Here is a 51,797-nt window from a genome sequence, read left to right on the forward strand (position 1 = left end):
GTTGACTAGTAAACGAATAAAAGCATTCTTTTGTTTAAAGAAAAAGTGACTTATCTAAATTCTAGGTAAGGTAATAAAAATAATTTTGTTTTATTCTAAACTATTTTTTAATTTTAAAATATTCTTTTTCAAAATAAAATATTATTCATTAAAGAATGGATGTTCTAAATAAAGAAACGCCAACTTCCAAAATTGAAACATGTTCACAATCGGGGGCACACTATTGGACAATCTACCAGCGTATCTTGCACTTTTCTAGAAATGTCAATCCCGTGTTCAAAGCATCGGCATATGTGTCAACAACTACTAATTGTCGGCATGTGACCAAACCCCTAGAGACATGTGTCTATGTTTCATAGATGGATTAAGGACTTGAGATTTTGCAAGTCCATTCTTGTTCTCTCCATGATCTGGATAGCTCCTGCACTTGAAGCCCAAAAAATAGTCTATCTTGCACACTTTCTTAGGTAGATATGAATCACCCCTCTAGCTCAAAATTTAAGATTAGGGATGAAATGGATTTGTAGATCTGTGTTTTAGTCTTTCAATATGTATCCACGATAGAGTTTTGAGCTGTAGTTGTCAATATTTGCCGAACATATATCCCTTTAAATTTTATTAAACGAATGTATTTTTTTATGCATTTTAAAAGGACTGGTTTATATAAAATTGCAATCTTACATACAGATGTAGGATCGCATGTTTGTTTTATACCGTTCATTTTAGTTGGATAGTATAAATTTGATATATATTTTAATACATTGCTCAAAAGTTGCATATCTTTTAAGATAGTGTCAAATTATCCAATTTAAATAGATGATATATCTTAGTGCAACCTTATTTTTACAAGTAAGGATGCAATTTTAAGTAGATGGAATCGAACTTGCACATAATGCTACAATTTTCAGCACATCGATCAAAAACTTTATCAACGGTTCTTTCCTCATATGTCTTTTGTTTTTTTCTTTTTCATTTTTGAGTGTTAACCTTAGTTATAATACTCCATTTGATTTAAAAAAAGGTCCAAAATTTTCAAACACATTTTAAAAGGAGTAATTTCCAAAACAACTTAGAAAAAAAACTTATTTTGCTTTGATGAAAATGAAATATTCTTGTATTTTATTTTTAAAAGCAAAGTTTTGAAAAAAAAAAAAACAAAAGCTCCCATATTTTGATTTAAATTTTGTCCTCCCAATTCATAAATATCTTCCCTTTGAGCACCGACAAAGTACAAAGATTAGTTAGCTTATTGATTTGATACATTACAAAATGATAATTTTATTTATATTATCCGAAAATTAATTTTTTGGGAGCCCTTTCAGCAACACATACATTTATGCTCGAGTCATTAATTCGTTCCTTTTGAGTTAGATTTGAAATAATATTCTTTACAACTCAACCAAGGGCTCCATTTTTAATGAATTTTTTTGTCTTTTTTTGCTCCATAATTTTGGATGAAATATGAATTATGACTGACCTTTTTATTTGCAAATGTATTGTTGTTACTCGTATTGCTAAAGGAAAAGTGTTTTGTGAGTTAGCAGACTCACAAGCCTACTGACAATATTTTAAAATATTAAAAAATATATATATATGTAAAATTTTATTTTTTTTTATTTTTTATTTCTATTATTCATAGATTATTTATCTCTACAAATTTAGATCCAAGATCTATATAAAAAATGAGTGTTAGAGGGAGCCTGCAAAATAGTGTGAGTTGGGGGTCTCGTTAAAACTGGGTATTGCTAAAACTATGTTCAAACTTGATTCCTTACAAGGCTGTCCATGGTGAAAATTGATGGCTTTGGGATCCTCTAAAGCCTTATTTATAAGGTTATGGAGGTACTCTACCCTACACAATCTTTACAGACAGATCCCAAAAATTGTGGGTACAAGATGAATTGTTAACGCAATTCTTATCCAACCTAAACTCAAGGCAACTCTCCGAAAATTGTATTCACACTAGCGAAGATTGAAAACCTTGTCAAACTGTTGCCAAATCATTTGTGAATTGGCTTAATTGTCGTATGAAATAAGGTGTTTCAGGTTGTTCGCAAATCGAAATAACCCAAATCCCTATTTAATGTCGTGAGCACCCCACAACAATGAATTCAATGCCCAAACAAAATGCTTAAAAATAATAATGTGTGTAATAAGTAAAAATAAGTAAAATGGGATATCACCAAACCACAACACAAGTACAAGTAAAAAGCACACACAACACAAGTAAAAGTAAAAGCCACAAACACATTTATATGGTTCACCCAAAATGGGCTACATTCACGGACAAGGGGCACAAATGTATTTACTGTCAATGGAAAAAAATTAAAAGTTTTGGGTTTTGTAGAGATAACTTCATACAATGATAAGAAAAAGCTCAAATAGATATTTCCTACCACAATATCACCATCAATCGACTCATCTCTTTGTCACTATCACCAAGACCGTTGCCGCGAAGAAATGCCAAAAAATCGGCCCAATACGAAGTAACAATGGTGTTAGGGTTTATGCTAAAACCCCAATTTCAATCTCTCAAATTTTTCTACAATCTCTCAAATTTTTCTACTTCTTTATAATCTTTTCTCTACCAAAAAATGCACTTTATGTGCTTCATAAAATGTATTTTTTTCAGTGATAAAATTACCCATTGAGAAAAGAGGAAATTTCAAATGGGGGTGATTTGCATCACTATCCCAACAATCTTCACCTTGATGCAAAGTCATACCCGTGCTTTACCAAACCCTCACTTCTTTTCTTTCTTTAAACCTATAGAAGTTAGGCTCTTCTACTTGAATGGGTTTCGTAAGCATATCCTCAAGGTTGTCTTCGATCTTGATCTTTTCAATAACTTGCCGGATATAGTGATATTGAACTTATATGTACCTTGGCTTCTTACAGCGAACTGAGTTCTTGGCCAAGTGAATAGCACCTATATTGTCACAAAATAGGTCAATAGGCTTGTACACAATACCCATCTCATCTATCAATCCTTGAAGCCACATGACTTCTTTCGATGCCTCCATTGCCACCATATATTCAAATTCAATAGTTGACAACGCTATTGTGTCTTAGAGCCTTGACATTCAACTTAACAAGCCATTTAGCAAACCGAAAAACAAATGTGGTAGTCAACTCTATTAAGATCACAAAAAAATTTTGCATCCACAAAACATTGTATTGAAATTGAGCCCTTAACGAATGTGATTGAATAACTAGTAGTACCTCTTAAGTACCAAAGCACCCATTTCATTGCCTCCTAATGAATATTTTCAGGGTTCACCATAAACTAACTTAAAACACCAACAACACGCACAATATTTGGTCTAGTACATACCATGACAAACATTAAACTTCCAATCTCATTTGTAAAGGGCACTTTAGCCATGTTTTTTCGTTCTTCTTTTGTCTTCGAACTTTGCCTTGAAGACAATTTAAGTGAGGCGCTCGGGGTGTCTTCATTGGCTTTGCATTTTTCATGACAAATTTTTCAAGCACCCTTTCGATAAAACCCATTTGAGATAGTGACAAAATTCTATTTTGTCTATGCTATTCAATTTCAATCCCAATGATTTGCCTTACTAGCTCTAGATCTTTCATCTTAAATCTTTTGCTCAAATAAGTCTTGAGCTCATCAATTCTAGCCTTATCCTTACAAACCAAAAGCATGTCATCCACATATAAGACTAAAATCAAGTATGTACCTTCATCAAAGAATTTTAAATAGATGCAATTGTCATACATACTTCTAGTGTACCCAAGGCCCATCATGAGCATATCAAATGTTCTAAACAATTGTATTGATTCTTGATTGAGCCCATACAAAGACTTCTTCAATTTGTACACAAGCCCTTCATTGCCATGTTCTATGAAACCTTCCATTTGTTGCGTATGCACTTCTTCTTCGAGTTCCCCATGCAAAACTGTCGTCTTCACATCTATTTCCTTAAGCTCTAAATCATGTATAGAAACTAACGTAAGCACCAAACGAATTGAGACCAACTTGAATGCCAGTATAAAAATTTATTGAAGTCAATTCCTTGCTTTTGTGGACAACCTCTTTGTCACCAATCTTTCCCTATAATTTTCAAACATGCCACCAGGCCCCTTCTTTATCTTAAATACTCATTTTTCAACTAATAACCTTTTTAACTTTTGGTAGCTTTACCAAATCCCAAGTCTTGTTTCTTTGAGGGATCAATATTTCTTCTTCTATATTCCAATTCTCGATACCATTACTTTCAAAGGATTCATGAAATGATGTCGGCTCTTCATTTTCGACTATCACAGCATGTAAAGTATTTAAATCAACATAATCTGTGTGCTATTTAGGTACATAATTTCTCTAGTAGAGCACTGATGTGCCAAAGGCACAACTTCATCATGATGGCCAATGGTTCTGTTCTTCACCATGATCAAATGGTATATTCTCATAAAGCAAGATCAAATGGAAGAATTCACCACCTTTCTTTTAAAACAATTATTCCTTATATGATCAGTTTTCCCATAATATGAGCACATGTTTTTGTTATTAGGCCCTCTTGATTTTTATCCAGATTTTGAATTGCTTCTTGAATGATTCCTTGATTAATCAAACCATTCATTCGATCGACCTCTTGCCACAAGAGCTGCCGTTTTTTGTTCCATTGAACTTCCCAAATATGCCTTCTTTCAAAGTTCATCGAAAAGGGGAGCACTACACACGGAGTCCAAATCAAGAAAATCATCTTTAGTACAACTCAATGTAATAACAAGGTTATCGTAGAATTCCAGCAATGTACAAAATAAGGTAACCACCTTATCTTCATCCTCTATTCTCATACTAATTCTTTCAACTTGATCAAGGATATCATTAAATTATATCGACACTTTTGCACCATCTTTCATTATCAAGGACTACAATTTTCTTTTTAAGAAAATTCAGCTTATGAGATATTTTGATTGATTCAAAATTTCCAATTTTCCACTAAAATCTTTTGCCGTCTTTTCCCCAACAATATTAATCAACACTTCATTCACCAACCACAAGCGAATTAGTGGCTCGTGCTTTCATATCAAGTTCCTCCCAACCATCATCGATCATATTTATCGGTTTCTTATATTTTCCAAGTAATATCTTGTGTTTCCCTTGATGTATTAAATTTTTAATTTTTAATTTTCAAATTTCAAAATTATCTTTCTCATTAAACTTCTCTACCTTAAACTTACAAGTTGCCATTTTTCCAAAAGTACTACACTTTGTTGAGCTTTGATATTAGTTGTTGACAAATTTGGATAACCCAAATCCCTACTTGATGTTGTGAGCACCTTATAACAATATATTCAACACCCAAACAAAATAGCTAAGAATAATAATATGTGCAATACATTTGTTAAAAGTATGGAAACAAGAAAGGACAAGTAAAATGGGATAGCAACAAATCACAAAAAAAGTAAAAGTATAAGGTACACAAACATTTACGTGGTTCACCTAAAATGGGTTCCACCCATGAACAAAAAGCAAGGATGCTTTCACTATCAATAGAAGAAATGTACAAGTTTGGGGTTTCGTAGAGATTACCTTATACAATGGAAAAGAAGCCTCAAATAGATATTTCGTACTGCAATACCATCATCAATCGACTCTTCTTTTCATCACCGCCGACCATGACCATTGCTGCGACGAAATGTCGATGAAAACCCAACCCAATACGAGACCACAATGGTGCTAGGGTTTGTGTAAAACCCTCAATTTTAATCTTTAAGCTTCTCCACACTTTAGTTTATCTTTTCTTTCTCTCTCTCTCTCGGTCCAAAAATGCACCTTTATGGGCTTCATAAAAGACCTTTTTTCAATGACGAAATTACTCCTCAAGAAAAGAGGAAATTTCAAATGGGGGCGATTTCCGTAACCATCTCAACACATGTAACCCCAGTCAAAGCACACAATCAAGACTCAAATTTCTTAAGTTTGTGGCCAATCCTTTTAATGGTGTTCTTCGATCTTCTAGAGCATAGCCTTCTTTACCTACTCAAATATTGAGTATTCTCTTAACCAAGGCCAAAAATCACCTTCTAAATGTTGGTTATACACCAATCTTGGTAAGTGGAGTAGGTGCAAGGTTGCACACACAAATGGATCGTTCCATCGAAATCACAGTTCCTAAAAAGGGTACAACACAAGCCCTCGGTCACCAAGCTGAAAATGGCATTCTTTACAGCATACTTGATGAGGATAAATCTAGAACCTCGCGAGTACCTTGAAATGATGGTTAAGAAAACAACATTCTGTCGTATGAGCTTATGTATAGTTGGTCATTGAGGTGGGTGAATCTCTTCGCTCGCCTTTTATAGGCTAGCCTATCTTTCCCAGTATCAAAGAGTTTCCCGTGGACTAAATATTCCAAGAAAGGTTAACGCCAATCCGCTGCCTCTTCAAGATGGACGATAGCTTCTTCTCCAATGCTTATCATGAGAGGGAAGGTACGAGCAAGTCCTTGGTTAGAAGCCATGTCTCGAGACATAAAAGTTATAGTTAAATGGTTTTACTGTATCTATACAATAACTATGATTCGTAATCTTATATTGTGTTACCTTTATATATGTGATTTTCACTCCATTGTTTTTAGCCAAATCCAAAATAATCGCGTTTGTCTTACATAACTAATTTATGGAGATCTATGTTTTTAGCCCGAGTTTTTCTTCGACTTTTTAATGCAAAATCGATTTATTACAAATGTTTTGGTTTGCCAGTAGTCTCATCTTCTTCTTGGTGGTAGGGAGCCTCTCTCTCTCTCTCTCTCTCTCTCTCTCTCTCTCTCTCTCTCTCTATCTCTCTCTCTCTCTCTTCTCTTAGATAGTGCTCTGTTTTTACTACTACTATCAAGATCAAAAGATGCCAGGTCTTGGGCCCCAGGATGTAGTTCATAGGTTGGGAATTTATCCATCTTTTAAGCCCGTCAAGCAAAAATCAAGGAAGTTCCGAGCTAACTTGGAAATCTATATTGAAGCAGATGTAAACAAGCTTAAGACAACTAGTTTTATTAGAGAAGTCAATTACCCAATGTAGCTGGCCAATGTTGTGCTAGTCAAGAAGAAGAATTGACAAATCAGGGCGCGTATTGGTGTGATTGGGTAGGGCTAAGAGAACAAAAAGAGAATATAGAACCCGAATAACTTCAGAGTAATGACCTCTATAGGATGGCCATGACTCATGGGACATGTGTCTGTACCCTGACATGAGACTATCCTATGACATGAGTACTCACAGTCATATGGGAAGCCACTCTTCTTAAGCTCTAAAGCTTATATTCGTGGAGCACTATTACAATCCTCTGATAACATTCTAGTGAAAATTTTTGAAATCATTTAATGGTACTTGATATTATAGCACAAGAACACAAACTAGGATACTAATTGTGTGTAAAAATGTTGTTCGGTTCGTAGAACCTACTAGCGAACGTGTTCCTATGTAATAAAAAAACACACTAGAATGATCCAAACTTATGTCATCCAACTACTTAATATTATAGCACAAGAACACAAACTAGGAAATCACATAGTAGTGAAGTAGGTTTTTTAATTTTAGTTTTTAAGTTTTAATTTTTAGAATTTTATTATTTTAAGATTTTTAATTTAGGGCTACTAAGGTTTTGAAAGGTAGAATTGAAAATTTTACTTTACTTTAAGATAGGAAGATAGATGTGAGGGGTTACAACAGAGATATGGGGAGTTAAAAGAAACCTCCCGTATTTACCGGATTTAGTTGATATAGAGCGAGACTTTTTAGGCCATCACATGACATTGAGAGAGAGGGGATTTACAAGAGAGAGAGAGAGATAGATGGGTAGAGTTTTATAGAATTTTTTATTTTTATTTATTTCTTTTTAAATTATATTTTAGGGAAAGATGTCCCTTATTTAAAAGAAGGATGGTTAATTGAATAAAGAATTTGGGTCTTATATAAAGATCTATGTGGTAGACTCCCATGCAAACCTTGAGAGACCCAATAATCTCTCAAACCTTTATTTTAATTTATTTTTTCTTATTTTTTTTCCTCCATCAATTGGTATCAGAGCCTTGAGATTAAATATCCATACACCATATGAAGCGTTTGGATCGATTTGATCAAATATTTGAGTGATTGGATCAACAATTCGAGAGACACATGGAAGACTTTGCAGAGCAATACAACAATATTTGCAAGATCGACTTAGTAGACTATAACAAGAGGAGCAAGAACATGAAGAGGTAAATCTCAATGCAAAAGACGATGTCAATAACCCAAAAGCGTAAGAAATTTTAAAAATCAATTATGAAGAAGAAAACATATGTGATGAAGTATGTGAAATCCAACCCTGTGAACTTGAAAAAAAATCAAGATTTAGTTTAGTATTCAAGAGTTCGGTATTTCACAATTCCACTACAAATTTTGTTGAGTCAATTGTTTATTTGAAGAAGAAAAATCACTTAGAAGAATGTTGGGATTGCATCACCAACTTCTGAGAATGCTTCTAAAGATTTGAGTTCAATAAGCTCGAGTTCGATCATCTTCCAACCTCGAGAGAATGATGTAATGGGTGTTTTAATTTTTATTTTTAAATTTTTATGTTTTAATTTTTTATTTTTAATTTCTATTTTGTTTTCAATTTTATTATTCAATTTTAATATTTTTAGATTTTTAAATTTAGAGTTATTTGGGTTTTAGATTGCTTTAAGGTTGTTTTCTACTATTATAGTTGTAGAGATTAGAAAGATAGAATTGAAATGTTTACTTTGTTTGAAGATAGGAAGATAGATATGGCTGGTTCCAATAGAGATATGGGGAGCTAAAAGGCATCTCTCATATTTATGGAATTTTGTATATGTAGAGAGAGACTTCTTAGGGGGTGGATAATGTGAAATTGAGAGAGGGGGATTTACACGAGAGGGAGAAAGATTCAGAGAGAGAGAGAGAGAGAGAGAGAGAGAGAGAGAGAGAGAGAGAGAGAGAGAGAGAGAGAGAGAGAGAGAGAGAGAGAGAGAGAGAGAGAGAGATATTTATTGAGTTTTTACTTTTATTTTTATTTTTTATTTTTATTTTTTATTTTTTATTTTTAAGTTTTCTTTAAAGGGAATAAGTTCCTCCTTATTTGAAAGAACGATAGTGAGTTGAGTAAATAAGTTGGGTCTTGCGAAAATGTCTAGGGTAGATTCTCTAAAAGTCACTGAGAAAGGGTATAATCTCTCAAATCTTTATTTTTATTTATTTATTCTGGATGTTTTTCCTTGCTCACATAATACCAACTTTACTTAAAAAGGGCTTTCTAGAATAGTGAATGCCAGAGTAGCAAAACTTTGCTCTGCGTAAATAGTGACAACAAAGTTTTCGAGTACAAGACTATTGAAATGACGGTGTCTCAATGGGGGCAACGAAGTATGAAACATTCCCATTGTCTTCAAGGTACCAAACTCTCTCGACATAGTAATGCAATCGAGCCCAGACGAGAATATCTCAAGGAAAAAAATGAGCTAAGTAAACACTTGTTAAATATTTCCTAGAGTTGCACTCTCCAAGAAACAGTCTAGAGAATATCAATGCCAAATTGGAATTCCCTTTGGACTGTAATAAGCCTAGACTTAATTTAGAAACATTAATAATTTTTAGTAAAAATAATTGAGTAAATAGTGAGAAATCATTGGTTTTCTGATAGCCAATGTTAAAACTCAGAATGAAGATTTTCCCCTCTTTGATCTTCATAACCTCTCTTGATTTTCCCATCTGAAAATGGGGCATTTGTAAATCCCAAATTCATTGTTCATCTACTATTGAAAACTAAAGCAGTTGGGAGTGGGTTGGACTACTGGCACATGACAAAATTTTGTGAAATTAAAGTAATAGTGGTTGGAAGTGGTTGAGAATATCGACCGAAACATGGGTTCCTTGTTTAATTCGATAAAAAACCATTAGGGTTAGTGTTGACAGTTTGAATTTAAGAACGCTAAGAAAGGCCCAAACTCATAAGCTCAATGAAGCTTGTATAGAAATTAGGGACACAAAATCTATAGATCCTCATATTTCATACTTAAATTCTCTAAAATTGATTAAGTTGGCTTGAAACACCATTTAAGCTAGTTTAAATCTAATAGTCCGTAGGTTACTTGAAAGCAACTTAACTATGAGTTGGTAAATCATGAGAGCAAATACATCAACAAAAATATCATAGAGACTTGTATCTTGTAGTGCTATGCTAAATGCCAATATAGGCAACAAATATAGAAACAATGAATTAATCATTTACTAGGAGAACCCCCTACATAACACCTTGTATCTCTGCGCCCCATGACAAGTCCTTGTATTTGTCTCCTCCTTGTGCATTGTACACTATTTTTAGGTGTGCTCTAAAGAAGGCCCATTCTCATAGGAAATGTATAAACTTCCATACAAATATGAATGAATCCATGGGGAGTGTTTCTACAGCTCAATATCCTAACCCAGGTTTACCTCATTAAGGTGGATTGATTCATTAAGAGCTTACTTAATCCCCAAAGCTGCACATTAATCCCCCAAGTTGCACATCTCTACACCACACAACAAGCAATGAGGCAACAAAGTATGTTTTCCTGAATATATTTAATAGAAATGATTCTCCCAATTGTCACACAATTAACTTGTTAATACCCCTTAAATCAAAGACTCGAGATCTCCTTACCTACCAGGTGGGGTTTCATCACCTTGTTACGCATCCTAAGTAGGAATCAATTTCATTCCTCTTGTATTCCAAATTTCATGCTTTCAAAGGCCTTCAGTTAATGCATATGCCAACCGTAGACACTTGAGATTTGGTCGAATATTCCTGACTTGGTTAAATTATCTCATGATCATAGGCAGAATTCCCAATCACCCATGAGAATCTTCCAATAGACATCACAATAGTTAAACATTGGATCGAGCACATTGGTACCTTAGGATTTCCACAGAATTCACTGCTGGAAAACTAACCGGTCTTCATATCATACTTATCCCATATTGTGGACAATTGAAAGGGCTTTCCAACGACCAAAGTCTCACCTCATTTAGATCTTGGAAAGTTATGGCTAAACCAATGTAGAATGTTGTCACCAAAAGTTTTGAAAATTGTGCAAGGTCATCCATAAGATTTTGAACCCTATAAAGGACAAAATACCTTTTACATTAGTTGAGAACTGAGACTTAGGGCCTATGCATGAGGCCTCAAGGATGCCTGATGCAGCCAGTAATTGGTCGCATGCCATTGACTCTAAGCCTCATGTAGCCTAGTCTAGACTAAGTCCAAGCTGCATGCAGCATAGCATTTTTAGCAACATATGGCCCCAACACGGGAATGGTCTGAGGACATGATTTTTGGCCATCTTATCTATAATATCTTAATTTTAAATGTACATTTGTTAGTGCCAAGGTCTGAGCCTTTAGCTTATAAATACCCCCTTCAGTCATAAACCTAGCATAACAATCTTAATACCCACATATAAAATACAAACTAGACTTAAAGATATTAACCCTAAATCCTGAAAACCTTACTTGCTAGCCCTAAAACCCATGATTTGAGAGTATCCCCATACCTTCTTTAAGAAAGACCCTAGCCTAAGGATTAGAAACACCAAAACAACCTAGTCTAAGCCCAACCCCAACTCCTAGATAACCTTTAATCTTAGGAATTTTGATCTAACCTAAAAAAACCCCATATTCAACCTTAGGAACTTTAAACCTAAGCCTAAGAAATCTCAAATCTACCTTAGAACAGCCCAAATGCTCCTTCAAAACATGGATTTACCTTTAGTCCTCATGTCTACAAATCTACCTTATTCCTTTCCCAATATATCAATCCAGACATTCTTTAGTTGCTCTGATATTAAGGATATTCCCACCACAATATCTACAACAAACATTCTAAATTTTATTAATCTGTCTTTACCCTACATTTATTTTCATTTTATTTTATTGATCTCTTTTCCTTATTTTATTGGTTTTATTCGTTCCTACTATCTTCTTCCTTTATCTTATTGTCTACATGAGTGCCTTTTGAAATTGTTAAGGTATTCTAGAAAATTTAGAAAACTGAAGATTCATCGCCTAGGTGTTGGGCAAAGGGTGGAATTATACTGACCTACTTTTGGTGAGAACTTTCTCTTTACTCTCTAAGTCCTTTTATTAATATAGCTGTTGATCTCGCTTCCTTCTTTCTTCATAAAAAGAGGCAACTCTCTCTTTTATGATTCCTGCAGCCCAAGACAATGGGGGGCAGAAACGGAGGATAAACACCTACTTCTAGTTAGACTTAATACAGTTTATAATATGGGTGTGGTTTCTATAAGGTTGCAACCTTAAACAATCCAATTAAGGTGCATGTAAGTTTGGTGTAAGAAATTATTAGGATTATCTGAAAATCTATTTTCCTATCAATTTATAAAATTTTAAACTCCAAAAAAGGTTAAAATCAAGTAGATCTATAAACATATGAAAGTCTTGAAAATGGACGATGTAGATAATGTATTGCAAGATGCACTATTTTCAAGACTCAAAATATTTTTATTTTTGTCATAGTCATACATCTCTATGTCGAGATGATCAACTAGAGGGTTTTTCAATATTAAAACAACCTTCTCTGATGGATTTTTTAAGTGCATCCGTAATTCTACATTTTAAGGTTGCAACCTTATATAAACTTTCTCCTTAATAATATTTACTCAATCTTTAAGCAAATGGCTGATTGCACCTTAGGCATATGTACATCAACTTTCCATTAAGTACCTGACTAATTGCTTGGTACACAGTAGCTTTACTAGTAAATTAAGATCTACTACAAGTATTAATTTTAGAATGCGTAGTGTGTCCACTGTCTAAGTTCTTTGCTAGGAGCTTCCAAAGAATTTAACTCTAATTCTCGTAGCCAATATCACGTGCGGGTCTATTTCTTGGAGTCCCACGCAACAACACTCTTGCCAAAGATCCACTGATAGACTTGGATTATGTCCAAATTCCAATTTGCATTTTTATACACCTCTAGGAAAACGGGCTCACCAACGTAGTGTACCTATAGCAAGCAATTCCTTTGAGATATTTCAATACTCTTGACCAATATTAGTAGTAAATCTACTTAGTTACCTATCAATGTCAAGTTGAGTACAGTACATAGCATATGAAATACAGCTAATAACTCTTGCATAGTCTAGCCAAGACAAAGAACTACCTATGCTCTTTTTTAATTAACTATGAGGATGATATGTGGTTGGACCTAGATCACATTCAAAGAGGTCAGTTTTTATGATGATTTTCTTGATGTAGTGAGATTGGATTAAGATATATGCATCTAATTTTCTCTCTTTTTTGATTTGAAAATGCATAAAGTATCCATATGTCTTTCATATTAAATTCAAAAGGTAGTACATTATTAGTTTATCTTATGTATACAAAGTTACCACCAAGTACAACCATATCATCTGCATATGATCACAATAACCACATTAAAAAATTGGGCATCAATTATAGCTATCAAATTCAAAAATATAGGATCCGTGAGACAAAGTAACATTGTCAAAGTTCTCATATTATGGTTTTAGTTCTTCTTTTAGTCGATATAAGAACATCACGTGACAAAGTAGCTTTGTAAAACTTCTCACTACAATTTTGGTGCTTCTTTTAGTCCATACAAGAACTTCACAAGCTTACACAATTTGTGTTCATGCTCACACAATTTGTGTTCATGCTCTTGTGACAAATCCTTTTGTTGCCCCATGTCAATCTATTCATGAATATTGTCTTCACATCTCAAGATGCAAAATTAAAACTCTAGATGCATATGTAAGAATCCATACAAGAACTTCACAAGCTTACACAATCAGTGTTCATGCTCTTGTAACAAACCTTTTTTGTTGTCCCATGTCAATCTATTCATGAATATTATCTTCACATCTCAAGATGCAAAATCAAAACTCTAGATGCATATGTAAGAAAGACATACCTTCTTTCTAACTGAAACTTTCAACAAAAAAATTATCCTTAAATTTCTCAATGCTACCATCCTCCTCGAATTTCTTTTAAAAATATACTAGTAGCTTAAATCCTTAGAACTATAAGGTTTACCTCAAGCTCCTAAGTTCCAGAATTCAAAATAGAAATCTCTCTTTTAGTAAACTACATCTCTCTAAAAGGGGGCAATACACAATGACATGATTTCTTGAAATCTAATAGATTCTTCTTCATGATTATAGGTTTGAAAGTCATGACGAAAGTAGGTTTATGGTTCTCTTCTCCTCGGTTCTAAGCGAATATCATGTTCTTTATGACCATGTCCTATATGCTGGCTTCTATATTCATTCTCATCTCCACCGTGGAAACTAATTTCCTAAATTTTAGCATTCGTATATACTATAATTACATTCGGTTCTACGTCCATAGATCTATAGGCCTTGGATTTTATATGATACTCTACCTAAACACATTTTGAAGTCTTAGGTTCAAGCTTGTGCCTTTTAAGGTCAAGAATTCTACCAAGGCGTCCCTAAACCTTGAGAAACACTAGGTAACATTCTCATTAGAATTTGAATATGGCACTCTTTCTCAAACAGATCATGCTGCAATAAAGCCTCTACCCAAATATTTGCAGGAAGATTGGAACCTATGAGCATCACATTGACCATGATGATAATATCCATCTCATCATAGAACATTGTGAAATTATCAAGAGTAATAATATTCACCACCTAGTCATTTGATGTTTTAATTTTTAAATTCAACTGATTGTCAACTTCAAATTTATACACATAAATTTCCAAAAAGCTCCATCATTTGCTCTCATTAAAGAGACATAAGTATATATTGAAAAATAATCCATGGAATTAATAAAGTACTAATTGCAACCATGTGTTTACACATCTCTAAGATTATTTACATCACTATCTACTGAGGAAAATGGTTTCTCGTTTAGGAAGTAAATCTGAGGCACCTATTTTCTTAATGCACGAAAATTAACAAAACTAATCTAGTCATTCAAGTAAGTCTAAGAGGAGGTATGACTTTTATTTATTAAGAATTTTCACATCCCCTTATATGCACATTCCCTACCAACAAACACACCCTTATTTAACAAGCTAACATGTTGGACTCGACAACATGCTTAATATGTTTATTGATGAGGTAGCTTAAAATGAGTTTTTTTTCTTACCTTGGGGGCATGATAGACTTCTGAGAGAGTGACGACCATATCAGAGACATACCTAAGTTTAGCAGGCTGCTTCCCTACTAGTTCCATGAGTGAGGATTCTCCATGTAATATAGGTCCGATCAGACTGTCTCGTCGATCTTAAACATGCTCCTATCATTCAAAACATTTTTAGTAGCCCTATATTCCACTTACTTATCCCAAACAGCTCTAGGGACAGCAGCCACATATCTCTCTTCCAATATATTTGCATGTGTAAGTTGCTTCTGGCAAAACATGCACTTGTTCATAAATTGTATCATCAACAATATAAGTGCAAAAACCATTTTTCTAGTTGCCTACCTAGGGCGTCCTTGTTAATCTTCTCAATCTTCCTCTCACAGATCCTAATTCCTTCTACCTTGAACTTCTATTTTTTTCCTTCGTCCTTTAAGAAAATGAGCCCTCACTCACTACTAGCTCCAACCTCTCCTCCTTTGTGCCTCAGAGTTGAGTTTCCTCATCGATCCAAGGGTCAGTCATGAGCTATTCCAAGGTTATGTCCTTTTGCTCAAGGATATTTTTTTAGTTCTTTCAATATGGGAGTTGTATCATGATGTCTATTCCCACTTGAAAGGCCTCTTCCAGTTTCATGCCCTACAAGATAATCCCATTTGCAATGCAATTCAAGCACTTTTACAAGAACTGAGTTATTATCCCTAACTTGAAATCCTTGTATTGGTTTATCAAGAACGACTTCCTCTTGGCGTCCTTTAACTGTGCTTACTATCTAGGGCTTCCCATAACTCCTTCGCTGTAACAATCCTAAAGTTTCAAAAAAAAAAAAAAGGGGGGGGAAATGATGCTTTTAATAGGTGATGGTCTGATTGAGTATGATGGTCCTTGGGGACCATCACTATTTTCAAAACTTTTACTTTGGTTTAACTTTTGCTTTGCCTGCTTTTGCCTCCAGCTGCTTGCAGCTGGCAACGTCCTTTGACGGACCTGGTTTTCGTACGATAAAAGCAGACTTTTAACGCGACACCTCAGGTATGAGGTAGAGCGTAATAAAATAATATAATAACACGTTATAAGAATTTAAATATGGGATGTGAGCACTCCCACCCTAAAACAAAATTTTGAGATCTCTCTATCTGGTCGAAACACAGTGAACTTCCCTCTCGAACCGAATTTTTTATCGGAAGCTTCCTCTCAAATAATTGTGGGTAAGTGACATCATCTTCCTGAAAAATAATCTGTTTAGTAAAAATTGTGATATTTTATCTATGTTAGAAATTTTGAATGCTGTAAATTATGAAAAATAAATTTATTTATTTTTCTTGTCTATTGTTAGAAATAAATGTGATATTTTTGCTTTTAGTAAAATTGTGATATTTCTTTCTACTGTTTTAAATATTTAGACATTGTAAAATTCATGTTCAAATGACTGCCTTATTATTTAAAAATTGACATTTTTGCAATTGATTATAGTATTGTTGTGAAATGTTTATTTGTGGATTGATATCCCATAAATTGTGATAATTCCGTATTCTTGAATTTCTATAAGAGTTTTTTTATACATATTAAATTGGCAATTATGCTAGAATGCCTTTACAAACTTCTACCTTTCTAAATTTGAGCCCAAAATATTTGATTGGTTATTTTTGAAATGCTATAGAGAGTGACTGTTATTAATGGTTTAAGTGAAATTCATATTAATGATTTCAGTTATATGTTGAGTACATGATATTGCTGCTTTCGAATGTTTAAAGAGATTTAGAAATAATTTAAGTATGCAAGTGGACTCATCCGGTTCGCCGGTGAGGTATAAGTGGACCTATCTGGGATGTCGGTCGGGATTAAGTGGACTCATCCGGTACGCCGATGAGGTATAAGTGGACCTGCAGGGATTAAGTGGACCTATCTGGGACGCTAATAGGGATTAAGTGGACCCATCAGGACGCTGATGGGGTATATAGGTGACCTACTTGGGACGCCAGTAGGGTATTTTGTGAAATCCTTTGAATTATGCACTGCCATTAAAAGTGTTATAAGCATTTCAATTTCTTGGATTATACTTAATTATGCATTTATTGAAAGTGAAACTGTTGATGCATTTCTGTTAATAGATCTCATTTTGGAAAATATTGATATCTTTCACTCATGATTATTTTTAGGATTATGATGATCACTTACTGAGTAGCCAAACTCATCAAACTATGATAAACATTTTTCAGGATAACTGCGGTTTCATTTGAGTGCTCGTCAGGATCAACTTTGGGAAGATATTGAAGTTGTGCTTAAACTTTCTTTTGTTACTTTTTAAAAATTCGCCATTGTAAATTTGTCCTAAAATGAGATGTATATATATGTTTTGACTGCCACATCTCAGGATATCAGTATTGTAAATTTTTGGGGTGTGACAATTATGGTATCAGAGCAATAGGTTTAAGATTCTTAGGAAATTTAAAAATCTTTTTCAATAATCAGGTACACAAATTTAGAGGACTAAATTTTTTTAAGGGGGGACAAATGTAACAATCCTAATCTTTCAAAAAAAAAAAAAGAAAAAAGAAAATAAACTTTTAATACATGATGATTCGTTTGAACATGGTGGTGTTTAGGGACCATTGCTTCTTTTCAAAGCTTTTCGTTTAAAAGCTTTGTGTTTCCTTGCTCTTGCCACGTCCACTAAAGGACGTGGGCTTTAGGTGTTTAAAGCGTAAACTAGCGCTCACACCTGTAACGTAATAAAAGCTTGAGGTGTTTAAAGCGTAAACTAACGCTCACACCTGTAACGTAATAAAAGATTAAAATAATATGTTAGTAGAATTTAAATTCAGAGAGGTGAAGACTCCTACCTTAGAAAACTTTTGAGATTTTTTCTCTGGTCGAAACACAGTGAACTCCTCTCTCGAGCCGAATTTTTATCGGAAGCTCCCTCTCAAATATTTGTGAGTAAGTGACATCATCTTTTTGAAACATAATCTGTTTAACAAAAATTGTGATATTTTATCTATGTTAGAAATTTTGAATGCTGTAAATTATGAAAAATAAATTTATTTATTTTTCTTGTCTATTGTTAGAAATAAATGTGATATTTTTGCTTTTAATAAAATTGTGATATTTCTTTCTACTGTTTTGAATATTTAGACATTGTAAAATTCATGTTCAAATGACTGCCTTATTATTTAAAACTTGACATTTTTGCAATTGATTATAGTATTGTTGTGAAATGTTTATTTGTGGATTGATATCCCATAAATTGTGATAATTCCGTATTTTTGAATTTCTATAAGAGTTTTTCTATACATATTAAATTAGCAGTTATGCTAGAATGCCTTTACAAACTTCTACGTTTCTAAATTTGAGCCCAAAATATTTGATTGGTTATTTTTGAAATGTTATAGAGAGTGACTGTTATTAATGGTTTAAGTGAAATTCATATTAATGATTTCAGTGATATGTTGAGTACATGATATTGCTGCTTTCGAATGTTTAAAGAGATTTAGATATAATTTAAGTATGCAAGTGGACTTATCCGGTTCGCCGATGAAGTATAAGTGGACCTATTTGGGACGCTGGTAGGGATTAAGTGGACTCTTCCGGTACGCCGGTGAGATATAAGTGGACCTGCAGGGATTAAGTGGACCTATCTGGGACGCTGATAGGGATTAAGTGGACCCCTCAGGACGCTGATGGGGTATATAGGTGACCTACTTGAGACGCCAGTAGGGTATTTTGTGAAATCCTTTGAATTATGTACTGCCGTTAAAAGTGTTATAAGCATTTCAATTACTCGGATTATACTTAAATTATGCATTTATTGAAAGTGCAACTGTTGATGCATTTCTGTTAATAGATCTCATTTTGGAAAATATTGATATCTTTCAATCATGATTATTTTTAGGATTAAGATGATCACTTACTGAGTAGCCAAACTCATCAAACTATGGTAAACATTTTTTTCAGGATAACTAGGGATTCATTTTGAATGCTAGTCAAGATCAACCTTGGAAAATACTGTTGTTGTGCTAGCTTTCTTTATTTACTATGTAAGACCTCGCCACTGTAAATTTGTCCTATCAATAGATGTATATATGTTTTGTCCGTCACATCTCAGGAATAATAGTATGGTAAATTCTTGGGGTGTGACAATCATGGTATCAGAGCAATAGGATTAAGACTCTTAGGAAATTTAAAAATCTTTTTCAATAATCAGGTACACAAATTTAGAGGACTAAATTTTTTTAAGGGAGGACAAATGTAACATTCCTAATTTTTCAAAAAAAAAAAAAGAAAAAAGAAAATAAACTTTTAATACATGATGATTCGTTTGAACATGATGGTGTTTAGGGACCATCACTTCTTTTCAAAGCTTTTCGTTTAAAAGCTTCGTGTTTCCTTGCTCTTGCCACGTCCACTAAAGGACGTGGGCTTTAGGTGTTTAAAGCGTAAACTAACGCTCACACCTGTAACGTAATAAAAGCTTGAGGTGTTTAACGCGTAAACTAACGCTCACACCTGTAACGTAAGAAAAGATTAAAATAATATGTTAGTAGAATTTAAACTCAGAGAGGTGAAGACTCCTACCTTAGAAAACTTTTAGGATTTTTTCTCTGGTCGAAACACAGTGAACTCCTCTCTCGAGCCGAATTTTTATCGGAAGCTCCCTCTCAAATATTTGTTAGTAAGTGACATCATCTTCCTGAAAAATAATCTATTTAATAATAATTGTGATATTTTATCTATGTTAGAAATTTTGAATGCTGTAAATTATGAAAAATAAATTTATTTATTTTTCTTGTCTATTGTTAGAAATAAATGTGATATTTTTGCTTTTAGTAAAATTATGATATTTCTTTCTACTGTTTTGAATATTTAGACATTGTAAAATTCATGTTCAAATGACTGCCTTATTATTTAAAACTTGACATTTTTGCAATTGATTATAGTATTGTTGTGAAATGTTTATTTGAGGATTGATATCCCATAAATTGCGATAATTCCGTATTCTTGAATTTCTATAAGAGTTTTTCTATACATATTAAATTGGCAATTATGCTAGAATGCCTTTACAAACTTCTACGTTTCTAAATTTGAGCCCAAAATATTTGATTGGTTATTTTTGAAATGTTATAGAGAGTGACTGCTATTAATGGTTTAAGTGAAATTCATATTAATGATTTCAGTGATATGTTGAGTACATGATATTGCTGCTTTCGAATGTTTAAAGAGATTTAGAAATAATTTAAGTATGCAAGTGGACTCATCCGGTTCGCCGGTGAGGTATAAATGGACCTATCTGGGACGCCGGTAGGGATTAAGTGGACTCATCCGGTACGCCGGTGAGGTATAAGTGGACCTGCAGGGATTAAGTGGACCTATCTGGGACGCTGATAGAGATTAAGTGGACCCATCAGGACGCTGATGGGGTATATAGGTGACCTACTTGGGACGCTAGTAGGGTATTTTGTGAAATCCTTTGAATTATGCACTGCCGTTAAAAGTGTTATAAGCATTTCAATTTCTTGGATTATACTTAATTATGCATTTATTGAATATGAAACTGTTCATGCATTTCTGTTAATATATCTCATTTTGGAAAATATTGATATCTTTCACTCATGATTATTTTTAGGATTATGATGATCACTTACTGAGTAGCCAAACTCATCAAACTATGATAAACATTTTTCAGGATAACTGCGGTTTCATTTGAGTGCTCGTCAGGATCAACTTTGGGAAGATATTGAAGTTGTGCTTAAACTTTTTTTTGTTACTTTTTAAAAATTCGCCATTGTAAATCTGTCCTAAAATGAGATGTATATCTATGTTTTGACTGCCACATCTCAGGAATATCAGTATTTTAAATTCTTGGGGTGTGACAATTATGGTATCAGAGCAATAGGATTAAGATTCTTAGGAAATTTAAAAATCTTTTTCAATAATCAGGTACACAAATTTAGAGGACTAAATTTTTTTAAGGGGGGACAAATGTAACAATCTTAATATTTCAAAAAAAAAAGAAAAAGAAAAAAGAAAATAAACTTTTAATACATGATGATTCGTTTTAATATGATGGTGTTTAGGGACCATCGCTTCTTTTCAAAGCTTTTCGTTTAAAAGCTTTGTGTTTCCTTGCTCTTGCCACGTCTACTAAAGTACGTGGGCTTTAGGTGTTTAAAGCGTAAACTAACGCTCACACCTGTAACGTAATAAAAGCTTGAGGTGTTTAAAGCGTAAACTAACGCTCACACCTGTAACGTAATAAAAGATTAAAATAATATGTTAGTAGAATTTAAATTAAGAGAGGTGAAGACTCATACTTTAGAAAACTTTTGAGATTCTTTCTCTGGTCGAAACACAGTGAACTTCTCTCTCGAGCAGAATTTTTATCGAAGCTCCCTCTCAAATATTTGTGAGTAAGTGACATCATCTTCCTGAAAAATAATCTGTTTAATAAAAATTGTGATATTTTATTATGTTTAAAATTTTGAATGCTGTAAATTATGTAAAGTAAATTTATTTATTTTTCTTGTCTATTGTTAGAAATAAATGTGATATTTTTGCTTTTAGTAAAATTGTGATATTTCTTTCTACTGTTTTGAATATTTAGACATTGTAAAATTCATGTTCAAATGACTGCCTTATTATTTAAAAATTGACATTTTTGCAATTGATTATAGTATTGTTGTGAAGTGTTTATTTGTGGATTGATATCCCATAAATTGCGATAATTCCGTATTCTTGAATTTCTATAAGAGTTTTTCTATACATATTAAATTGGCAATTATGCTAGAATGCCTTTACAAACTTCTACCTTTTTAAATTTGAGCCTAAAATATTTGATTGGTTATTTTTGAAATGTTATAGAGAGTGACTGTTATTAATGGTTTAAGTGAAATTCATATTAATGATTTCAGTGATAGGTTGAGTACATGATATTGCTGCTTTCAAATGTTTAAAGAGATTTAGAAATAATTTAAGTGTGCAAGTGGACTCATCCGGTTCGCCGGTGAGGTATAAGTGGACCTATCTGGGACGCTGATAGGGATTAAGTGGACTCATCAGGACGCTGATGGGGTATATAGGTGACCTACTTGGGACGCCAGTAGGGTATTTTGTGAAATCCTTTGAATTATGTACTGCCGTTAAAAGTGTTATAAGCATTTCAATTACTCGGATTATACTTAAATTATGCATTTATTGAAAGTGAAACTGTTGATGCATTTCTGTTAATAGATCTCATTTTGGAAAATATTGATATCTGTCAATCATGATTATTTTTAGGATTATGATGATCACTTACTGAGTAGCCAAACTCATCAAACTATGGTAAACATTTTTTTCAGGATAACTACGGATTCATTTTGAGTGCTAGTCAAGATCAACCTTGGAAGATACTGTTGTTGTGCTAGCTTTCTTTATTTACTATGTAAGACCTCGCCACTGTAAATTTTTCCTATCAATAGATGTATATATGTTTTGTCCGTCACATCTCAGGAATAATAGTATTGTAAATTCTTGGGGTGTGACATTCGCTAAGGATACTCTGGCCTGGACTAATAGTTTAATAAGCAACCATCAGGGAATATTTCCTTTACAAATATTTCTCAGTACCACTAGTGATCCCTTATTTGACTAGTCATCCTCTATCTATTGGATACAAGCTTCTTCATCACAAAAGGATAAATTCAAGACATAGGTGCTCTGGATAGTGGCTGCCACATTATAATTTATTGAGTTCGATTCCTACCATAGGTAGAGGACTCCTCTATACTAATCTACGTAAAAAAAAAAAACAAAATACCAAAAAAAAAATTCGTTAGAGGATGAACAAGGCCAAGGTTGTGTTGAGCCTGAGCTTGAGATGTCAAGGGATCAGTTTTAAGATCTATTAGTGCATCAATTAAAGCATCTATTACCATCAGCACAGCGATAGAGGTAGCAAAACCTAGACATTGTTGTGTAAGCATGTATACAATCCTAAACATTATCATTAAAGATGTGATTTCCACTGCCATCCCTTGAAATTCACATCATCAGACTTTTCCTATCGGACGAGATATTGATTTATGATTTAGTACAAAGAAGGAATCCTATTGTCTAGTGGGAAATTTATCAAAATACCAACATGTGTGAACTATTCAGCATTTTACGAATTTTCAACTATTCTAACTTATGAACATGTGTGTGTGTGGCCAACCATATACCATGTTTAATAAATGGAACGCATTAGATATCCGCTATTTGGTTGAGCACTAGGGGTTAAAGAAGGCAATAACTCATTCTTAAAACTAGCATTCTTAAGACCAAATAATCGGGATGAAAAGGGGAATAGCTTTCCATTCCTAGTTCTCCCATTACAGCATACTCCAGCTTTTATGAATATCTTGAGATCAAATAAGAGATATGGTTAGAATGCAATAGTTCATCTCTCATGGTTATTTAGATAAATTTCCCTTTTCTAGTTTAATACCTTTCGTGTCAACTTTAGGTTCCTTTAAGGATTTAATTATATGATTATACTGTTAATATGCCTGATACAATCTCAATTGAAGTAAAACATTTAGGATACATAGTAAGTGGTAAAAAATCTCCACCCATGTCATAACCATAGCATAGTTCATGCAAACATAAAAATAAAAAAAATAAAAAAAATAAAAAAAAAGGAAAAAGAAAATAAATCTCAAAAACTTATCTTGCCATGAATAGAGAAACAATCCACGTCACATAGTGTGTTAGTTAGCTTAATAGCGACCAAAAATAAGGTGTTTGAGGTAATACAAGCCAAAGTGAACAAATTCATCTATAATTCAAATTTATTATCGATTTTGACGTTCATCCTTTGGTACAATGTTCTTTGATATTCTGAAGCTTTGAATGACTTCTTTCACTACACAAATGCATATTCTTGTCTTAACCATGGTTAGAGATCACCTTCTAAAATGTGGTTGTATTGACAAGCGGAGGAAATAACCGATCGAGAAAAAACCATAAGGTGCCAACTTTGGTCATAAGCGCTTTCTTGAATGGTGAATATCAGATCAGCAACTCAATCTTTTATGTTTACAAACTAGTGAACCAGATCTTTTGAGTCATCATCATCATAGCCTTTATCCAATTACTTGGGTCAGCTACATGAATCCTGTTCTACCAGTTTTTTCTATTAAAAGTTATGTCCTCCGTGAAGTCTTAAGTCCTCATATTTTTTCGAACAACTTCCAACCACGTCTTTTTGGGCTTACCCCTTGTCCTTTTCAATCCTTCTATTTGAAACTCCCACCTCTTCATAGGTGTTGTACTGGGTCGTCGCCACCGAACAAGATCTTTTGCGTACAAGTTAAAAAAAAAATAGAAATTTGATTGTATTTTAATTGAATGAAGAGGCTCTTTGAGGTATTTAATATGCTGTTATAGAGTATCTCTGTGATGTAATCTAGTATGAAGGAGTATAGATCGAAGATATGATTGAACCTGGTGAAATAATTATTAAATATTTATAAGAGTTTCATTCTGTATAAACTTCCTAAGGAATACTGGGCCAAACTAATTTTCACTACGTTGGGACTTGATTTTCATCACAAACAAATAAGTTCCTAGGAAAATGATTAATTAGTGATAAATAATTGTTCTTCAGATAATTGCGGTAAAACATTCATCATTGCAAAGTTGTCTTTGATATTCAAAATCCATATGGCTCACCTAATTTGAAAATGGAGTACTGATATAACTCAATCTCATTGTTGATTACTTATTAACCAGTGAGCACATGGGAGTGGTGGAAGTACTAATACATGTTAAAAGCTTTTGAAATAGAATTATAGTGGTTAAGCACAATCCAGCTAAAACATGGGCTCCTTTGTTTAATTATAGTAAAAAAAACCGACATTTTAATCACTGACAATGGGTTTTGGTGCGAAATTTGGGAATTTAAGCACTTTAAAAAGATCCAAACCTCAATTGATAAAGAGACTAGTAACTCTGATTTAGCCTAATAAAACACACTAAATGCACAAATCTTCGTTGCCTATACTCAAACTCCCCAAAACTATTTAAGTCTTTTATTTTTTGGGTGAATAAAAACTAATTAAGTTGGTTTGTAATACTAATTAAGTCAGTTTAAGTTGTACAAATATTTAAGAGAATACAGCTCCAAGTCTACTAGTAGAGTAATGAAATCTAGATCACATGGATTATCAAATTATCATATATACATATCGGATTATACTAGCATACATACATATCGGATTATCCTATATATATGCCTTTTGACTCACTACTCAGGTTGTTTTTTGAAATGTACATGATTTCATCTTTTTGAACTTCTGATGGGTTGATTAAATTGTAAGCTTATAAAAAAACAAACCCAATATCTTTAGTTCTAGAGCTACTATTTAGCATTATCGACCACCAAACTTTATTTACTGTTTTTGCTTTTTGATCTAGCACAACTGCCTTATTATAAGGCTGTAAAATAATGAACTGTTACTTCTTTAATTTTTCATTAATGAAAAATGGGTAAGGGCCTTTGTCCCCTACTGGCTTACCCAAAAACAAAAATGTCACATAATTTATACTACATCTTCTTTGTTTAGTGTGCAATAAAAATCAATATTTTTTTCTTTTTCGGCATAAACTAGAATGTGGCTCCTATTGCAAACCCTAGGGATGTTGGTGGGCAAGCTGTGGCTTTAAGAATAGCAGGTGACCAAGCTGCTTTTTGGGGTTGTGGTTTCTTCAGTGGTCGAGACACCCTTCACGACGACCGCGGTAGGCATTATTTCAAAGATTGCTTCATCCAAGGTTCCACAGATTTTATCTTTGGCAATGGAGGATCTCTCTATGAGGTAAGAAAGCTTCATGACTTTATTTGTTATTATTATATTACTTACATTGCATTATTGCTTTCATATCAAACCCTCGTCGCCGACTTAGCTAATTAGATCACTAAAATGATTGGGGCGTTATATATATATATATATATATATATATAACTTTTTTAATGATTATCCTAGGAAATGTTACAAGTTAAATTTAGAGAATGGGATGAATTGTCAGATTCATCTACACTGTTTTTTAAGCTTTAAATTTTAAAATTAAAGATGAAAGTATGTTTTAAGGATATCACTACCACATTTATCGACAGTATTTAAAGGTGCGCTTTACTTTGATTGTTTAGAGTCATGGCACTATACAAACTGCGCCTTTATTTTTATAGTGTTCTTGCTCATTGAAACCTATAGGATTTCATTGGGTATTAACTGTTGAAGAACTATATACTTGAGGATCTCTATGGTTTACATCCTATTAAATCCTATAGGTTACATTTAGAAAGGGGTGTGAACCGTCAAAACTACATTAGCAATCCCTATATTTATTTTATGGGTATAAAGTGAATGAAGATATTTTCCTAACTGAAAAGAATAACGTCAATATTTTCTTTAAAAGATGAGTAACTATAAAGTAAAAATCTAGGTATTTTATTAATAGAAATACCTTTATCTTTTAGTCAAAATTTAAAGAACACTTATAACTTTTTAGTGAAAAGCTAAACAATACCCTTTTTAATGACAAAAATGTCATTACTCAAATTATAGCTATGGAGTACACTCTTTGAAATATAAAAGTTACAAGAGCAATGACTTGAAAATTCTAAAAATAACATATTCATAATTTTTAATTGTTTTTAAAGTTCAATCATCATTCAAAAAGTCAAATAAATCTTTTTTACTTTGAAAATTGAGTTATTGAAATATTCTAAAAAGTTCAAAATATGCTTTCCAAAATAAATGTTTGATTAAAAATCATTTTTGAACATGTAAGGGCATTTTATGGTAGAAATTCTTGAAATACTAAATTCTAAATTCACCTTTAGCATAGTACATTCAAGAATAATAAATATGTGTATGTATATGTATTTGTTGACCACAAATATGTCATTTATTTTAGAAAGGGCAATTTGATCTTTTTTATAATCCTTTCCAAATCTCATTTTCAAATTTAAAAAAGTGTCTTTAACTTTTTTATTACAAATATTCCTTCATCATTTTTCAAAGAAGTCATTGTTGTAATTATAATAAAGGCAGTTGTTATAAAAAATTTAGGGTATGAAAGTTTATGTTCACCATTAGTATGATACACATGTGCGTTTGTGTCACTATTGTATTATAGTAATGAAATCATTCCTTTGGAAAATCATCATAGAGGTATTTGTATGATTCCAAATTTTACACTTGTATTTTTTTTTATCCCAGCAATCAATTTCAAAAAAAAAAAAAAATTGGAACTTACCCCTACAAAGGTGAAAATGAGTAGCTCACCAACCATGAATCCAACTAATAATGAAATCGTTCCTTTACAAAATCATCATCAAGGCATTTGTATGATCCCATATTTTGTACTTTTATTTATTTCATACGAACAATCAATGCCAAAAAAGAAAAAAAAAATTGAAACTTGCCCCTACAAAAGGTAAAAATGAGTCGTACACCAATAATGAATCCAGACCATCCATTTCATGGACCTTGAGATCTAGGCTTCTAAGAACTCAAAATTATTTTGTTTTTTAAAAGAATTGTTCATCCATTGCCTATGAGGCTACCTAAAAAATTGGAATTCAAAAAACAAATCCATCTAAGGTCTAGATATAACCCTCCGGTCAAAGGACACAGTTTATTTGTGGCCAAGCCGGCATATGTAGAAATGCGGGCTTGGTGATAAATTTACTTTCAAATATAATTTGATCCTAATTTTTAGAGAATATATAATCTTTAACATGGAGATCATAAATATGAAAAAATAAATAAATTTTGATAACTAGAAATAATAGTTATATTAAGAAAACATTTGGACCGTTAGTTAAAATTATTTTTAGAAGGACCACGTATTTACATCCATCTTTAATATGGATGCTTTATACCTCTGGACTGTATGTAGAAATGTAGTCCAATGTGCATGAAACAACTTTTCCCTGTCAAATAGATGGCCTATGTGCATTAACTTTAAAAAAAAAGCCATTTTTATTGCATGTTTTCAAATTTTAGTTTTTTTAGATTGTTCATCATCGTGAATTAAGTATGTGATTAAAAATTAAGATCAAATAAGTGCTCATCATGATTTTCTAAGGTGTGTTTAATTATAAGTTATAAAACAGTTACATTATATCATAAGAAAATATCTTTGTACACCCTCTTTTTAGGTTTCATTTCTCAACAGACCCAAGATTTCAAAGCATATTTTGCCGCATAGAGATCCTATGAATTATATCTTTTAACCCCCTAGACCAAGTTTACCCTAGCTAAAAAAAAAGTCCAAATGGCATCATTTTTCTATTTCTGAACCCCTTCCCTCTCTCTCTCTCTATCTCTCTCTCTTTCCATGCTCATCACCAAATCTCTCTCTGCTTTGTTTTATATTAAAAAAATGATATTTTTCAAAAGATCTGTTTTTAATATTAAAAATAAAAAGAGGTTTGGGGTGAAACATACGAAAATAAAGAAGGAGGTTAAGAAAGAAATAGATAAAAGGATGTCTTTTAAACTTTTGTTTGGATTTTTGGTAGAGATGATCTAAGGGGTTAGAAATATAATATATATGGCATCTCTATGTCACAAGATGGCATCTCTATGTCCTAAATCTCTTGAAAACTTAGGCAAGTGCATGAGTCAACTAACTCACTATATATGTCTCCAAAATAAAATATCCAAATCATCAATAAAAATAACGTGACGATGTGATATTGGTGGTCTATTGAAAATATATAGACCTTTACATGTGGTTTCACCCATATTTAAAGCATATGTGATTAGTTTTCCCAACCATTAGATCTGAATGGACAACTTTAGTTATAATAATATGTATAGGATTACCTTATTATCATCTTGACATGAATTATGGGAAAGTTCCCGTCACCCATATCTTGCATGAAGAAAAACAATGTTTTGATAGAATAATATGATCAAAATACCGCTGCATGATGTTGTGACATTTTGGTCAAATTTTCATCCAAAATATCATTTTCTTATTTTTATATGGTGCTTGACGCCATGAGAAGTGCACACACTCTAAAGTTTATATCAAGATGATTGTAAAATAAAAAATAAAAATAAAATACTCCAAGTCATTTGATTAATATCATATGCTTAATGGTTAACTTATGATATATGGTTAGAGTAATCGTTGTTATTCATTTAGATTAGACAACTGGAAAGAGAGTGACATCTAAAATTTCCTTAGCAATAATATTTGTGCATAGAAATATATAGAAATATGTGAGCATTCAGAAATAGTCATGTGAGAATAACTTGTAAGCACACTGTTAGACCCCTTTTACCCTGAGCCTCATTATGCAATCCGAGTGGTGCATGTGATACGTGGGTGCTCTGCGGGTTTCCCAAAAGCAGCATCCAACATATATATTACTTTTGGTGTGATTAGATACACTCATATAGAACCAGCTGTTTATGTGACAACTATATATGAGATGGGTGAGTACCACTCTTCCTTGATGGTGAAATAGGCTAAGCTATGAGGCATTGGGTAAATGGTGTGCACATAGGTTGACTGACAATTAAAGACCCTTGGTATAAGACCTTGGACAAGATGATGTGGGATGACGTCTATGGCGTGACTAGATGGCTCAATTTAATGGGACATGGGCACAAAATATGTGTATGAGGTGAGCCATGCACCTCGCTAGGTTGGGATTGTGATTTCTACTGTGGGTTCAAATATATAACTGCCTTGACATGGGCATATGTAATGGTCATGAGCCATATGATAGTGGTCGTGCATGTATGAGTGGGTAAGTGAACTTAATGACACTTTATAATTGAACTATGATGGTGCATGGTTAGTCATGACCCTAAATAGTGGGCTAACTAGGGGTAACCAACCCTCCCATCAAGAAGCGATGGTGAGAGAATTGAGGGAGTGAGAAGGTGGTTGTACCAAACACCATTAGTGGTGGACTGTTATGCACGTTCCTAGTAAGTACGAGATTGTAGGGATCATGGGCGGTTGTATGTAACTAACTTAGAGTGTATGGTGACCAAATGGCCTCAATACAGGTCATGGTGGTGGTATGACCTACGTGTGCATAATTATTGAAATTCAAATTTGTAGCCTAGAGTTATAAGAACCCCCTCCTCAGCTTCTGGTTAGGGGAGTCTGTGGCTGCACACATTGCAAGTGTATGTAGAATACCAATGGACTACGGCCCTTGACTATTGCTTGTATATGTGACCCTTATGCATGGTTGTGCTCTATTTCTTTCTCTTGTGGGGGCATGTGGAAGGTTGGCCTAGCCTTGGTTATGCGAGAACTGAAGATTGGCGCTGCAAGAGGTGTGTAGTGAGAATTCCCTTTGACAGTTGGTATTAGAGCCCAAAGGTTGGTTAGCGACTGTGACCATAGCTGGTCGTATAGCTGATGTGCAAAATTGTGTGTACCAACTCGAGAAGTATTTGCAGCAACCCACCACCCTTGTGGTCCAGGACAGTTGGTTGGGGTGGAACTTTACTGTCTTTGAGGCCTAGATCCAAGCTTTAGCGATTAAAGTGAACAACCGTTCTGGAATCTGTGATGCTCATATGGGAGGGCAAATGGATGACCTCAAGACCTTCAAGGAGTCCTTTGAGGCTAACCATATGAACCTGTAGGAGAACATTACTCTTGTTAAGATCGCCTTGTGTAACAGTAATGACATACTAGAAACTCGAACTGGGGGAGGGTTCGAAAGCCGCAGGTGTTCAAGTGCCAAAGAGACTCCAAAATGTTCGAGAACTTCTTATGAGATGTGGAGGAGTACTTTGAGAATGCTTATACCCGCTAGGAGGGTCGTATTAAAATTATCTTTATGTATCTAGTTGGATATGCGAATCTTTGGTGGAAGATGCCAGGCTCAAGGTGAGGACATGGGAGGCCTTGAAACAAGAACTAAGGGATCTATTCACTACACAATGTAGTTTGGGTGGCTTTAGAAGCATTTTAAGACAGTATTGCCAGACAAGCTCGATGGGAGACCATATGAAGAAGTTTGCATCTCTGACGCTGGATATACAAACCATGATCGATAGGGACCGATTATTCACTTCGTGTCTGGGCTGCAAGATTGAGCCCAGAACAAGCTCAAGAGGAATGCTATGGCAGTAGCTGGAACCAACACATTTCGATCTTCATGGGGTTGTGGAGCCAAACCATGAGGATGGACCATCGAGGGTGGATGGTGAGATGATGCAGATCTGAGAAGGGAACAATAAAAGAGAGAGCCACCTCAGAAGTCCTTCTCAGGCTGTTTAATGTATGGACGTGCAACAATGTGCTCCAAAAAGCAAGCCCTCTATATTCTCTTTCTGGTGGAAGTGGATGAGGAGGCTTCAATACAGGACTACTCAATACGCTTGTTGAATGCGGCACAATTGGTAGAGATTGGGGCATAGGCTTGGGAGTAGTCTAGTCAGGGAGTAGAAACTACTAACTCTGAGGAGTCAAAGTGCTAAATTAGGTGGGATAGTCATGAAGAAACCATGTGTGGTTAATGTGGGTCAGTGGGTAGAGTCCATTGACTCAATGTGGCTAGTGGGAGGTGTGATAGGGCAAACCATCAACCTAGTCCTTGCAGGAAAAAGAAAAGGAGATTTGGCAACTGGTACAAGTATCATAGGAATTGGTCGACCGCTGGTTAGGTTGGTAGAAGGCTATCCTCTTGAGGCTACAAGTGAGCGTAGTAGCAGCAATAGACCTAGGCATAGTAGCAGCGCAAGGATCAAATCATGTATGGATGGGCAAAGGACCTAACCATGTGTGGATGAGCAAAGGACATCGTAGCAGCAGTCAAACTGACCAAGTGTGAAATAAGCTAAACAGAAGTCTTGGTCCGGGAAACCATGGACGTTAGTTGAGGTTATGGTTTACTTTCGATGAGGACATTGAAGATTAGGTGTGGGGACCTTAGCAGACCTTGTTTCCCCCTAAGCCTTATGCGTGCAAACCGAGTGATGTATGCGGTGTGTGGGTGAGTCATGTGCATGGACCGAGGAACCCTCCTAATGCATCATCTAGCATATATGCTATTGTGGCAAGATTCACTATCTCATGCAGTTCCAGTTCTTTATGTAGAGAGTGGAGACTACCTCTCTTCTTTGATTGTGCAACAGGTCAAGGTGTGCGGTATTAGGTGCATGGTGTGCACACATGTGAATTGACAATGAAAGACCCTAGGTGCAAGACGTTGTGCAGGATGATGTGGGACGATGGTTATGGCATGACGAAATGGATCAACTTGAAGGGATATGGGCTAACCACGTACAACAGGTGAGCCATACCCCTGGCTAGGCAAGTGTGGGCCATAACAGTTACTAAGGGTTCAAAATATGTAACTAACCAAACATGGGCTTATGTGACAGCCATGAGCCATATGAGAATGGTAGTGCATGCGTGAGTGGGCGAGTCGACCCAAGGAACCTTTGTAACTAAAGCATGCTAGTACATTACTAGTCATGACCCTAGATAGTGAGCTGTCTAGGTGTAACCCCTCCCATCAAAGAGTCATCAGGGAGTGAATTGAGGGAGCGGGGAGGTGGTTATAACAACCACCATGAGTGGTGGGCTATTATGCTCATGCCTAGCTCACACAGGATTGTGGGTATCATAGGCGATTATGTGTATCCAACTTAAAAATAGTATTTATTTTGGACCAGACAGAGCAATATACTAATCGGCAATTCAACTGAATGGACTATTAGCTTAGTCTGGCCCCTTCGTAACTATTATTACTTTATTATTTAATAGCTTGATGATCTTTATACTAGCTATTAATATAAATCAATATAGTAAAATCAATTATGAAGAAAAACATTATTTTTAATAACGAGCACATTTGGCTGCACAGTTTTCAGACAGTGAAAAAATGAGTGTCATTATCTACTCTTGAATTGATTTGAGTCTGAATTATATGTATTGCACATGATATGCAAATAGTGGTAGATGAATTACAAAATATTTCTAATAAAAAATATTCCAAAACTGATGTGTGTGTGTATGAGTAGGAAAATATGAAATAAAACAAATGAGAAATAAAACTTACTAGCACCGAGATTTATGCAGTTCACTTTTTCAGGCTACATCCGGAGGAGAAAGAGACAGATCTACTATTAAAATAATAGTTACAATGTTCTTCCAAGAAACAAGCTTTCTTAGGATCTCTGATTTCTTCTAGAGGCTTTCTTTCTCTAGGTTCTCTCTCTCAGAGGTTTTCTTTTATTTTTTAGAGGCTCTCTCTCTCTAAAATAAAAGGTTCACTCTTTCTCTCTCGAACAGTTTATCTCTCTCTTCTTCTTTTTTCTAAATGCAGGGTAACTCTCTCTCTCTCTCTCTCTCTCTCTCTCTCTCTCTCTTCCTTCTTCTTCTTGTTCTCTCCCATAAAAGGCTCCCAATATTTTTCTAATACACCAATAAAAGGAACATACAAACTGAAGAGAGAAGACATGAAACCCCACATTTTTACTTTTATGGGTCAATGGTATAATGACCATTATGGAAGGAGTATCCCATAACAATATATAAGGTGCCTCATCTCTATCTCTTTTTAACTAAGAGATAAGAGAAAATATCTACCCATAACAATCTCGTGAGACTTCCCAATTCTATGAGATAATGACTTGGTCAACAAGTCATCTTTTTCTCTATTCAAAACTGCCCCTCTAGCAAAGACAATTCCTTTGACACCCGTCCCAAAATGGGATGGAGCACCCAACAATCTCCCCCTTCTGTTCCATGGGGGAGGTTTTGCTTTGCAAATCAATAAGGTGCTCAAATTGCACTCATGTCAGTTATGCTTTTGCATAGCTCTTTCTTATCTTTGGCTAAGGGCCTTGGTCATCTTATCTGATGTATTTGTATAGGTATGGATCTTATCTAGATGAACTAACTTCTTCTTTAGAACATCTTGAATCCAATGGTAATGCACATCAATATGCTTTGTCCTGGAATGGAAGTTCGCGTTCTTGCTCAAGTGATAACACTTTTGACTGTCACAATAGGCAATATACCTGTCATGTTTAAAGTCTAGCTCTCGGAGGAATCTTTTCATCTATATCATCACCTTGCAAGCTTCTATAACTACAATGTACTCGGCCTCCATGGTCGATAGAGCCACACACTTTTGCAGTTTGAACTGTCGTGAAAAATATCTCCCTGCAAAAGTTAACAGGTATCTTGAGATTTATTTCCTGGGGTCTACATCTCTAGCAATGTCTGCATCTATGTACCATTGTAATACACTTTTACCTCTCCCAAAGCACAAATATACTTTGGAAATTCCTTTCAGGCATCTGAATATCCACTTGACTGCTGCTTAATGTACTTTATTAGGATTAGAGATAAATCTGCCTATTACACAAATTGCATGTGCGATGTTTGGCCTCGTGCACACCATCATAGGGAAATTTTTATATTTCTTCCTTCTCATTCTCATTTGAAGGGCACTGCTTGGCATTTGAAATGACTTCCAAGTGGGGAGCCGACATGTTTTGCCTTCCAAGTGGGGAGCCAGCATTTGAAATGACATCTCTAGCAATGTCTGCATCTATGTACCATTGTAATACACTTTTACCTCTCCCAAAGCACAAATATACTTTGGAAATTCCTTTCAAGCATTTGAATATCCACTTGACTGCTGCTTAATGTACTTTATTAGGATTAGAGATAAATCTGCCTATTACACAAATTGCATGTGCGATGTTTGGCCTCATGCACACCATCATAGGGAAATTTTTATATTTCTTCCTTCTCATTCTCATTTGAAGGGCACTGCTTGGCATTTGAAATGACTTCCAAGTGGGGAGCCTACATGTTTTGCCTTCCAAGTGGGGAGCCGACATTTGAAATGACATCTCTAGCAATGTCTGCATCTATGTACCATTGTAATACACTTTTACCTTTCCCAAAGCACAAATATACTTTGGAAATTCCTTTCAGGCATCTGAATATCCACTTGACTGCTGCTTAATGTACTTTATTAGGATTAGAGATAAATCTGCCTATTACACAAATTGCATGTGCGATGTTTGGCCTCGTGCACACCATCATAGGGAAATTTTTATATTTCTTCCTTCTCATTCTCATTTGAAGGGCACTACTTGGCATTTGAAATGACTTCCAAGTGGGGAGCCGACATGTTTTGCCTTGTTTATGCTGAAATTTTCGAGCATTTTCTGAATGTACATTTCTTATGACAACCATAACTTTCCAAATGATCTGTTGAGCTGGTCCTAAGTCCATGGAAAATTCATTGCTGAACTCTTCTTTCAACTTGACAATCGTGCTAATCTTCTCATCAACAATTATCATGTCATCAACATATAGTAAAAAATTTATGACGTTATCGTCGGAGAACTTCTTAACGAATACATAATGGTATGAGACTATCCTTTTATACCCATCGCTCCTTATGAAAGAATCAAACTTCTTGTATGCCTTGCTGTTTCAGCCATATAGGATCTTTTCTAGCTTGCACACTATGTGTGATGTTAACTTGAATCCTTCTGGCTACGCCAGATATATCTCTTCTTCCAAATCATCATCGAGAAAGCCAATCTTGACATCTAGCTGCTCTATCTCTAGATTCAAACTTGTAGCCAGACCTAACATCACATGGACTGATGACACTTTCACCATGCGTGAAAACATTTCATCAAAATTGATACCCTTTTTTTGCCCGAAACCTTTCACGACCAACCTTGCCTTGTACCTTGAATGTGAGCTTTTCTTTTCAGTATTTATCTTGATGATCCACTTATTCTGCCTTCTTGCCTTTAGGCAACTTTATGAAGTGATAGGTGTGGTTCTCATGCAAGGATTTCATCTCTTCTTATATAGCTTTAACCCACTCCTCTTGTTATTCCTCTGTGTGAGCTTCTTGGTAGCTTTTTAGTTCACCCTCTTCAGTGTATATGGTATACTATGATGCAAGGTATCTGGGAGAGGGTTTATGTTCCCTAGAGGACCTTCTCAATTCAAATGTAGGTGGCACTTCTTGAACATGTTGCTTCCCTTATTACGTATTCTTGGAAGCTAATTTTCATCAACATGAGGCCCCCGCTCAATAAGGCCTAGCCAGTAGTGGAAATTTCGATAGTCTCAGAATAGCCCCAGAACTGGCCAGCTCTTCATGAGGTCTCTCAAAAATTTCGTGTCAAGTTTCATCAAATTCTGACATGTCTAAAGCAGTGTAGAGTGAGAAATAGTATTGCCAAATCGGCTTCTAGCACCCTGAAATGGACCCCTATAACTAGATCTACATTTTCAGCATCCCAAACTACTGTGGGGACCACCACCATTGGATCCGGCATGATTGAAAACCCTCAGGGGTCAAGTTTCAGCCCAAACAGACACTCAAAGAAGAAGTTATAGGCAAAAGAGTGAAACAGGAGGAGCCGCACGCTATTCTCGTGTGGCAACCCTACAACACTACACCATTAAAGGGACAGTCGCGACTAGTGACTTTTGATGCTCATATCTCAGCCGTCCCACATCAGATCACGTTCAAATTTGGTGAGCATGTTCGTCTAGTCAAGACGAGCGACTCATATGTGGCACGTCCTGTGACAATACCTAAACGCAAAGAAAAGCTAGAGAGAAGTTGCTAATCCGCGAAGAAAGTGCAAGAAATTCAGCAGCGTCGTGCCTTGCTCGAGCGGCCAAATTACGTCGCTCGCTAGCCCGATCGATGCAAGACTAATTTTATTACTGGCGTAAGGTCTCGGGCCATCTCTGACCCGAAACCCGTACATGATAAACCATTGGATTCTTCACGCGAAGCCGACGAACAAACTGCAAATTCCGCCGTCGGAATCCTTGATTCCAGCCAAAATTTCAAACTTGCAAAATCTTCGTTCGTCCATGAAATCGAGCCGTTTTTGGTGCCCCGTGATCGTAGCTGCATGCTTAGTATGATTCAGAGAAGAAAACATAGAAAAACATCAAGGAATGAACACACTATCAATTCGTAGTTTCAAGATCTACTCAAAATTCAAGTCACATGATTGTGCACCAAATACACGATCCATGGCTCGAAGTTGGTATCAAGTCGGTTGCCATACCGAGCCCTACAAGAAAACAATCATCTTATGATCAATTGGGCATCAGAACGAACCCGAATCAGCCATGCAAGAACACACAAGTCCTAAGGCAACACATGGACTGTTCTGAAATTCCACAACTTGTTAGGAAGGGGCAATCTATTATTTTGCACCCTATTTTCTAATTTCTTTTAATTCAATTTAATCTTAATTTCTAGCAATTAGGGTTACTTTTGATCATCCACCCATGTTTGGAGCACTTTTATATATATATGTACCATCATTGTACGTAAAAAACGAAAGAGAAAATGTAGATACATACATACACAAGAGAGAGTTTTCACTTAATACAAGTTTCTTTTTCTTACCATTGTAGCGTTACGCTTGAGAGAGAGGATGAGGTGAGAGAAACTTTCGACCAGTAAATCTTCTCTCTCTTTTTGCTCTTTTCTTCTTCTCTCTCCCTTCTCCCCTCTCTTCTCCCTCTTCTTCTTCTGAGTCCCTCGCGGATGTCGTGCACGACAGTGGCAATGTCGTGCATGCCTTGCCCTTGATCTCACAGGTCGCACATGGTGATGGTCGGGCCATGCACAAGTCTTTTTTCCTTCCTTCTCGTATTTCTCTTTCTCTAAGTGAAGTCTGTATACGACGCTACCCATTGCTGTCCACAAACGTAGCTTTGACGTCTCGATGAAGAACCAAGACGGCGAAGTGTGTTGCGGCCTATAGGAGTCTTCCTCTGTTGCGCATCTAAAGTAGACGGCGATACCTATCGCCGCCTGTTAGAGGCCATGGCAACGCCCATCGCGGTCCGCGAGCTTCCTCCATGAAGCCGGTGCATTTTCCCTGCGTCCCACGTCTATTGTTGTGCGACCTAAGAGAAACCATCATCGTGAGCCTTGTCAGGAGCTAGCGCCATCCACAAGGGATACGCCGCCTCCATGCATTGCCCACTGCGATGTCTATTAACATCAAGATTTCCCCTTCTCTTCACAGCCTCATTCTTTCTCTTTCTCTTCTCACTTAATTGAGGGTAGGCCTAGCCTAGTGCCGACGCGTCAACCTTGATTTCTAGTAGTACTGTCGTCGTGCTGGTCTTGTGAACCATACCCGTCTTGCTACCACTCCGAGTCGGTGTCTTTCGGTTGTCATACTAGCCTCGCCTCTTCGTCAAGCTCTCTTCTCCTTTCTATCTTTCATCTAACCTTGCACTTCGTCGCCATCTCCCATGAATGTGCATTGCCCTAAGACAAAGATGGGTCCTTTTCGACCCACTTGTTTTACAAATTAACCATAGAAGTGATATGTAGAAAAACAAGAGGGTTACAGGTCAAGAGAGGCGATTCCAAACCAGCTCAAGTAGCTGGGGGGCTTTCTTCGTGATCTAAGAGGGCGACTACACGAGCCAGCCAGAGCAAGTCCCGAACCCACATAAAATTCCTCTCTCATTGGTTAGTATACCTGCCCTTGCCCTCGAGCAAGGTTCCGAGAGAGAAATCTCTCATCCCGGGTCAACCAGTGACCTGAGAAACGTACCACCATATCACCTAAATCAAGAGGGCGTGATCGAGGCATCTAACCACATATCACTAGGAACTTGCATGTCAAACTCTTGAGCCCCATCCTCTTGTTCCACTTCTCCCTCATCTTCATGTACCACAATAGGAAGAACTATAACCGGTTTTGAACCATTGAAGATTCGTGGCTTTTTTTACTTATTCATGTCTTCAATGGAACGGTCTTCCTGTAAGACCACATCCCTACTCTTGATCACCTTCTTATTCTCACGATCCCATAGCCTATAACTAAACTCTTCATCTACGTACTCTAAGAAGATGCATATGAGTGTTTTCTCATCCAACTTGGATCTTTGTTCCTTGGGCACATACATCAATGCCTTGCATCCAAACACCTTCAAGTGTGAATATGAGATATCTTTTCTAGTCCAAACTCTCCTTAGGATTTCACCATCCAAAGGAAATGGTGGAGATCTATTTATTAGGTAGCATGCTATGAGGACTACTTGACCCCAATACGGCGCTGATAACTTGGTGGCAGATAGCATGCTCCTAACTCTTTCCATAATGGTACGATTCATTCTCTCTGCAATACCATTATGCTGGGGGTATATGGTATTGTCTTTTTGTGCCTCATGCCACGCTTAGCACGATAGCTTTTGAAAGCATTCAAAGTGTACTCCCCCCATTGTTTGATCTGGGACACTTTAACAGCTTGCATATATTCCTTTCCACTTTAGTTATGTATGATTAATTAATATATATTATAAATTTTTATGCCTTATTAGTTATTTATTAGTGGTAGATGAATAACAAAATATTTGAAATACAAAAATTAATATGCCTTATTAGTTATTTATGATTAATTAAGAGATATTATAAATTTTTATAAAGTAAAACTTTAAGAAGCCCTCTTCAGTAATCATGTATAGCTTATCATACTAAACCATAAATTGGTCAACAATTAATTTTGAGATCATTCTATGTACTTTTAATTGTATAATTCGACAAAGTTATTGTTGGATCATTTTAGCATTTTAGCATTTTTATTATTTTGCACAGGTTAAGAGATTAAAACTTTGATGTTGTTTATTATATATGAAAAATAGTTAGATAGAGTTCCAGCCTAATAAGTAAAGCCTCACCCCATAACTCATCAATAATTGTAATTCAAGCATTAAAAAACCTTTACAATATCTTGGCTTGAATATTCTAGTTGTAAAAAAAAAAAATGTGAGTCTTTTATTTTATTTTGTAATAAGTTGGAACATAAGATATTGGGGTGGCTATTGTGGTAGATTTAATGTGTATTCCTTAATGTGTATTCCTTAAATCAAAAGAAGGTTATCTACCCTAATAGCTATTACATCCTTTCAGATGTAACCATTGGGGGTGTAATGTGGCTATTGGGGTGCAATGTGTTCCATTAAATCAAAAAAACAATTACACCCCAATTACAAAAGGTGGATATAAGTATGACTCCTATTTTCCCAATAGCCACCCTATCTTACACCCCTATAGCCACTCCAAGAGAAGGAAAGTAGTCACCCGTGTAGGAGGAGTGGCAAAATAGGATATATTGAGTGTTTCTCACCTATTTCTTCGTAGGAGTCACCCGTATAGGAGGGGTTCGATAAGGTAGTTCTGTCTTCTCACCTCCATCCTTTTTCCTCTCCCCTTTTAAAAAAAAAAAAGAAAAAACAAAAAAGAAGAGAAGCAAGGCCCTGTCTCTCTCTCTTTGATTCATCTATGCCTCTCTGATCTATTTCATTTTCAATCTCTTTCTTGTTAAACAAACAAAAAATTAGAGTTTTTTTTTTTTTTTTTTTTGGCTTCTTCTTGTGTCACTATCTCTCAATGTCTTTTTGAGGGTTTCTCTTTTTTTTTTTATCATCCAAAAATAGAATCAGTCCTTTATATATATATAGATATATATACATAAGGTGGCTATAGGGGAGAAGAGGGTGTAAGATAGAGTGGCTATTGGGGTGTAACGTATTCCACATTACACCCATATAACCACCTCAATCGCCACATTTAAAATAAAAAAAAAAAAAGTGGATTTCAAGTTCAAAAAATAATATGTATTATAACAAATTATCTAGACCGTTCATTTTGCCCAAAATGTAAGTGTTCATAGATCCGCAAGATCTGTACCTTTTTTTGAGTTTTGAATTTCATTATCGGTTTTAAAAATTTATTTTAGAGCCATCATAGAGATTTCTTTTGCCAAAGGTACTTTCCGGACGAAGATTTGAGGTGAGCCTCTATTCTGTTTTCATAAAGCCTAGGCCTTATAGAATGCTCATCCATTACATATTACTATAATAAAAGAAAAAAACAAATAAAAAAAGTCCCAAAAAAAAACTCACCTTACTCGCTCCTCATCTTCTTTCTTACTATTCTCTCTCTATCTAACGAGTTATCATAGAGGTGCGTCTTTGTAGGTGATCACAAAGAGTTATCATAGAGGTGTGTCTTTGTAGGTGATCACACAGAGTTATCATAGGTGATCTCTATCTAACGAGTTATCATAGAGGTGAGTCTTTGTAGGTGATCCGAGAGAAAATGCGGGTAGGAGGCTTCTGTTTCCTTAAGGAAGAGATTTTGAGATAAGTTAAAAGAGGAACCCATTATTTTATAAAGATGTAAATTCCCTTCACAAAAAAACATGAATTTGAACAAAAGAAAAATGGGATAGAATTACTCATTATGGCCAGTAAAAGGAAACCATTTATAAAAGGTCGTAAAAATACCTAAACAAATGTTCCTGATTATTATTATTATTTATTTCATTTCAACTCTTTTTTAAAAAAAAATTATTGGCATACACAAAAAGAACGCTATGTGCATATAGATCTTTCTTATATGAGGTCAATGAAATAATAATAGTAAAGATTAAGCAAGTTGTATTTGAGAGTTAACCTTGCTTTGATACCATTGTTAGCCCCAATAAAAATAATAATAATAAATAAATAAATAAATAAATAAAATTTGCTATACTCGGATCCATCGTTAAATCATACGTGAGATTTAAGGTTCCATGCTAAAACCTAAAGACAAAGTCATTCGGTGACAGGCTACCTTGAGAGTCCCTTTTGGTGAATCTCATTTACTCATTTTCCATCCTTCTGTTTTTCTTTACTTGAGAGTTTAACTGCTTTTTATAGATAACCATATTTTGTAAATCACACATTCTTGGTCCATGGGAGTTGAGATCCATGTATAACTCCTGCCTTAATTTCCTTAAGTGCAGTCAATTAGGATTAACAAGTTGTCACAAAACTGCTAATCTTATGTAATGAGCTAAACCTGTCATTAGTGCACTAATGACTCATATGATAGGATGTCATCCAAGCATTCCTAAAATTTGCTAAAAGATATTTAGAAATTAAATAATTTTGTACATCTATAATATAGAAAAACAATTCTTACAAAGAATCCAAACGCATCACCAGGTTTTCCCTCCAGTACAACATCCCATGAAAGCTCCAAATATGGATCTTAGTATATGGCATTGCCTCGTGTCAACTTCATGGGATTTCACATATACTATACAATATGGTTTTTTTACTATTATTGAAAAATAAATTCTTGAGATAAAAAGGATTTGATATGCCACATTTCAAACATTACCCACATATAATATTAGTTATAAACTATTTTTAAAGCATATAAATTTATTTGTGAAGAATAGATTATTTATTTATTTATCCTTTTTAATCATATTTAATGTTTTCTAGATCCCTTGGAATTTGTACCCCATAAACCCCTATTTTAACTTTTGTTTTATTTTATTTATTTTTTTAAAAAAATTGACCATTAATTCAAACTCGATCCTGATTGTCGATCCAACCATTCGACACAAATCTAGTAATGAGTGATCTACCCCACCAATCCGAAAATTAAAACCGGTTGTGAGTGACAACCACAGAGGAAATAAGCATGCTTTACGAGGCAAAAGGTTGCAAGCCAAGGTTCTCTAAATTATTGATAATTAAAAGCCTACAAAACAAAGTCAGATTTTGAGTAAGTAGAAACCCACCAAACAATAAGGCAAACATTCAAATAGCGAAACGACAAGTCTCTCCAACAGGAGCATAGTGTGCATTTTCTCCGTGGGTAAAACTCAATCTTAGAAACTTTTTGGACTCCAAATTTGGGCTAAACTTTAACAATCAACCTCAAGTGAACAAAACTTTCACCTTTGAGTAAATAAACAAAAAATAATATTTCAAGATTGAACAAGAACCGTCTAATTTTTAGAGGGCAAGATTGAGGAGTTCAAGAACTCAAAATAATCATCTTGTTACACTTGGATACCCAAATTTCAGATAAAAAAATCCTCAGCTATTTTGTCCGTGTGAGTTGTGCACATTATGCTAAATGCTCGCTCTTTATAATATATATATTGACCATATTGACCATATTGAAGAAGAGAGGTAGAGAGAGGATATCATATCCATTTTTGTATTCAGCAGGTTTTACATGAAGAAGGCATCCAGTGCTTAAATAAACAACACATGAATTTGAAGCGTTGTAGTTATGCATAAATTTGTAGCGTTGTAGGTTAGCATTATGTAGAGTATTTTTCTTTTCTTTTCTTGGGAGGTGCTTTTAAAATTTCATCTTTCATGCAGTCGTCTTTTTTTAATCTAGGAAAATAATTCATCTCTATGTTTGTATTCTAAGTCCTAGAACTAAGTATCTCATTAAAATTGATGGCCTATATTAGTTGGGCTCAGAAAACATCTTTTGGGGTATGTTTTTAAATTTTTTTTTTTATGATTGTTCATTAGCTTAAAAACAATGTATATTTAAAACTTGGGGTTAAACAAATGGGTTTTTAACATGGTTTTTGTAAGATGGTGCATTATATTATTATAAAACCGTTGCATGACATCACTGCTCATTCTCTTTGGGCAGTGATTTCATGCAATGGTTGTATAGTAATATAATGCAACCACAATTCTAGAAAACCATATTTAATACATTTGTATGACTCCAAATTTTGCACACACCCTTTTCATCCCAATAATCAATATCAAAAAAATAAAATTCAATTTACACCTTAGATATAGTAAGAAATGAGTGCCCTCCAACAATGAATCTCGACTATTTATTTGGTGAATTTCAAGATCTAGACCTTTACAAACTAAAAATTATTTTTTCTTTTTTTTATGATTGTTAATCTAGTGATACTAAAGATATCTAAAATTTTTGGAAAGAAAACAAATTCTTCTAAGGTTTAGATCTAAGTATCTTATTAAAATGGACGTCCTATATTAGTTGGGCTCAAAACACATCTTTTGGAGTGAGTTTTCAAATTTTTCTTTTGGTGACTGTTCATTAGATTAAGAACAATATATATTTAAAAATTGGAATTAAACAAATAAGTTTTTAACATGATTTTTTTAAGTTAGTGCATTCTATTATCCCATTCTCTATATTCATCCATGATCAAGCTGGTGGACCGCATAGAATCAAATGGAAGGGTGTTGGTGCACCACGTCTATAATTCCTTACATGGTGCCTTAAACATTTGTTCATGCTTTTACCCTGGACCTTTCCTCCTTAAACGTTGCATGCTACAACCCATCAACATATAGGATTTCTTGTATCTTTACGAATGTGTCCACCTCTTAAATATTAGGGGTGAGAACAATCTGATCAGATCTGAATTCGGATCCGATCAGATCCAAATATAGATCCGAATAGTATATATCGAATTTGGGTTGGATCTGGCTTCAAACTTGATCCTAGATCTTCAGATTTGGATTTGTATTCGAATAGTATACATCAAATCCAGATCTGGATCCAAATCCGAATAAGATATATCGGATCTGGATTCGAATTTGGATTATATATATTATTAAAAAAAGTATATATAAAAAATAAAAAAATTCTATTTTAAAAAAATTAGGCTGGATCCGGATCGGATCCATCGATACTCGGATACAATTTGGATTTTAATTCAGATCTCACTTTTGGATCCGAGTTTGAATTTCGGATATTTACCCAGATCCAAATAGGGTCCAAAATTCGAGTTTACGGTCCTAGTCAAGCCAATTCTCATCCCTATTAAATAGGGCTTAATAATACACTATAATGGAAAGTCAGAGAAGCGAGAGATTTTCAAATAACTGAAGTGGCCATTTCTATTATAAAAAACAATGACATTCCTTTTTGGGAAAATTACATACATATATATTATAGTTTCCGTTATTACGGCTCTACCGAATAGTTTCTGTTATTTCTACCGTGTCTGTTTTTTTCATGTCAAAATGGAAATTTAAAAAAGAAAAAAAAATGGCTTTACCCTTTTCAGGTTGTTCAACAACCGAATTTAAAGTATTTTCAGTTGTTCAATAACAAAAAATACACCAATTTCGGTTATTGAAGAACATAAAATTTAAAATTTTCGGTTTTTGAAGAGCGGAAAATTTTAAAATTGGGTTCTTCAAGAACCCGAAAAAAGTTTTCTCTCTCTCGTGACGTATTTTCTCTACCTCCCTGAAGTCATAATTATCCCATCAAATCAAAGGGGAATATTGATCCCCAAAATTTAGGAGAAATCTTAGAGATTATGACAATAAAAATTAGGAGAAATCTTGTGGCATATTCTCTCTCTACCTCTTTGAAGGCCTGGTTATCCGATAAAATAACGAGGGAACAACTAGTTTGAGCCCCTAAATTTAGGAGAAATCTCACAGATTATGAACTTACCCAAAAAAAAAAAAAACACGTTGCGTGAAGGGCAGAGAGAGAGTTTAAAAAAAAAACCATTTTTACCCATGTAATGTAGAAAGAGAGGTAGAGAGAGGTAGAGAGAGGATACACAAACCCATAAGAGAGAAAAAAATTCCGGTTATTGAAGAACTCAAAATTTTAAATTTTCGGTTATTCAAAAACCAAAAGTGGCCCCGTTTTCGATTGTTGAACAATCGAAAATACTTTGAATTCAGTTGTTTAAAAACTGAAAAAGCGTAAAGTCTGTTTTTTTTTTATTTTTCGTTTTGACATGAAAAAAATGGATACGGTGATAATAACCGAAACTATTCGGCAGAGCCCTAATAACAGAAACTAGAATGGATATATATGCAATTTTCCCTTTCTTTTTTCACCTTTATTTATTTTTTGTTGTTCAAAATTTTTCATTCTTTTCTTGAACTCCTTTTTTCCTTCATAATTTCCGTTTTGACATGAAATAAAAGAGCCGTAATAACGAAAACTACAACGGATATATATGCAATTTTCAACCCAAAACATTTTGAATTCGGTTGTTCAACAATCGAAAAAGGGTAAAGTCTTTTGTTTTTTTAAATTTCCGTTTTGACATAAAGAAAGTGGACACGGTGATAATAACCGAAACTATTTGGTAGAGCCGTAATAACAGAAACTATAATGGATGTGTATGTACTTTTCTCTTTCTTTTTTTACCTTTATTTATTTTTCGTTGTTCAAAAGCTTTCATTCTTTTCTTGAACTCCTTTTTTCCTTAATAATTTTCGTTTTAACATGAAAAAAAAGAGCCATAATAACGAAAACTATAACGAATATATATGCAATTTTCTCTTTCTTTTTTGAGCTTTATTTATTTTTCGTTGGTCAAAAGTTTTCGTTCTTTTCTTGAACTCCTTTTTTCCTTCATTATTTTTGTTTTGACATGAAAAAAAAGAGTCGTAATAACGAAAACTATAACAAATATATATGCAATTTTCTCTTTCTTTTTTTACCTTTATTTATTTTTTGTTGTTCAAAAAGTTTTCATTCTTCTCTTGAACTCCTTTTTTCCTTCATGTTTCCATTCTTTTCTAACTCCTTTTTTCCTTGATAACACCTATTACCATTGCATACTGTAGTGGTAGGAATTGAACTTGAAATGTAGCGTTGCTAGACGTCAACGGCTAACCACTTAAGCCTTAGGCTGATTCCTCTATTGCGTGCCGTTATAAACACTAAAACATCAATGGAACAACCGATTTTCAAGGAAGATACAGGAACTAAAAAATCACTTATTTCGATTAAGAACTGCTGGTTGTGCCGATTCCTCAACTAAATTGTTTATAGTACGTAATATATCCATATAGGCAATTTTTATTTCTATTTTTATTTTTTAAACTTGCGTTAACAAAAAAGAATTGTGTTGGGAGGATTCTAATATCCATTGTGTAGACGGCAATCTAACCCTCTAGCCACCACAGGCATCTTATTAAGCAATTTAAGGCATAAATATCATTATTTCTTTTCTTCTTGTTGTTTTTCCTCTTTTTCTTTTTTATTCCAACTTCAGATCGATATCAATGGGTCACCATCAATATATTTTTTAAAAATACTACTTTGACATAGCATAATCCGTGGGGAAATTTCTACGATGTGCCCCCCAGGGGAGGTTGCTGGATAGCAACGGTTTTCTTGAGGTTGGATCTCCCAGATCGCCAACGGATGGGCACTATAGTTCTAGCATAACTTAATTTGAAACCCATTATTTAGAAAAAGGCAAGCTTTCTATGCTTCTTTTAAAAAATAGAAGTTCTATCCTCCCCCTTATCCAACCGTCTATTTTGAATGGAAAGTTAAGATTGCTCCAATCAAAATGTCGTGTCTCTACACTATTTTATTTTTAAATTTTTTCTATAAACTATTTTGACAATGGAAATTTTTTTTATAAGGTTGCAACTTTAAAATATAGAATTAAAGGTACACTTTAAAAATCCATTGAAAAACATTGTTTTAATGTTGAAAAACTCTCTAATTGATCATCTCGACATCAAGATATATGAGTATGATTTAAAAACAGATATTGAGTCCCATAAATAGTCAACACATTATCTAGACAGTCTATTTTCAAGATATTTATATGTTTATAGATCTACTTGATTTTAACTATTTTTGAAGTTTAAAATTTTATAAAAATAGATTTGTAGATAATCTTAAGAATATTTTACACCAAAATTACACGTTATGATAAAATTTGGAAGTGCGCCGTAATTGGATTGTTTAAAGTTCTGACGTTATAAAACCACGCCCATATTTTATTGTCCTCAAAATAAGCTTTTGGAAGAAAAAAATAAAAATCTATAAACTACCTTAAATTTTTCTCTTCGTGGAGATTCTCTTTGGTGCAATCCCCCGGTAGCACCAACGAAGTACTGATATTGATTCAACATTTAATTACTTAAAATACAGAGTGATATTTTTCTTCAGTTTTAAGTGAAAGTTATACCCATCCATTCCAGCCGCAAATACATAGGTACCCTTTTTATTTATGAACACATGTTTTTGAATCATGAATGTAATAATCATGTTCTTTAAACCAACACTTTTGCCGTTCTCAGTGTTTCTTGAACCATTTTTTTTGTTCCATATTATTAGACAAAGCCTGAAGGAAAATTGTTTCATGTTTGTAGATTTGCAGTCTATAAAGCATCCATCGTATGTTTGTACATTTGCAGTATCGAGGTATAAAGCATCCATCGTAAAGACGGATGCAAATAGGTGGTCCATCTAAAAACAATTGACTCTGATTTTTGTAATAAAATTAATCATTTTTGTAATAAAATTATTAATTTTATTAATTTGTAAATTTTGTAATTTTATTAATTTGTAATTTTTTTAATAAAATTATTAATTTTTGTAATAAAATTTGTAATAAAATTATTAATTTTTGTAACTTTATTAATTTTTGTAATTTATTAATTTATAATTTTTGTAATAAAATTATTAACCTTAATTTTCAAAATTTATTTATTTTTTCATATTCATGATATCTATTTTAGATATTACATGTCCTTAAAAATTAGTTCCAAAACTCCATCTCAAAATAGATTTTTAAGTGGTGACTCATTTCTACATGGACACATAAAAGCCGTGTCCAAAACTGAATTACCACCCATTTCTTTTAATGGTATAAGGTTTGACCAGGGGTTCATCTGGGCCTAGCCTCAACTCAGGACGGTCCGATTGGCAGCTCTACTGACATGTAAGCCAAGCAAGGATCGGTGTGGTTCGAACTTCTAATGCCTGACCCAGGCCTACGCACAGCCCAAGGGGCCTTATTGGGTACCCCAAACTTTGAATGACCTATTTAACAGTCCTACTATCCTTGTCATGAATACTGCACTTCTGATGGCGAATTATTACACAATGAAATACAAAAGAAAACATGTACAAAACAACATGGACCTGGTAGGAGTTATATATATCTTTCGAGTCCAATTACAGTATTCCAATTGGTCTCGATTTCCTCTGCTTCCATACGTGTGCTACCTTTATTTCAAGAGTTGTTCTTTAAGATCAAGAGTTCGATGCTCGTAACCTCAGGCAAGCCTCATGATTACTAGAACTAAAGCTACTATTCCACAATGTAGCCTTTGATGAAGATGGCCTAAGAGTTTTTGCCGATTCACCGTGTTGAGTTTCAGTGCTACATGTCCCACTCTAGGGTTTTTTAGAAAGAGAAACAAAAAGCAAATAGAGGTTTAGGAAAAAGAGCCTAGGCTTAATTGGTTAGCCCTTGACAATTTACAATACTTCATTTTAGTCTCAATTTTTACCAAGGGTAGGAGCCCTCTCCCTACCGATTTCACGAAAGGAATCTTCCCTTGAATTCCCTCTCTAGAACTAGCACGACTCCTTTTTCACAAAAGGAGTCTTCCCTTGAATTCCCTCTCTAGAACTCTCCCCGGAGTCCAATTATCTCACCTAGGTGGATATGCTTTTGAAATTAGATAAATATCTCTTAACCATCTTTTTCATTAAATAACACCCCATAACTATATATCTACTTCATCCACCCAACACTAATTCTATACTAAACATCTTCTTCAATCTCTCATTTCCATGGATTATGAAAGAATATATGTAAATAAATTCTATTTGAATAGTACTATCTCACAATCACGCACATGTACATCGTTTTGTATAATCATGTATGCAACTTGGAACACATAAACAAGGTATGCAATGCTTATGATATTTCTTCAGATTAACATAAAATATGAAGTGGCACTAAGTAAAGAACTTCAAATGGACAACAGCTAAATTGCATTTTATAGCTGAACTAGTAGTGCAAAATATCCTTGGCGCTTAATACAGTGACTAATTCACTTCTTATGGGCAATCCGCTTAGGTTGATGAATGGAATGTAGTGTCATATACTAAAGCCCCACTCATTTATTAGAAAACTGCTTTATTTGTTAACCTTGCTTAGGCAGGACCAGCGCCGGGTTACGGCCCTTAAATGTACTACAAATGTGCTAGTGACAGTAGAATCAGGTAAATGGATCTTGGTATGAAAATCAAAAGGGGTGAGGGTAATTTGGTGATGATGGGGTACTTCCCAATACATCCAATTTCAATTAGATGCACAATTCATGTTAATCATATTAGTCAGGAACATCTAATCAACCACCATGCTGAATTGGACATGCGAAAGGTTACTTGAACAAAGATGAGATCGGTCCAGATATTTTCTTTACTTTGTTATGGTCTTGTTTGATTGGATAGATGTAAATATGAACCATAAGAATCCTTACTCCTACTTTGTTCTAAAATGGTTCAGGAATAGATAAAACTCAATATGACGCAGTGAGCTAATAGGTCCAGATTTTAAACTTCTTCTTATAGGAGTGAAAGAGAGGGAACATGATGTGGCCAAAGCACATAGTGGCTTGTCCCATGTTTCCTCATTCCCATCTACTAATCATAGAGGCTGAAAGTGATACAGAGGGAATTTCAAAATGCTATTTTATGGTTTCTTTGATTCAAATACTTTATTGTGATTCAGAACTGCCAACTGAATTCAGTGGCAAACCTAGTGCCAAGTGGAGCAAAACTCATAACAGGGGCTATCTCGGCACAAGCTCTATCAACAGGGGATGAGAGCACGGGCTTCTCCTTCGTGAACTGCAGCATTGGTGGGCGAGGACGCACATGGTTGGGGCGTGCATGGCGCCCTTTCTCCACTGTCATATTTTCTTATACCTCCATGTCTGAAATCATATCTCCAGATGGTTGGAATGATTGGAATGACCCATCTCGAGACCAGTAAGTTGCCATTCTTCCATCTGAAATCAACACTAGAACTGGCGCTAATTTTCTATATTTTCCTATTTCCATCTAACATTTCATATGCTTGTTAATTGCTATATGACTTCATGAAGACGAATATCTCTTACAGCAATCATTGAATGCTCTAGTATCAGTTTCTGAACAGTGAAACATGCATTCAAATGAAGCTGAAATCGAAATGTTTCTCGCCAACTGTTGAAATAATTGACCACAGAAATAAATTACCATGATAAAAAAACTAAAACATAACTAATCAAACTGTAACCTGATCTTCTAATAATCAAATATTAAAGAAACACCAGGAATAGCTACGTTTTCTAAGAGCTCTTGTTACCTATAGCATCAGGCAGATCAACTGGATGTTAGGGAGGTTCCCATTCCAAACCGCAAAGCAATTTGACATAGAGAGGTTTACATACTTAGAGCCTCATGGTGAACAGACGAGGAACGACAGAGACAACTCTACTGCTCGAAATTAATTTGAAAGGTCCACCAACAAATACAATTATTTTATTTTAGGAATAAAATGATACAGGAGAAGAAACCTAGAGCAAACGTATGACAAAAAGGGTGTCCACCAAATCCAAGCACCAGTTGACTACAACAATCTTTGAGACAATATTTCATAAGGTTATGAAAGATGTAGTCCTTCAATTGTAACACTTTAAGAGCAAGCATTGTGACTAAGGGAAACTTTCACAAGAAGCACATGTGAAACTTGTTATTGTAACCAAATGATTATCAACTGCATAGAATATTTGGCCATGTCATACAAACCTGCAGTATGGTTAGGAGTTTGAGATGGAGCCAAAAATACATGACGCATAATTATATGAAGTTTCATGCGTAGATAGGACCACATACGACTTTTACCTGTAGCTACTACACAGTGCCGATGGTTCTAGATGCACATGAATTTACAGACCCTTGCCAAAAAACATAGATTCAAGTCATTGACCACATAAGTTAACATGTCACAGTCCCTTCGC

At 34.6% G+C, this 51,797-nt stretch overlaps 1 protein-coding gene across 1 annotated transcript; it reads left to right on the forward strand.

Moving 5' to 3' along the window:
• Positions 1 to 24,518: 24,518 nt before the first annotated feature.
• LOC148783186 (putative pectinesterase 8) lies at positions 24,519 to 50,788 on the forward strand. The gene is made up of 3 exons (XM_088859829.1): positions 24,519 to 24,536; positions 25,781 to 25,987; positions 50,525 to 50,788. Exons 1-3 carry the CDS (start codon positions 24,519 to 24,521, stop codon positions 50,786 to 50,788), a joined length of 489 nt encoding a protein of 162 aa, XP_088715955.1.
• The last annotated feature ends 1,009 nt before the right edge of the window (positions 50,789 to 51,797 follow it).

The sequence above is a fragment of the Amborella trichopoda genome, chromosome 2 (genome assembly GCF_054954075.1).
Source record: "Amborella trichopoda isolate Santa Cruz 75 chromosome 2, AtrichopodaSantaCruz75HAP2 v2.0, whole genome shotgun sequence".
In the NCBI taxonomy this organism is placed as follows: Eukaryota; Viridiplantae; Streptophyta; class Magnoliopsida; order Amborellales; family Amborellaceae; genus Amborella; species Amborella trichopoda.

What these genes read in the sequence shown, in the direction of transcription:
- LOC148783186 (XM_088859829.1), top strand. An exon ending in ATGGAGGATCTCTCTATGAG is followed by an intron (nt 25,988 to 50,524) that starts GTAAGAAAGCTT and finishes ATTGTGATTCAG; the next exon opens with AACTGCCAACTGAATTCAGT.